Genomic DNA, 72,089 nt, shown 5'->3' on the forward strand with positions numbered 1-72,089 from the left:
GGTGGAACTTGGATACCGAGAAGGAGGCACCTAATCCAAAGGCACTGCCGAAAACCAGCTGACGGTACTGGAACCCGGATGGGTAGCAGAAGGTACCCATGTAAAAAAAAGTTCAAGGCCGCGAGCCGGCCGCAGTTACCAAAACCCACAGTCCTACAGGGGGTGCTTGTCCTATTGGCACTATGGAACCAGCCTTCATTGCCAGATCCCGCAGCCCACATAGGAGTCACCTAAACTACAGGCACCATAGAGTCGGCTAACCCGACCGCAACACGACAGGACAACGCATTGGAGGCAAAGTGAAGTTGACACTACCCGGAAACAGCTGGCGTGCTGGAACCAGGCTGGGCAGGAGGGAGTACCCGTGCCAAAGACACTGCCGAGAACCAGCTGACGGTACTGGAACCCGGATGGGTAGCAGAAGATACAAGAGCAAATGGAACTACCGAGGACCAGCTGACGGTACTGGAACCCGGATGGGTAGCAGAAGGTACAAGAGCCAATGGAACTACCGAGGAGCAGCTGATGTTACTGGAACTCGGTTACTAAGCAGGAGGTACCTGTGCCAGAAAGCACTACCAAGGACCAGCAGACGTTGGTGGAACTTGGATACCGAGAAGGAGGCACCTAATCCAAAGGCACTGCCGAGAACCAGCTGACGGTACTGGAACCCGGATGGGTAGCAGAAGGTACCCATGTAAAAAAAAGTTCAAGGCCGCGAGCCGGCCGCAGTTACCAAAACCCACAGTCCTACAGGGGGTGCTTGTCCTATTGGCACTATGGAACCAGCCTTCATTGCCAGATCCCGCAGCCCACATAGGAGTCACCTAAACTGCAGGCACCATAGAGTCGGCTAACCCGACCGCAACACGACAGGACAACGCATTGGAGGCAAAGTGACGTTGACACTACCCGGAAACAGCTGGCGTGCTGGAACCAGGCTGGGCAGGAGGGAGTACCCGTGCCAAAGACACTGCCGAGAACCAGCTGACGGTACTGGAACCCGGATGGGTAGCAGAAGATACAAGAGCAAATGGAACTACCGAGGACCAGCTGACGGTACTGGAACCCGGATGGGTAGCAGAAGGTACAAGAGCCAATGGAACTACCGAGGAGCAGCTGATGTTACTGGAACTCGGTTACTAAGCAGGAGGTACCTGTGCCAGAAAGCACTACCAAGGACCAGCAGACGTTGGTGGAACTTGGATACCGAGAAGGAGGCACCTAATCCAAAGGCACTGCCGAGAACCAGCTGACGGTACTGGAACCCGGATGGGTAGCAGAAGGTACCCATGTAAAAACAAGTTCAAGGCCTCGAGCCGGCCGCAGTTACCAAAACCCACAATCCTACAGGGGGTGCTTGTCCTATTGGCACTATGGAACCAGCCTTCATTGCCAGATCCCGCAGCCCACATAGGAGTCACCTAAACTGCAGGCACCATAGAGTCGGCTAACCCGACCGCAACACGACAGGACAACGCATTGGAGGCAAAGTGACGTTGACACTACCCGGAAACAGCTGGCGTGCTGGAACCAGGCTGGGCAGGAGGGAGTACCCGTGCCAAAGACACTGCCGAGAACCAGCTGACGGTACTGGAACCCGGATGGGTAGCAGAAGATACAAGAGCAAATGGAACTACCGAGGACCAGCTGATGGTACTGGAACCCGGATGGGTAGCAGAAGGTACAAGAGCCAATGGAACTACCGAGGACCAGCTAATGTTACTGGAACTCGGTTAATAAGCAGGAGGTACCTGTGCCAGAAAGCACTACCAAGGACCAGCAGACGTTGGTGGAACTTGGATACCGAGAAGGAGGCACCTAATCCAAAGGCACTGCCGAAAACCAGCTGACGGTACTGGAACCCGGATGGGTAGCAGAAGGTACCCATGTAAAAAAAAGTTCAAGGCCGCGAGCCGGCCGCAGTTACCAAAACCCACAGTCCTACAGGGGGTGCTTGTCCTATTGGCACTATGGAACCAGCCTTCATTGCCAGATCCCGCAGCCCACATAGGAGTCACCTAAACTACAGGCACCATAGAGTCGGCTAACCCGACCGCAACACGACAGGACAACGCATTGGAGGCAAAGTGAAGTTGACACTACCCGGAAACAGCTGGCGTGCTGGAACCAGGCTGGGCAGGAGGGAGTACCCGTGCCAAAGACACTGCCGAGAACCAGCTGACGGTACTGGAACCCGGATGGGTAGCAGAAGATACAAGAGCAAATGGAACTACCGAGGACCAGCTGACGGTACTGGAACCCGGATGGGTAGCAGAAGGTACAAGAGCCAATGGAACTACCGAGGACCAGCTGATGTTACTGGAACTCGGTTACTAAGCAGGAGGTACCTGTGCCAGAAAGCACTACCAAGGACCAGCAGACGTTGGTGGAACTTGGATACCGAGAAGGAGGCACCTAATCCAAAGGCACTGCCGAGAACCAGCTGACGGTACTGGAACCCGGATGGGTAGCAGAAGGTACCCATGTAAAAAAAAGTTCAAGGCCGCGAGCCGGCCGCAGTTACCAAAACCCACAGTCCTACAGGGGGTGCTTGTCCTATTGGCACTATGGAACCAGCCTTCATTGCCAGATCCCGCAGCCCACATAGGAGTCACCTAAACTGCAGGCACCATAGAGTCGGCTAACCCGACCGCAACACGACAGGACAACGCATTGGAGGCAAAGTGACGTTGACACTACCCGGAAACAGCTGGCGTGCTGGAACCAGGCTGGGCAGGAGGGAGTACCCGTGCCAAAGACACTGCCGAGAACCAGCTGACGGTACTGGAACCCGGATGGGTAGCAGAAGATACAAGAGCAAATGGAACTACCGAGGACCAGCTGACGGTACTGGAACCCGGATGGGTAGCAGAAGGTACAAGAGCCAATGGAACTACCGAGGAGCAGCTGATGTTACTGGAACTCGGTTACTAAGCAGGAGGTACCTGTGCCAGAAAGCACTACCAAGGACCAGCAGACGTTGGTGGAACTTGGATACCGAGAAGGAGGCACCTAATCCAAAGGCACTGCCGAGAACCAGCTGACGGTACTGGAACCCGGATGGGTAGCAGAAGGTACCCATGTAAAAACAAGTTCAAGGCCTCGAGCCGGCCGCAGTTACCAAAACCCACAGTCCTACAGGGGGTGCTTGTCCTATTGGCACTATGGAACCAGCCTTCATTGCCAGATCCCGCAGCCCACATAGGAGTCACCTAAACTGCAGGCACCATAGAGTCGGCTAACCCGACCGCAACACGACAGGACAACGCATTGGAGGCAAAGTGACGTTGACACTACCCGGAAACAGCTGGCGTGCTGGAACCAGGCTGGGCAGGAGGGAGTACCCGTGCCAAAGACACTGCCGAGAACCAGCTGACGGTACTGGAACCCGGATGGGTAGCAGAAGATACAAGAGCAAATGGAACTACCGAGGACCAGCTGACGGTACTGGAACCCGGATGGGTAGCAGAAGGTACAAGAGCCAATGGAACTACCGAGGACCAGCTGATGTTACTGGAACTCGGTTAATAAGCAGGAGGTACCTGTGCCAGAAAGCACTACCAAGGACCAGCAGACGTTGGTGGAACTTGGATACCGAGAAGGAGGCACCTAATCCAAAGGCACTGCCGAAAACCAGCTGACGGTACTGGAACCCGGATGGGTAGCAGAAGGTACCCATGTAAAAAAAAGTTCAAGGCCGCGAGCCGGCCGCAGTTACCAAAACCCACAGTCCTACAGGGGGTGCTTGTCCTATTGGCACTATGGAACCAGCCTTCATTGCCAGATCCCGCAGCCCACATAGGAGTCACCTAAACTACAGGCACCATAGAGTCGGCTAACCCGACCGCAACACGACAGGACAACGCATTGGAGGCAAAGTGAAGTTGACACTACCCGGAAACAGCTGGCGTGCTGGAACCAGGCTGGGCAGGAGGGAGTACCCGTGCCAAAGACACTGCCGAGAACCAGCTGACGGTACTGGAACCCGGATGGGTAGCAGAAGATACAAGAGCAAATGGAACTACCGAGGACCAGCTGACGGTACTGGAACCCGGATGGGTAGCAGAAGGTACAAGAGCCAATGGAACTACCGAGGAGCAGCTGATGTTACTGGAACTCGGTTACTAAGCAGGAGGTACCTGTGCCAGAAAGCACTACCAAGGACCAGCAGACGTTGGTGGAACTTGGATACCGAGAAGGAGGCACTTAATCCAAAGGCACTGCCGAGAACCAGCTGACGGTACTGGAACCCGGATGGGTAGCAGAAGGTACCCATGTAAAAAAAAGTTCAAGGCCGCGAGCCGGCCGCAGTTACCAAAACCCACAGTCCTACAGGGGGTGCTTGTCCTATTGGCACTATGGAACCAGCCTTCATTGCCAGATCCCGCAGCCCACATAGGAGTCACCTAAACTGCAGGCACCATAGAGTCGGCTAACCCGACCGCAACACGACAGGACAACGCATTGGAGGCAAAGTGACGTTGACACTACCCGGAAACAGCTGGCGTGCTGGAACCAGGCTGGGCAGGAGGGAGTACCCGTGCCAAAGACACTGCCGAGAACCAGCTGACGGTACTGGAACCCGGATGGGTAGCAGAAGATACAAGAGCAAATGGAACTACCGAGGACCAGCTGACGGTACTGGAACCCGGATGGGTAGCAGAAGGTACAAGAGCCAATGGAACTACCGAGGAGCAGCTGATGTTACTGGAACTCGGTTACTAAGCAGGAGGTACCTGTGCCAGAAAGCACTACCAAGGACCAGCAGACGTTGGTGGAACTTGGATACCGAGAAGGAGGCACCTAATCCAAAGGCACTGCCGAGAACCAGCTGACGGTACTGGAACCCGGATGGGTAGCAGAAGGTACCCATGTAAAAACAAGTTCAAGGCCTCGAGCCGGCCGCAGTTACCAAAACCCACAGTCCTACAGGGGGTGCTTGTCCTATTGGCACTATGGAACCAGCCTTCATTGCCAGATCCCGCAGCCCACATAGGAGTTACCTAAACTGCAGGCACCATAGAGTCGGCTAACCCGACCGCAACACGACAGGACAACGCATTGGAGGCAAAGTGACGTTGACACTACCCGGAAACAGCTGGCGTGCTGGAACCAGGCTGGGCAGGAGGGAGTACCCGTGCCAAAGACACTGCCGAGAACCAGCTGACGGTACTGGAACCCGGATGGGTAGCAGAAGATACAAGAGCAAATGGAACTACCGAGGACCAGCTGACGGTACTGGAACCCGGATGGGTAGCAGAAGGTACAAGAGCCAATGGAACTACCGAGGACCAGCTGATGTTACTGGAACTCGGTTAATAAGCAGGAGGTACCTGTGCCAGAAAGCACTACCAAGGACCAGCAGACGTTGGTGGAACTTGGATACCGAGAAGGAGGCACCTAATCCAAAGGCACTGCCGAAAACCAGCTGACGGTACTGGAACCCGGATGGGTAGCAGAAGGTACCCATGTAAAAAAAAGTTCAAGGCCGCGAGCCGGCCGCAGTTACCAAAACCCACAGTCCTACAGGGGGTGCTTGTCCTATTGGCACTATGGAACCAGCCTTCATTGCCAGATCCCGCAGCCCACATAGGAGTCACCTAAACTACAGGCACCATAGAGTCGGCTAACCCGACCGCAACACGACAGGACAACGCATTGGAGGCAAAGTGAAGTTGACACTACCCGGAAACAGCTGGCGTGCTGGAACCAGGCTGGGCAGGAGGGAGTACCCGTGCCAAAGACACTGCCGAGAACCAGCTGACGGTACTGGAACCCGGATGGGTAGCAGAAGATACAAGAGCAAATGGAACTACCGAGGACCAGCTGACGGTACTGGAACCCGGATGGGTAGCAGAAGGTACAAGAGCCAATGGAACTACCGAGGAGCAGCTGATGTTACTGGAACTCGGTTACTAAGCAGGAGGTACCTGTGCCAGAAAGCACTACCAAGGACCAGCAGACGTTGGTGGAACTTGGATACCGAGAAGGAGGCACCTAATCCAAAGGCACTGCCGAGAACCAGCTGACGGTACTGGAACCCGGATGGGTAGCAGAAGGTACCCATGTAAAAAAAAGTTCAAGGCCGCGAGCCGGCCGCAGTTACCAAAACCCACAGTCCTACAGGGGGTGCTTGTCCTATTGGCACTATGGAACCAGCCTTCATTGCCAGATCCCGCAGCCCACATAGGAGTCACCTAAACTGCAGGCACCATAGAGTCGGCTAACCCGACCGCAACACGACAGGACAACGCATTGGAGGCAAAGTGACGTTGACACTACCCGGAAACAGCTGGCGTGCTGGAACCAGGCTGGGCAGGAGGGAGTACCCGTGCCAAAGACACTGCCGAGAACCAGCTGACGGTACTGGAACCCGGATGGGTAGCAGAAGATACAAGAGCAAATGGAACTACCGAGGACCAGCTGACGGTACTGGAACCCGGATGGGTAGCAGAAGGTACAAGAGCCAATGGAACTACCGAGGAGCAGCTGATGTTACTGGAACTCGGTTACTAAGCAGGAGGTACCTGTGCCAGAAAGCACTACCAAGGACCAGCAGACGTTGGTGGAACTTGGATACCGAGAAGGAGGCACCTAATCCAAAGGCACTGCCGAGAACCAGCTGACGGTACTGGAACCCGGATGGGTAGCAGAAGGTACCCATGTAAAAACAAGTTCAAGGCCTCGAGCCGGCCGCAGTTACCAAAACCCACAATCCTACAGGGGGTGCTTGTCCTATTGGCACTATGGAACCAGCCTTCATTGCCAGATCCCGCAGCCCACATAGGAGTCACCTAAACTGCAGGCACCATAGAGTCGGCTAACCCGACCGCAACACGACAGGACAACGCATTGGAGGCAAAGTGACGTTGACACTACCCGGAAACAGCTGGCGTGCTGGAACCAGGCTGGGCAGGAGGGAGTACCCGTGCCAAAGACACTGCCGAGAACCAGCTGACGGTACTGGAACCCGGATGGGTAGCAGAAGATACAAGAGCAAATGGAACTACCGAGGACCAGCTGATGGTACTGGAACCCGGATGGGTAGCAGAAGGTACAAGAGCCAATGGAACTACCGAGGACCAGCTAATGTTACTGGAACTCGGTTAATAAGCAGGAGGTACCTGTGCCAGAAAGCACTACCAAGGACCAGCAGACGTTGGTGGAACTTGGATACCGAGAAGGAGGCACCTAATCCAAAGGCACTGCCGAAAACCAGCTGACGGTACTGGAACCCGGATGGGTAGCAGAAGGTACCCATGTAAAAAAAAGTTCAAGGCCGCGAGCCGGCCGCAGTTACCAAAACCCACAGTCCTACAGGGGGTGCTTGTCCTATTGGCACTATGGAACCAGCCTTCATTGCCAGATCCCGCAGCCCACATAGGAGTCACCTAAACTACAGGCACCATAGAGTCGGCTAACCCGACCGCAACACGACAGGACAACGCATTGGAGGCAAAGTGAAGTTGACACTACCCGGAAACAGCTGGCGTGCTGGAACCAGGCTGGGCAGGAGGGAGTACCCGTGCCAAAGACACTGCCGAGAACCAGCTGACGGTACTGGAACCCGGATGGGTAGCAGAAGATACAAGAGCAAATGGAACTACCGAGGACCAGCTGACGGTACTGGAACCCGGATGGGTAGCAGAAGGTACAAGAGCCAATGGAACTACCGAGGACCAGCTGATGTTACTGGAACTCGGTTACTAAGCAGGAGGTACCTGTGCCAGAAAGCACTACCAAGGACCAGCAGACGTTGGTGGAACTTGGATACCGAGAAGGAGGCACCTAATCCAAAGGCACTGCCGAGAACCAGCTGACGGTACTGGAACCCGGATGGGTAGCAGAAGGTACCCATGTAAAAAAAAGTTCAAGGCCGCGAGCCGGCCGCAGTTACCAAAACCCACAGTCCTACAGGGGGTGCTTGTCCTATTGGCACTATGGAACCAGCCTTCATTGCCAGATCCCGCAGCCCACATAGGAGTCACCTAAACTGCAGGCACCATAGAGTCGGCTAACCCGACCGCAACACGACAGGACAACGCATTGGAGGCAAAGTGACGTTGACACTACCCGGAAACAGCTGGCGTGCTGGAACCAGGCTGGGCAGGAGGGAGTACCCGTGCCAAAGACACTGCCGAGAACCAGCTGACGGTACTGGAACCCGGATGGGTAGCAGAAGATACAAGAGCAAATGGAACTACCGAGGACCAGCTGACGGTACTGGAACCCGGATGGGTAGCAGAAGGTACAAGAGCCAATGGAACTACCGAGGAGCAGCTGATGTTACTGGAACTCGGTTACTAAGCAGGAGGTACCTGTGCCAGAAAGCACTACCAAGGACCAGCAGACGTTGGTGGAACTTGGATACCGAGAAGGAGGCACCTAATCCAAAGGCACTGCCGAGAACCAGCTGACGGTACTGGAACCCGGATGGGTAGCAGAAGGTACCCATGTAAAAACAAGTTCAAGGCCTCGAGCCGGCCGCAGTTACCAAAACCCACAGTCCTACAGGGGGTGCTTGTCCTATTGGCACTATGGAACCAGCCTTCATTGCCAGATCCCGCAGCCCACATAGGAGTCACCTAAACTGCAGGCACCATAGAGTCGGCTAACCCGACCGCAACACGACAGGACAACGCATTGGAGGCAAAGTGACGTTGACACTACCCGGAAACAGCTGGCGTGCTGGAACCAGGCTGGGCAGGAGGGAGTACCCGTGCCAAAGACACTGCCGAGAACCAGCTGACGGTACTGGAACCCGGATGGGTAGCAGAAGATACAAGAGCAAATGGAACTACCGAGGACCAGCTGACGGTACTGGAACCCGGATGGGTAGCAGAAGGTACAAGAGCCAATGGAACTACCGAGGACCAGCTGATGTTACTGGAACTCGGTTAATAAGCAGGAGGTACCTGTGCCAGAAAGCACTACCAAGGACCAGCAGACGTTGGTGGAACTTGGATACCGAGAAGGAGGCACCTAATCCAAAGGCACTGCCGAAAACCAGCTGACGGTACTGGAACCCGGATGGGTAGCAGAAGGTACCCATGTAAAAAAAAGTTCAAGGCCGCGAGCCGGCCGCAGTTACCAAAACCCACAGTCCTACAGGGGGTGCTTGTCCTATTGGCACTATGGAACCAGCCTTCATTGCCAGATCCCGCAGCCCACATAGGAGTCACCTAAACTACAGGCACCATAGAGTCGGCTAACCCGACCGCAACACGACAGGACAACGCATTGGAGGCAAAGTGAAGTTGACACTACCCGGAAACAGCTGGCGTGCTGGAACCAGGCTGGGCAGGAGGGAGTACCCGTGCCAAAGACACTGCCGAGAACCAGCTGACGGTACTGGAACCCGGATGGGTAGCAGAAGATACAAGAGCAAATGGAACTACCGAGGACCAGCTGACGGTACTGGAACCCGGATGGGTAGCAGAAGGTACAAGAGCCAATGGAACTACCGAGGAGCAGCTGATGTTACTGGAACTCGGTTACTAAGCAGGAGGTACCTGTGCCAGAAAGCACTACCAAGGACCAGCAGACGTTGGTGGAACTTGGATACCGAGAAGGAGGCACTTAATCCAAAGGCACTGCCGAGAACCAGCTGACGGTACTGGAACCCGGATGGGTAGCAGAAGGTACCCATGTAAAAAAAAGTTCAAGGCCGCGAGCCGGCCGCAGTTACCAAAACCCACAGTCCTACAGGGGGTGCTTGTCCTATTGGCACTATGGAACCAGCCTTCATTGCCAGATCCCGCAGCCCACATAGGAGTCACCTAAACTGCAGGCACCATAGAGTCGGCTAACCCGACCGCAACACGACAGGACAACGCATTGGAGGCAAAGTGACGTTGACACTACCCGGAAACAGCTGGCATGCTGGAACCAGGCAGGGCAGGAGGGAGTACCCATGCCAAAGTCACTGCCAAGAACCAGCTGACGGTACTGGAACCCGGATGGGTAGCAGAAGGTACAAGAGCCAATGGAACTGCCGAGAACCAGCTGGCGGTGCTGGAGCCCAGGGTAAATACTAAAAACAGAGGAGCCAGAGGTGTATTTGGAGGAGGTTTTAAATCCGTAGTACAGTGGATGTGGACAAAGCAGGAGAATTTGCCGGACACACAGCTGGGGATCAGCTGACGTTACTGAACCCCAATAACACTGGAGCAAGCGTTGACTGTGCAGACGGCACTTCTGAGCAGCAACTAGCGGTATTGGAGCCCAGGGTAAATACTAAAAACGGAGGAGCCAGAGGTGTATTTGGAGGAGGTTTTAAATCCGTAGTACAGTGTATGTGGACAAAGCAGGAGAATTTGCCAGACACACAGCTGGGGATCAGCTGACGTTACTGAACCCCAATAACACTGGAGCAAGCGTTTACTGTGCAGACGGCACTTCTGAGCAGCAACTAGCGGTATTGGAGCCCAGGGTAAATACTAAAAACGGAGGAGCCAGAGGTGTAATTGGAGCAAGTTTTAAATAAGTAGCACAGTGAATATGGACAGAGCAGGAGAAATTGCCGTGAACACAGCAGGGGAACAGCTGACGTTACCGAACCCCAATAACACCGCAGCAAGTGTTGACTGTGCAGACGGCACTTCCGAGCGCCAACTGGCGGTGCTGGAGCCCAGGGATAAGAATGAAAACAGAGGAGCCAGAGGTGTAATTGGAGCAACTTTAAAATGTGTAGTACAGTGGATGTGGACAAAGCAGGAGAAATTGCCGTCCGTACAGCAGGGGAACAGCTGACGTTACCGAACCCCAATAACACGGCAGCAAGTGTTGACTGTGCAGACAGCACTTCCGAGCGCCAACTGGCGGTGCTGGAGCCCAGGGATAAGAATAAAAACAGAGAGGAGCCAGAGGTGTAATTGGAGCAAGTTTTAAATAAGTAGCACAGTGAATATGAACAGAGCAGGAGAAATTGCCGTGAACACAGCAGGGGAACAGCTGACGTTACCGAACCCCAATAACACCGCAGCAAGTGTTGACTGTGCAGATGGCACTTCCGAGTGCCAACTGGCGGTGTTGGAGCCCAGGGATAAGAATGAAAACAGAGGAGCCAGAGGTGTAATTGGAGCAACTTTAAAATGTGTAGTAGAGTGGATGTGGACAAAGCAGGAGAAATTGCCGTCCGCACAGCAGGGGAACAGCTGACGTTACTGAACCCCAATAACACCGCAGCAAGTGTTGACTGTGCAGACGGCACTTCCGAGCGCCAACTGGCGGTGTTGGAGCCCAGGGATAAGAATGAAAACAGAGGAGCCAGAGGTGTAATTGGAGCAACTTTAAAATGTGTAGTACAGTGGATGTGGACAAAGCAGGAGAAATTGCCGTCCGCACAGCAGGGGAACAGCTGACGTTACCGAACCCCAATAACACGGCAGCAAGTGTTGACTGTGCAGAAAGCACTTCCGAGCGCCAACTGGCGGTGTTGGAGCCCAGGGATAAGAATAAAAACAGAGAGGAGCCAGAGGTGTAATTGGAGCAAGTTTTAAATAATTAGCACAGTGAATATGGACAGAGCAGAAGAAATTGTCGTGAACACAGCAGGGGAACAGCTGACGTTACCAAACCCCAATAACACCGCAGCAAGTGTTGACTGTGCAGACGGCACTTCCGAGCGCCAACTGGCGGTGTTGGAGCCCAGGGATAAGAATGAAAACAGAGGAGCCAGAGGTGTAATTGGAGCAACTTTAAAATGTGTAGTACAGTGGATGTGGACAAAGCAGGAGAAATTGCCGTCCGCACAGCAGGGGAACAGCTGACGTTACTGAACCCCAATAACACCGCAGCAAGTGTTGACTGTGCAGACGGCACTTCCGAGCGCCAACTGGCGGTGTTGGAGCCCAGGGATAAGAATGAAAACAGAGGAGCCAGAGGTGTAATTGGAGCAACTTTAAAATGTGTAGTACAGTGGATGTGGACAAAGCAGGAGAAATTGCCGTCCGCACAGCAGGGGAACAGCTGACGTTACCGAACCCCAATAACACGGCAGCAAGTTTTGACTGTGCAGACAGCACTTCCGAGCGCCAACTGGCGGTGCTGGAGCCCAGGGATAAGAATAAAAACAGAGAGGAGCCAGAGGTGTAATTGGAGCAAGTTTTAAATAAGTAGCACAGTGAATATGGACAGAGCAGGAGAAATTGCCGTGAACACAGCAGGGGAACAGCTGACGTTACCGAACCCCAATAACACCGCAGCAAGTGTTGACTGTGCAGACGGCACTTCCGAGCGCCAACTGGCGGTGTTGGAGCCCAGGGATAAGAATGAAAACAGAGGAGCCAGAGGTGTAATTGGAGCAAGTTTTAAATAAGTAGCACAGTGAATATGGACAGAGCAGGAGAAATTGCCGTGAACACAGCAGGGGAACAGCTGACGTTACCGAACCCCAATAACACCGCAGCAAGTGTTGACTGTGCAGACGGCACTTCCGAGCGCCAACTGGCGGTGTTGGAGCCCAGGGATAAGAATGAAAACAGAGGAGCCAGAGGTGTAATTGGAGCAACTTTAAAATGTGTAGTACAGTGGATGTGGACAAAGCAGGAGAAATTGCCGTCCGCACAGCAGGGGAACAGCTGACGTTACTGAACCCCAATAACACCGCAGCAAGTGTTGACTGTGCAGACGGCACTTCCGTGCGCCAACTGGCGGTGTTGGAGCTCAGGGATAATACTGAAAACAGAGGAGCCAGAGGTGTAATTGGAGCAACTTTAAAATCTGTAGTAGTGAGAATGTGGACAGAGCAGGAGAAATTGCCGTCCGCACAGCAGGGGAACAGCTGACGTTACTGAACCCCAATAACATGGTAGCAAGTGTTGACTGTGCAGACGGCACTTCCGAGCGCCAACTGGCGGTGTTGGAGCCCAGGGATAAGAATGAAAACAGAGGAGCCAGAGGTGTAATTGGAGCAACTTTAAAATGTGTAGTACAGTGGATGTGGACAAAGCAGGAGAAATTGCCGTCGGCACAGCAGGGGAACAGCTGACGTTACTGAACCCCAATAACACCGCAGCAAGTGTTGACTGTGCAGACGGCTCTTCCGAGCGCCAACTGGTGGTGTTGGAGCCCAGGGATAAGAATGAAAACAGAGGAGCCAGAGGTGTAATTGGAGCAACTTTAAAATGTGTAGTACAGTGGATGTGGACAAAGCAGGAGAAATTGCCGTCGGCACAGCAGGGGAACAGCTGACGTTACTGAACCCCAATAACACCGCAGCAAGTGTTGACTGTGCAGACGGCACTTCCGTGCGCCAACTGGCGGTGTTGGAGCTCAGGGATAATACTGAAAACAGAGGAGCCAGAGGTGTAATTGGAGCAACTTTAAAATCTGTAGTAGTGAGAATGTGGACAGAGCAGGAGAAATTGCCGTCCGCACAGCAGGGGAACAGCTGACGTTACTGAACCCCAATAACATGGTAGCAAGTGTTGACTGTGCAGACGGCACTTCCGAGCGCCAACTGGCGGTGTTGGAGCTCAGGGATAATACTGAAAACAGAGGAGCCAGAGGTGTATTTGGAGGAGGTTTTAAATCAGTAGTACAGTGGATGTGGACAGAGCAGGAGAAATTGCAGTCCGCACAGCAGGGGAACAGCTGACGTTACTGAACCCCAATAACACGGCAGCAAGTGTTGACTGTGCAGACGGCACTTCCGAGCGCCAACTGGCGGTGTTGGAGCTCAGGGATTACAGTTCAGGTGGTAGAAACATGAACAGAACAGGAGACCTGGATACTGTTGCCAACCAATTATTTATTCTGGAAGAGGACTGGCAAATTCATGAGAGATCCAGGCCTTGTTCATTTTGAGAAAAGTAAGCCGGTCAACGTTATCGGAGGATAGTCGCATGCGACGGTCTGTTAGTACACCACCTGCGGCACTAAAGACGCGTTCCGATAATACACTAGCAGCAGGGCAAGCTAGCACCTCCAGTGCATACTGACTAAGCTCTGGCCATGTATCCAGCTTACAGACCCAAAACTTGAAGGGAGAAGAGCCGTCTGGGAGTACACTAAGAGGGCAAGACATGTAGTCTGTCACCATCTGACGGAAACGTTGCCTCCTGCTGACTGGAGCCGTCTGTGATGGTGTAGACATTTGTGGCGGCGGGGACACAAAACTTTGCCACATTTCGGCCATACTGGTCTTGCCTTGTGCTGAGGCGCTGCTTCTGCTCCCTCTTTGTGCAGAGCTTCCTCCACTGCCTCGACGCACTGAGCTGCTTTGTAAAGCACTAGCAGCACTGCTCTCGGTTGGAATGGAGAACATGATGGAATGCACCAGTGCGTCTTGGTACTCCCGCATTTTACGCTCCCGGTTCAACGGTGTTATGAGGCTTTGTAAGTTGTCCCGGTAGCGAGGATCTAGGAGGGTGGACACCCAATAATCAGCCGTGTTGAGAATGTGGGCGATGCGGCGGTCGTTTCTCAGGCACTGCAGCATGAAATCAACCATGTGCTGCAGACTGCCAACTGGCCAAGAAACGCTGTCCCCTGCTTGAGGCGTGATCTCTGCCTGCTCTGCATCACCCCACCCTCGCTCTAGATACTGACTACTAGAGCATTGTGTACCTCCCTCCTCTGGACAGATGTCTTCCTCATCCATTGACTCCTCCTCATCCTCCTCACAAAGTGTCCCCTGCCTAGGCCTTTGTGAGGAACCACGTTGCGCAGACTGTAGAGAAGCAGATGGCATTTGTGACTCCTCATCCTCCACCTCTTCCAAAACCTCGTCCCTTAGTGCTTGCAGTGTTTTTTCAAGCAGGCAGATAAGCGGGATAGTCATGCTGACTAGTGCATCATCTGCACTCGCCATCCGCGTGGAATAATCGAAGGCACGCAAAACGTGGCAAATGTCCTTCATAGAGGCCCACTCAGTGGTGGTGAAGTGTGAACGGCGCGCACTGCGACTTGTTTGCGCCTGCTGCAGCTGGTACTCCATTACTGCTGCCTGCTGCTCACACAACCTCTCCAACATATGTAACGTTGAATTCCACCTGGTGGGTAGGTCACATATGATGCGATGTTCCGGAAGACATAATCGGCGCTGCAGAGCTGCAATGCGTGATCTTGCATTGCTGGAACGCCGCAAGTGAGCGCACTCTATGCGGACCTTGTGAAGCAGTGCATCAAGATCCGGATAGTCCCTCAAAAAACTCTGCACGACCAAGTTGAGCACATGTGCCAGACATGGGATGTGAGTGAGGTTGCCTAGGCCCAGAGCTGCCACCAGATTTCGGCCATTGTCACACACTACCATGCCTGGCTGGAGATTCGCTGGCACAAACCACACGTCACTCTGCTGCTTGATGGCATTCCAGAGCTCCTGCGCTGTGTGGCTTCGATTCCCCAAAGAAATTAATTTTAATACGGCCTGTTGACGTTTGGCCACGGCTGTGCTCATATCGGTCATCATAACAGGTAACCGTTCACGGGTCGATGTGGAGGTAGACCGTGACGGCTCCTGCAGCGCTGATTCAGAGGAACTGGAGTATGAGGAGGAGTCAATGTGTACAGACTGGATTCCTGCAATCCTTGGAGTTGGCAGAACACGTACAGCGCCACTCTCAAGATCTGTACCCGGCTCCACAACATTTACCCAATGGGCAGTGAGGGAAAGGTATCGTCCCTGTCCATGCTTACTGGTCCACGCATCAGTGGTCAGGTGGACCTTGCTACTGACGGCGTTTTGTAGCGCATGTTTAATTTTTCCCTCCACATGATGTTGCAGGGCAGGGACGGCTTGCCTGCTGAAATAAAAGCGGCTGGGCACGTTGTATTGTGGGACTGCCAATGCCATAAAGTTACGGAATGTGTCAGTCTCCACCAGCCTGAATGATAGCATTTCAAGGGCCAGTAGTTTAGCAATGCCAGCATTCAGAGCCTGTGCTTGGGGGTGGTTTGCCGAGTATGGGCGCCTTTTCTCCCATGCCTGTGCTAACGATGGCTGTAGACTGGCCTGGGAGTGTGAGGATGACTGGGAAAGTGGTGCTGTGGGTGGAATTACACTGTGTCTCTGTACAACAGTGCCAGAGATTCTTCCATGGCGATCCTGTGAGGAAGCCGAACCAGCTGTGTGTGAGCTGGAGGAAGAGGCTACAACACGAGCTGAAGAGGTGGTAGGTGGCGCTGTAGGTTGGCCTAGGTCTTCAGTGTGTTTTTGTAACTCCACCACGTGCTTGGTCCGCACATGTTTCCACATATTTGTGGTATTGAGGTTGCTGACACTTTTCCCTCTTTTCACCTTCTGATTACACAGCTTGCATTTGACAAAGCAAATGTCATCTGCAACTGTGTCAAAAAAGGACCAGGCACTGCAAGTCTTGGGAGCGCCCGCTTTGGATTTTGGAAGAGCCATGCTCCTAATGGGTGCCGAAGTGGAGGCTACAGGCAACCAAGTCTGCCCCCTCCCTCTCCCTCCTTTTTGGGCCGTTCGGGGAATCTCTTCCTCAGAGCTGCTCCCACCACCTTCCTGTCCCTCACGCCATGATTGGTCAAGGACCTCATCATCTACACCACCCTCTTCAAACAACTGCTTCTCCTGGGTAGTCTCGACAGCACAGTACGCACCAGAAAGTGGCACCTGAGTCTCATCATCAGATGCGTACTGAGGTGTGCTGCTGACCATAGGCACTGGCCCACCCGCCTCTTCAGATTCAGAGAGACAAAACGGTTGCGCATCACTGCATACTACCTCTTCTTCAAATTCTCGAATTCTGCTTGGCTAGCCCCCTCTTTCCAAGCCAAGAGATTCAGAGAACAGAAGTAGAGATGGCTCCTGTCCAGGGCTCTCTGACTGCCTGGGCAATTTGGCAGGTGGTGAAGAGACAGATGGGTGCTCTTCAGTGCTCAGGACCTGAGAGGATCTGGAACTAATTGAAGTCGATGCGTTAGCTGCCATCCATCCGACAACGGCTTCAATTTGGTCCTCGCGCAGCAGTGGGGTACGGCTAGCTCCTACAAAGCTGCGCATAAAGGACTGTTCCCTGGTAAAACTGGGGGATGCTGAGTCACTGGTGCCCGCAGCAGACACTGAGAAGCGCAGGCTTGCTTGCGCTCCACAGTGTCTCTCTGTGAGGGCATCCAGATGAGCCGAGTTAATGTCCAATGAACTCGGCTCACCTCATGCACGTCACTGACAGCGTGGGAAAATTCTCCTGCACTCAGCGCTTCAGCGTGGGAGAATTCTCACACTGAAGCGCTGAGTGCAGGAGAATTCTCCCACGCTGTCAGTGACGTGCAGGAGGTGAGCTGAGTTCATTGGACATGAGCTCACCTTATGCACGTCACTGACAGCGTGGGAAAATTCTCCTGCACTCAGCGCTTCAGCGTGGGAGAATTCTCACGCTGAAGCGCTGAGTGCAGGAGAATTCTCCCACGCTGTCAGTGACGTGCAGGAGGTGAGCTGAGTTCATTGGACATGAGCTCACCTTATGCACGTCACTGACAGCGTGGGAGAATTCTCCTGCACTCACCGCTTCAGCGTGAGAATTTTCCCACGCTGTCAGTGACGTGCATGAGGTGAGCCGAGTTCATTGGACATGAACTCGGCTCATCTGGATGTCGTCACAGAGAGACGCTGAGCAGCGCAAGCAAGCCTGCGCTTCTCAGTGTCTGCGGGATGAGAGGCTGGATGGCAGCGTTCTGCTGCGGTCCTGCCTGTCATCTCGATGTAGCAGAGCTGAAGCTGTCGTGGGAACCATGGAAAGGTAAGGATGAGGTTGCTTTATTATTTTTCTTTTATTGCAGGAGATCGTTGGCTTCAGCTGGAATGGGCGTGACGGTAAGTATGGTTTAATTTAGAACAATAAAGGATTGTGTCTTTATTTCAATTAAAGGACTTTATTCTGGGTGTTTGTGTTTTCTTTTAACTTTGACTATGGGGTTAGTAATGGGGGTGTCTTATAGACGCCTCTCCATTACTAACCTGGGCTTGATGTCAGCTGGAATTATAAGCTGACATCAACCCCAACCCTATTACCCCCTGCCACCGCACCAGGGCAGCGTGGAAGAGCGAGGCTAAGTGCCAGAGTTGGCGCATCCTATGGATGCGCCATTTCTGGGGCGGCTGACGGCTGGTGTTTCTAGCCTGGGAGGGGGCCAATATTCATGGCTCCCTTCCTGGGCTATTAATATCAGCCCCCAGCTGTCTGCCTAGCCTTTGCTAGCTATTAAATTAGGGGGGACCCCACGTCATTTTTTTTGGGGGGTCCCCCATTTTAATAGCTAGTAAAGGCTATGTATTCAGCTGGGGGCTGATATTAGTAGCCTGGGAAGCTCCGTGGGTATTACCCCCTTCCCAGGCTTCAAACATCTGCCCCAGCCGTCTGCTTAACCTCCGCTAGAGCCTAAAATTAAGGGGAACCCCACGCCAATTTTTTTAATAATAAATCCTTTATTTTAATACTAAATGACAAGTACAGTAACCAACACTATCACTGTACTTCATATATATGTGACTGACATGTTTCTATCTATCTAATCTATGTGTGAAGCTCTATTCTGTCTGTTATAAATTGTCTGGTACCGCTGCTGAATTGCCGGCCGGCTTTTTTAAAGAGACGGTGCATGAAAACACTATTATTTTTTTTGATAAATCCTTTACGCTAAATGACAAGTACAGTAAGCAGCACTGTCACTGTACTTCATATATATGTGACTGACATGTTTATATCTATCTAATCTATGTGTGATTCTCTATTCTTTCGGTTCTAAATTGTCGGGTACAGGTGTATGCCGCTGCTGAATTGCCGGCTTTTCATGTTTCACTGTTGGCACTGTTCCCATCGATTTGGGCAATCACTGTAATGCCACAACCACCATGGCTGTGGCATTACAGTGAGTGGCAGACAATCCCTGCATGATTGGTGCTCTAAATAGCGCCAGACATGCAGGACACGCTTTTGGTGCACGAACAGTTATCGAACATAACCTCGAACAGCCGAATTTTTTGCAAATCGTTCGGGTTCGTCGAACAACTCGAACACCGCCCAAAACAGCTCGAATTTGAGATTGGCGAACAGTTCTAGTCGAACACCGCTCATCTCTAGTGAACAGTACAGATGCAGAGCACTGTGCACTAGCGCTGCAAGACCAAAAAAATTTCTCTATCTACTCCTATATAGTGTGTTTGGAACCAATTTAGCTGAATACGGATGGAACCACCACACTAATAGGAGATATCAGGAAAAATTATGAATTGGCAAGAAAGGACAATGTATGAGGCAGTGACACACACTGAGTGCACTACAACCAGACGGGGTTGAAGCACACACTACAGGGTGAGCTGCACTCACACACCAGACCTTGCAGACAGCGGTGAACAGTACAGATGCAGAGCACTGTGCACTAGTGCTGCAAGACGGAAAAAAATTTCTCTATCTACTCCTATATAGTGTGTTTGGAACCAATTTAGCTGAATACAGATGGAACCACCACACTAATAGGAGATATCAGGAAAAATTATGAATTGGCAAAAAAGGACAATGTATGAGGCAGTGACACATACTGAGTGCACTACAACCAGACTTGGCTGAAGCACACACTACAGGGTGAGCTGCACTCACACACACAGACCTTGCAGACAGCGGTGAACAGCACAGGGAACTGTGCACTAGCGCTGCAAGGCACAGTGATTTAGAAAGTAGCTTGGGTAAAGCAGTATAGAGCAAATAGGTAGCTAAAACTGTCCCTCAGAACAACAGCGTCCTATCCCTAACTGAATTCACAGCAGAGTGAGCTCAAAATGGCGGCGGCGGCTTTTATAGTGCATCATGACATCATTTCAGCAGCCAATCACAGCCATGCCATTAGTTAAGATGCCTACATGCCTAACAGGATGTGCCCACACTTCTTAGGATCCTCATTGGCTGAATAAAATGAAAATGGCTCATTGCATTATGGGAACTTCCGATTTCGGTATATGATATTGCAAAAGTATCGGAATTAAGTATCGGAATTCCAATACCGCGAATATCGGCCGATACCCGATATTTCAGTATCGGAATGCTCAACACTAGTCCCAACAGTCAGGAGACACTACTGTTTTTCTTTACGGAAAACATACCAAAACCTGAATAATAGAGATTTTTTACCATGCGATGGCAAAACCACAGTTATTGTTTACTGGGGTATACCACACTTTTTTAAATAGAGATATTTGCGGCTGAACAGTGAGTGACACACTCAAACTGCTTTTTTTTTAGATAACAAAGGCCCAAAACTGGATAGTACAGCGATTTGACCTTTGGAACTGCGAAACCACACTGGGATGTCGGGCCTACACAAGACTATTTTCAACAGATATATTTTTGTGTCACAACAGTCAGGAGACACTACTGTTTTTTTTTAAGGAAAAAACTACCAAAAGCTGAATAATAGAGATTTTTTACCGTGGGATGGCAAAACCACAGTTATTGTTTACTGGGGTATACCACACTTTTTTAAATAGAGATATTTGTGGCTGAACAGTGAGCGACACACTCAAACTGATTTTTTTTTAGATACCAAAGGCCCAAAACTGGATAGTACAGCGATTTGACCCGTGGAACTGCGAAACCACACAGGGATGTCGGGCCTACACAAGACTATTTTCAACAGATATATATTTGTGTCACAACAGTCAGGAGACACTACTGTTTTTCTTTACGTAAAATATACCCAAACCTGAATAATAGAGATTTTTTACCGTGGGATGTCAAAACCACAGTTATTGTTTACTGGGGTATACCACACTTTTTTAAATACAGATATTTGCGGCTGAACAGTGAGCGACACACTCAAACTGCTTTTTTTTAGATAGCAAAGGCCCAAACCTGGATAGTACAGCGATTTGACCTGTGGAACTGCAAAACCACACTGGGATGTCTTGCCTACACAAGACTATTTTCAACAGATATATTTTTGTGTCACAACAGTCAGGAGACACTACTGTTTTTCTTTACGGAAAAAACTACCAAAAACTGAATAATAGAGATTTTTACGGTGGGATGGCAAAACCACAGTTATTGTTTACTGGGTATACCACACTTTTTTAAATAGAGATATTTGCGGCTGAACAGTGAACGACACACTCAAACTGCTTTTTTTTTAGATACCAAAGGCCCAAAACTGGATAGTACAGCGATTTGACCCGTGGAACTGCGAAACCACACAGGGATGTCGGGCCTACACAAGACTATTTTCAACAGATACATTTTTGTGTCACAACAGTCAGGAGACACTACTGTTTTTCTTTACGGAAAATAGACCAAAACCTGAATAATAGAGATTTTTTACCATGCGATGGCAAAACCACAGTTATTGTTTACTGGGGTATACCACACTTTTTTAAATAGAGATATTTGCGGCTGAACAGTGAGCGACACACTCAAACTGCTTTTTTTTTTAGATAACAAAGGCCCAAAACTGGATAGTACAGCGATTTGACCTTTGGAACTGCGAAACCACACTGGGATGTCGGGCCTACACAAGACTATTTTCAACAGATATATTTTTGTGTCACAACAGTCAGGAGACACTACTGTTTTTTATTAAGGAAAAAACTACCAAAAGCTGAATAATAGAGATTTTTTACCGTGGGATGGCAAAACCACAGTTATTGTTTACTGGGGTATACCACACTTTTTTAAATAGAGATATTTGCGGCTGAACAGTGAGCGACACACTCAAACTGATTTTTTTTTAGATACCAAAGGCCCAAAACTGGATAGTACAGCGATTTGACCCGTGGAACTGCGAAAACACACTGGGATGTCGGGCCTAGACAAGACTATTTTCAACAGATATATTTTTGTGTCACAACAGTCAGGAGACACTACTGTTTTTCTTTACGGAAAAAAATACCAAAAGCTGAATAATAGAGATTTTTTACCGTGGGATGGCAAACCCACAATTATTGTTTACTGGAGTATACCACACTTTTTTAAATAGAGATATTTGCGGCTGAACAGTGAGCGACACATTCAAACTGATTTTTTTTTAGATACCAAAGGCCCAAAACTGGATAGTACAGCGATTTGACCCGTGGAACTGCGAAAACACACTGGGATGTCGGGCCTACACAAGACTATTTTCAACAGATATATTTTTGTGTCACAACAGTCAGGAGACACTACTGTTTTTCTTTACGGATAAAACTACCAAAAGCTGAATAATAGAGATTTTTTACCGTGGGATGGCAAAACCGCAGTTATTGTTTACTGGGGTATACCACACTTTTTTAAATAGAGATATTTGCGGCTGAACAGTGAGCGACACACTCAAACTGCTTTTTTTTTAGATACCAAAGGCCCAATACTGGATAGTACAGCGATTTGACCCGTGGAACTGCGAAACCACACTGGGATGTCGGGCCTACACAAGACTATTTTCAACAGATATATTTTTGTGTCACAACAGTCAGGAGACACTACTGTTTTTCTTTACGTAAAATATACCCAAACCTGAATAATAGAGATTTTTTACCGTGGGATGTCAAAACCACAGTTATTGTTTACTGGGGTATACCACACTTTTTTAAATACAGATATTTGCGGCTGAACAGTGAGCGACACACTCAAACTGCTTTTTTTTAGATAGCAAAGGCCCAAACCTGGATAGTACAGCGATTTGACCTGTGGAACTGCAAAACCACACTGGGATGTCTTGCCTACACAAGACTATTTTCAACAGATATATTTTTGTGTCACAACAGTCAGGAGACACTACTGTTTTTCTTTACGGAAAAAACTACCAAAAACTGAATAATAGAGATTTTTACGGTGGGATGGCAAAACCACAGTTATTGTTTACTGGGTATACCACACTTTTTTAAATAGAGATATTTGCGGCTGAACAGTGAACGACACACTCAAACTGCTTTTTTTTTAGATACCAAAGGCCCAAAACTGGATAGTACAGCGATTTGACCCGTGGAACTGCGAAACCACACAGGGATGTCGGGCCTACACAAGACTATTTTCAACAGATACATTTTTGTGTCACAACAGTCAGGAGACACTACTGTTTTTCTTTACGGAAAATAGACCAAAACCTGAATAATAGAGATTTTTTACCATGCGATGGCAAAACCACAGTTATTGTTTACTGGGGTATACCACACTTTTTTAAATAGAGATATTTGCGGCTGAACAGTGAGCGACACACTCAAACTGCTTTTTTTTTTAGATAACAAAGGCCCAAAACTGGATAGTACAGCGATTTGACCTTTGGAACTGCGAAACCACACTGGGATGTCGGGCCTACACAAGACTATTTTCAACAGATATATTTTTGTGTCACAACAGTCAGGAGACACTACTGTTTTTTATTAAGGAAAAAACTACCAAAAGCTGAATAATAGAGATTTTTTACCGTGGGATGGCAAAACCACAGTTATTGTTTACTGGGGTATACCACACTTTTTTAAATAGAGATATTTGCGGCTGAACAGTGAGCGACACACTCAAACTGATTTTTTTTTAGATACCAAAGGCCCAAAACTGGAAAGTACAGCGATTTGACCCGTGGAACTGCGAAAACACACTGGGATGTCGGGCCTAGACAAGACTATTTTCAACAGATATATTTTTGTGTCACAACAGTCAGGAGACACTACTGTTTTTCTTTACGGAAAAAAATACCAAAAGCTGAATAATAGAGATTTTTTACCGTGGGATGGCAAACCCACAATTATTGTTTACTGGAGTATACCACACTTTTTTAAATAGAGATATTTGCGGCTGAACAGTGAGCGACACATTCAAACTGATTTTTTTTTAGATACCAAAGGCCCAAAACTGGATAGTACAGCGATTTGACCCGTGGAACTGCGAAAACACACTGGGATGTCGGGCCTACACAAGACTATTTTCAACAGATATATTTTTGTGTCACAACAGTCAGGAGACACTACTGTTTTTCTTTACGGATAAAACTACCAAAAGCTGAATAATAGAGATTTTTTACCGTGGGATGGCAAAACCGCAGTTATTGTTTACTGGGGTATACCACACTTTTTTAAATAGAGATATTTGCGGCTGAACAGTGAGCGACACACTCAAACTGCTTTTTTTTTAGATACCAAAGGCCCAATACTGGATAGTACAGCGATTTGACCCGTGGAACTGCGAAACCACACTGGGATGTCGGGCCTACACAAGACTATTTTCAACAGATATATTTTTGTGTCACAACAGTCAGGAGACACTACTGTTTTTCTTTACGTAAAATATACCCAAACCTGAATAATAGAGATTTTTTACCGTGGGATGTCAAAACCACAGTTATTGTTTACTGGGGCATACCACACTTTTTTAAATAGAGATATTTGCAGCTGAACAGTGAGCGACACACTCAAACTGCTTTTTTTTAGATAGCAAAGGCCCAAACCTGGATAGTACAGCGATTTGACCTGTGGAACTGCGAAACCACACTGGGATGTCTTGCCTACATAAGACTATTTTCAACAGATATATTTTTGTGTCACAACAGTCAGGAGACACTACTGTTTTTCTTTACGGAAAAAACTACCAAAAACTGAATAATAGAGATTTTTACCGTGGGATGGCAAAACCACAGTTATTGTTTACTGGGGTATACCACACTTTTTTAAATAGAGATATTTGCGGCTGAACAGTGAGCGACACACTCAAACTGCTTTTTTTTGGATACCAAAGGCCCAAAACTGAATAGTACAGCGATTTGACCCATGGTACTGCGAAACCACACTGGGATGTCGGGCCTACACAAGACAATTTTCAACACATATATTTTTGTGTCACAACAGTCAGGAGACACTACTGTTTTTCTTTACGAAAAAAGCAACCAAAAGCTGAATAATAGAGATTTTTTACCATGGGATGGCAAAACCACAGTTATTGTTTACTGGGGTATAACACACTTTTTTAAATAGAGATATTTGCGGCTGAACAGTGAGCGACACACTCAAACTGCTTTTTTTTTAGATAACAAAGGCCCAAAACTGGATAGTATAGCGATTTGACCCATGGAACTGCGAAACCACACTGGGATGTCGGGCCTACACAAGACTATTTTCAACAGATATATTTTTGTGTCACAAGAGTCAGGAGACACTTATGTTAATCTTTACGGAAAAAACTACCAAAAGCTGAATAATAGAGATTTTTTACCGTGGGATGGCAAAACCACAGTTATTGTTTACTGGGTATACCACACTTTTTTAAATAGAGATATTTGCGGCTGAACAGTGAGCGACACACTCAAACTGCTTTGTTTTCAGATTCCAAAGGCCCAAAACCGGATAATACAGCGATTTGACCCATGGAACTGCGAAACCACACTGGGATGTCGGGCCTACACAAGACTATTTTCAACAGATATATTTTTGTGTCACAACAGTCAGGAGACACTCCTGTTTTTCTTTACGTAAAATATACCTAAACCTGAATAATAGAGATTTTTTACCATGCGATGGCAAAACCACAGTTATTGTTTACTGGGGTATACCACACTTTTTTAAATAGAGATATTTGCGGCTGAACAGTGAGCGACACACTCAAACTGATTTTTTTTTAGATACCAAAGGCCCAAAACTGGATAGTACAGCGATTAGACCTGTGGAACTGCGAAAACACACTGGGATGTCGGGCCTACACAAGACTATTTTCAACAGATATATTTTTGTGTCACAACAGTCAGGAGACACTACTGTTTTTCATTACGGAAAAAAATACCAAAAGCTGAATAATAGAGATTTTTTACCGTGGGATTGCAAACCCACAATTATTGTTTACTGGAGTATACCACACTTTTTTAAATAGAGATATTTGCAGCTGAACAGTGAGCAACATACTCAAACTGCTTTTTTTTTAGATACCAAAGGCCCGAAACTGGATAGTACAGCGATTTGACCCATGGAACTGCGAAGCCACACTGGGATGTCGGGCCTACACAAGACTATTATCAACAGATATATTTTTGTGTCACAACAGTCAGGAGACACTACTGTTTTTCTTTACGGATAAAACTACCAAAAGCTGAATAATAGAAATTTTTTACCGTGGGATGGCAAAACCACAGTTATTGTTTACTGGGGTATACCATACTTTTTTAAATAGAGATATTTGCGGCTGAACAGTGAACGACACACTCAAACTGCTTTTTTTTTAGATACCAAAGGCCCAAAACTGGATAGTATAGTGATTTGACCCGTGGAACTGCGAAACCACACAGGGACGTCGGGCCTACACAAGACTATTTTCAACAGATATATTTTTGTGTCACAACAGTCAGGAGACACTACTGTTTTTCTTTACGGAAAATATACCAAAACCTGAATAATAGAGATTTTTTACCATGCGATGGCAAAACCACAGTTATTGTTTACTGGGGTATACCACACTTTTTTAAATAGAGATATTTGCGGCTGAACAGTGAGCGACACACTCAAACTGCTTTTTTTTTTAGATAACAAAGGCCCAAAACTGGATAGTACAGCGATTTGACCTTTGGAACTGCGAAACCACACTGGGATGTCGGGCCTACACAAGACTATTTTCAACAGATATATTTTTGTGTCACAACAGTCAGGAGACACTACTGTTTTTTTTTAAGGAAAAAACTACCAAAAGCTGAATAATAGAGATTTTTTACCGTGGGATGGCAAAACCACAGTTATTGTTTACTGGGGTATACCACACTTTTTTAAATAGAGATATTTGCGGCTGAACAGTGAGCGACATACTCAAACTGCTTTTTTTTGGATACCAAAGGCCCAAAACTGAATAGTACAGCGATTTGACCCATGGTACTGCGAAACCAAACTGGGATGTCGGGCCTACACAAGACTATTTTCAACACATATATTTTTGTGTCACAACAGTTAGGAGACACTACTGTTTTTCTTTACGAAAAAAGCAACCAAAACCTGAATAATAGAGATTTTTTACCATGATATGGCAAAACCACAGTTATTGTTTACTGGGGTATAACACATTTTTAAAATAGAGATATTTGCGGCTGAACAGTGAGCGACACACTCAAACTGCTTTTTTTTTAGATATCAAAGCACAAAACTGGATAGTATAGCGATTTGACCCATGGAACTGCGAAACCACACTGGGATGTCGGGCCTACACAAGACTATTTTCAACAGATATATTTTTGTGTCACAACAGTCAGGAGACACTAATGTTAATCTTTACGGAAAAAACTACCAAAAGCTGAATAATTGAGATTTTTTACCGTGAGATGGCAAAACCACCGTTATTGTTTACTGGGTATACCACACTTTTTTAAATAGAGATATTTGCGGCTGAACAGTGAGCGACACACTCAAACTGCTTTGTTTTCAGATACCAAAGGCCCAAAACCGGATAGTACAGCGATTTGACCCATGGAACTGCGAAACCACACTGGGATGTCGGGCCTACACAAGACTATTTTCAACAGATATATTTTTGTGTCACAACAGTCAGGAGACACTCCTGTTTTTCTTTACGTAAAATAAACCTAAACCTGAATAATAGAGATTTTTTTACCGTGGGATGGCAAAACCACAATTATTGTTTACTGGGGTATACCACACTTTTTTAAATAGGGATATTTGCAGCTGAACAGTGAGCGACACACTCAAACTGATTTTTTTTTAGATACCAAAGGCCCAAAACTGGATAGTACAGCGATTTGACCCGTGGAACTGCGAAAACACACTGGGATGTCGGGCCTACACAAGACTATTTTCAACAGATATATTTTTGTGTCACAACAGTCAGGAGACACTACTGTTTTTCATTACGGAAAAAAATACCAAAAGCTGAATAATAGAGATTTTTTACCGTGGGATTGCAAACCCACAATTATTGTTTACTGGAGTATACCACACTTTTTTAAACAGAGATATTTGTGGCTGAACAGTGAGCGACACACTCAAACTGATTTTTTTTTAGATATCAAAGGCCCAAAACTGGATAGTACAGCGATTTGACCCGTGGAACTGCGAAAACACACTGGGATGTCGGGCCTACACAAGAGTATTTTCAACAGATATATTTTTGTGTCACAACAGTCAGGAGACACTACTGTTTTTCTTTACGGATAAAACTACCAAAAGCTGAATAATAGAGATTTTTTACCGTGGGATGGCAAAACCACAGTTATTGTTTACTGGGGTATACCACACTTTTTTAAATAGAGATATTTGCGGCTGAACAGTGAGCGACACACTCAAACTGCTTTTTTTTTAGATACCAAAGGCCCAATACTGGATAGTACAGCGATTTGACCCGTGGAACTGCGAAACCACACTGGGATGTCGGGCCTACACAAGACTATTTTCAACAGATATATTTTTGTGTCACAACAGTCAGGAGACACTACTGTTTTTCTTTACAGAAAAAACTACCAAAAGCTGAATAATAGAGTTTTTTTACCGTGGGATGGCAAAACCACAGTTATTGTTTACTGGGGTATACCACACTTTTTTAAATAGAGATATTTGCGGCTGAACAGTGAGTGACACACTCAAACTGCTTTTTTTTAGATAGCAAAGGCCCAAACCTGGATAGTACAGCGATTTGACCTGTGGAACTGCAAAACCACACTGGGATGTCGGGCCTACACAAGACTATTTTCAACAGATATATTTTTGTGTCACAACAGTCAGGAGACACTACTGTTTTTCTTTATGGAAAAAACTACCAAAAACTGAATAATAGAGATTTTTACCGCGGGATGGCAAAACCACATTTATTGTTTACTGGGGTATACCACACTTTTTTAAATAGAGATATTTGCGGTTGAACAGTGAGCCACACACTCAAACTGCTTTTTTTTAGATACCAAAGGCCCGAAACTGGATAGTACAGCGATTTGACCCATGGTACTGCGAAACCACACTGGGATGTCGGGCCTACACAAGACTATTTTCAACACATATATTTTTGTGTCACAACAGTCAGGAGACACTACTGTTTTTCTTTACGAAAAAAACTACCAAATGCTGAATAATAGAGATTTTTACCATGGGATGGCAAAACCACAGTCATTGTTTACTGGGGTATAACACACTTTTTTAAATAGAGATATTTGCAGCTGAACAGTGAGCGACACACTCAAACTGCTTTTTTTTTAGATACCAAAGGCCCGAAACTGGATAGTACAGCGATTTGACCCATGGAACTGCGAAACCACACTGGGATGTCGGGCCTACACAAGACTATTTTCAACAGATATATTTTTGTGTCACAACAGTCAGGAGACACTAATGTTAATCTTTACGGAAAAAACTACCAAAAGCTGAATAATAGAGATTTTTTACCGTGAGATGGCAAAACCACCGTTATTGTTTACTGGGTATACCACACTTTTTTAAATAGAGATATTTGCGGCTGAACAGTGATCGACACACTCAAACTGCTTTGTTTTCAGATACCAAAGGCCCAAAACCGGATAGTACAGCGATTTGACCCATGGAACTGCGAAACCACACTGGGATGTCGGGCCTACACAAGACTATTTTCAACAGATATATTTTTGTGTCACAACAGTCAGGAGACACTCCTGTTTTTCTTTACGTAAAATAAACCTAAACCTGAATAATAGAGATTTTTTTACCGTGGGATGGCAAAACCACAATTATTGTTTACTGGGGTATACCACACTTTTTTAAATAGGGATATTTGCAGCTGAACAGTGAGCGACACACTCAAACTGATTTTTTTTTAGATACCAAAGGCCCAAAACTGGATAGTACAGCGATTTGACCCGTGGAACTGCGAAAACACACTGGGATGTCGGGCCTACACAAGACTATTTTCAACAGATATATTTTTGTGTCACAACAGTCAGGAGACACTACTGTTTTTCATTACGGAAAAAAATACCAAAAGCTGAATAATAGAGATTTTTTACCGTGGGATTGCAAACCCACAATTATTGTTTACTGGAGTATACCACACTTTTTTAAATAGAGATATTTGTGGCTGAACAGTGAGCGACACACTCAAACTGATTTTTTTTTAGATATCAAAGGCCCAAAACTGGATAGTACAGCGATTTGACCCGTGGAACTGCGAAAACACACTGGGATGTCGGGCCTACACAAGAGTATTTTCAACAGATATATTTTTGTGTCACAACAGTCAGGAGACACTACTGTTTTTCTTTACGGATAAAACTACCAAAAGCTGAATAATAGAGATTTTTTACCGTGGGATGGCAAAACCACAGTTATTGTTTACTGGGGTATACCACACTTTTTTAAATAGAGATATTTGCGGCTGAACAGTGAGCGACACACTCAAACTGCTTTTTTTTTAGATACCAAAGGCCCAATGCTGGATAGTACAGCGATTTGACCCGTGGAACTGCGAAACCACACTGGGATGTCGGGCCTACACAAGACTATTTTCAACAGATATATTTTTGTGTCACAACAGTCAGGAGACACTACTGTTTTTCTTTACAGAAAAAACTACCAAAAGCTGAATAATAGAGTTTTTTTACCGTGGGAAGGCAAAACCACAGTTATTGTTTACTGGGGTATACCACACTTTTTTAAATAGAGATATTTGCGGTTGAACAGTGAGCCACACACTCAAACTGCTTTTTTTTAGATACCAAAGGCCCAAAACTGAATAGTACAGCGATTTGACCCATGGTACTGCGAAACCACACTGGGATGTCGGGCCTACAAAAGACTATTTTCAACACATATATTTTTGTGTCACAACAGTCAGGAGACACTACTGTTTTTCTTTACGAAAAAAACTACCAAATGCTGAATAATAGAGATTTTTACCATGGGATGGCAAAACCACAGTTATTGTTTACTGGGGTATAACACACTTTTTTAAATAGAGATATTTGCAGCTGAACAGTGAGCGACACACTCAAACTGCTTTTTTTTAGATATAAAGGCCCGAAACTGGATAGTACAGCGATTTGACCCATGGAACTGCGAAGCCACACTGGGATGTCGGGCCTACACTAGACTATTTTCAACAGATATATTTTTGTGTCACAACAGTCAGGAGACACTACTGTTTTTCTTTACGGAAAAAACTACCAAAAGCTGAATAATAGAGATTTTTTACCGTGGGATGGCAAAACCACAGTTATTGTTTACTGGGTATACCACACTTTTTTAAATAGAGATATTTGCGGCTGAACAGTGAGCGACACACTCAAACTGCTTTTTTTTTAGATACCAAGTCCCAAAACTGGATAGTACAGCGATTTGACCCGTGGAACTGTGAAACCACACTGAGATGTCGGGCCTACACAAGACTATTTTCAACAGATATATTTTTGTGTCACAACAGTCAGGAGACACTACTGTTTTTCTTTACGGAAAATATACCAAAACCTGAATAATAGAGATTTTTTACCTTGGGATGGCAAAACCACAGTTATTGTTTACTGGGGTATACCACACTTTTTTAAATAGAGATATTTGCAGCTGAACAGTGAGCGACACACTCAAACTGCTTTTTTTTTAAGATACCAAAGGCCCGAAACTGGATAGTACAGCGATTTGACCCATGGAACTGCGAAGCCACACTGGGATGTCGGGCCTACACAAGACTATTTTCAACAGATATATTTTTGTGTCACAACAGTCAGGAGACACTACTGTTTTTCTTTACGGAAAAAACTACCTTAAGCTGAATAATAGAGATTTTTACCGTGGGATGGCAAAACCACAGTTATTGTTTACTGGGGTATAACACATTTTTAAAATAGAGATATTTGCGGCTGAACAGTGAGCGACACACTCAAACTGCTTTTTTTTTAGATATCAAAGCACAAAACTGGATAGTATAGCGATTTGACCCATGGAACTGCGAAACCACACTGGGATGTCGGGCCTACACAAGACTATTTTCAACAGATATATTTTTGTGTCACAACAGTCAGGAGACACTAATGTTAATCTTTACGGAAAAAACTACCAAAAGCTGAATAATTGAGATTTTTTACCGTGAGATGGCAAAACCACCGTTATTGTTTACTGGGTATACCACACTTTTTTAAATAGAGATATTTGCGGCTGAACAGTGAGCGACACACTCAAACTGCTTTGTTTTCAGATACCAAAGGCCCAAAACCGGATAGTACAGCGATTTGACCCATGGAACTGCGAAACCACACTGGGATGTCGGGCCTACACAAGACTATTTTCAACAGATATATTTTTGTGTCACAACAGTCAGGAGACACTCCTGTTTTTCTTTACGTAAAATAAACCTAAACCTGAATAATAGAGATTTTTTTACCGTGGGATGGCAAAACCACAATTATTGTTTACTGGGGTATACCACACTTTTTTAAATAGGGATATTTGCAGCTGAACAGTGAGCGACACACTCAAACTGATTTTTTTTTAGATACCAAAGGCCCAAAACTGGATAGTACAGCGATTTGACCCGTGGAACTGCGAAAACACACTGGGATGTCGGGCCTACACAAGACTATTTTCAACAGATATATTTTTGTGTCACAACAGTCAGGAGACACTACTGTTTTTCATTACGGAAAAAAATACCAAAAGCTGAATAATAGAGATTTTTTACCGTGGGATTGCAAACCCACAATTATTGTTTACTGGAGTATACCACACTTTTTTAAACAGAGATATTTGTGGCTGAACAGTGAGCGACACACTCAAACTGATTTTTTTTTAGATATCAAAGGCCCAAAACTGGATAGTACAGCGATTTGACCCGTGGAACTGCGAAAACACACTGGGATGTCGGGCCTACACAAGAGTATTTTCAACAGATATATTTTTGTGTCACAACAGTCAGGAGACACTACTGTTTTTCTTTACGGATAAAACTACCAAAAGCTGAATAATAGAGATTTTTTACCGTGGGATGGCAAAACCACAGTTATTGTTTACTGGGGTATACCACACTTTTTTAAATAGAGATATTTGCGGCTGAACAGTGAGCGACACACTCAAACTGCTTTTTTTTTAGATACCAAAGGCCCAATACTGGATAGTACAGCGATTTGACCCGTGGAACTGCGAAACCACACTGGGATGTCGGGCCTACACAAGACTATTTTCAACAGATATATTTTTGTGTCACAACAGTCAGGAGACACTACTGTTTTTCTTTACAGAAAAAACTACCAAAAGCTGAATAATAGAGTTTTTTTACCGTGGGATGGCAAAACCACAGTTATTGTTTACTGGGGTATACCACACTTTTTTAAATAGAGATATTTGCGGCTGAACAGTGAGTGACACACTCAAACTGCTTTTTTTTAGATAGCAAAGGCCCAAACCTGGATAGTACAGCGATTTGACCTGTGGAACTGCAAAACCACACTGGGATGTCGGGCCTACACAAGACTATTTTCAACAGATATATTTTTGTGTCACAACAGTCAGGAGACACTACTGTTTTTCTTTATGGAAAAAACTACCAAAAACTGAATAATAGAGATTTTTACCGCGGGATGGCAAAACCACATTTATTGTTTACTGGGGTATACCACACTTTTTTAAATAGAGATATTTGCGGTTGAACAGTGAGCCACACACTCAAACTGCTTTTTTTTAGATACCAAAGGCCCGAAACTGGATAGTACAGCGATTTGACCCATGGTACTGCGAAACCACACTGGGATGTCGGGCCTACACAAGGCTATTTTCAACACATATATTTTTGTGTCACAACAGTCAGGAGACACTACTGTTTTTCTTTACGAAAAAAACTACCAAATGCTGAATAATAGAGATTTTTACCATGGGATGGCAAAACCACAGTCATTGTTTACTGGGGTATAACACACTTTTTTAAATAGAGATATTTGCAGCTGAACAGTGAGCGACACACTCAAACTGCTTTTTTTTTAGATACCAAAGGCCCGAAACTGGATAGTACAGCGATTTGACCCATGGAACTGCGAAACCACACTGGGATGTCGGGCCTACACAAGACTATTTTCAACAGATATATTTTTGTGTCACAACAGTCAGGAGACACTAATGTTAATCTTTACGGAAAAAACTACCAAAAGCTGAATAATAGAGATTTTTTACCGTGAGATGGCAAAACCACCGTTATTGTTTACTGGGTATACCACACTTTTTTAAATAGAGATATTTGCGGCTGAACAGTGATCGACACACTCAAACTGCTTTGTTTTCAGATACCAAAGGCCCAAAACCGGATAGTACAGCGATTTGACCCATGGAACTGCGAAACCACACTGGGATGTCGGGCCTACACAAGACTATTTTCAACAGATATATTTTTGTGTCACAACAGTCAGGAGACACTCCTGTTTTTCTTTACGTAAAATAAACCTAAACCTGAATAATAGAGATTTTTTTACCGTGGGATGGCAAAACCACAATTATTGTTTACTGGGGTATACCACACTTTTTTAAATAGGGATATTTGCAGCTGAACAGTGAGCGACACACTCAAACTGATTTTTTTTTAGATACCAAAGGCCCAAAACTGGATAGTACAGCGATTTGACCCGTGGAACTGCGAAAACACACTGGGATGTCGGGCCTACACAAGACTATTTTCAACAGATATATTTTTGTGTCACAACAGTCAGGAGACACTACTGTTTTTCATTACGGAAAAAAATACCAAAAGCTGAATAATAGAGATTTTTTACCGTGGGATTGCAAACCCACAATTATTGTTTACTGGAGTATACCACACTTTTTTAAATAGAGATATTTGTGGCTGAACAGTGAGCGACACACTCAAACTGATTTTTTTTTAGATATCAAAGGCCCAAAACTGGATAGTACAGCGATTTGACCCGTGGAACTGCGAAAACACACTGGGATGTCGGGCCTACACAAGAGTATTTTCAACAGATATATTTTTGTGTCACAACAGTCAGGAGACACTACTGTTTTTCTTTACGGATAAAACTACCAAAAGCTGAATAATAGAGATTTTTTACCGTGGGATGGCAAAACCACAGTTATTGTTTACTGGGGTATACCACACTTTTTTAAATAGAGATATTTGCGGCTGAACAGTGAGCGACACACTCAAACTGCTTTTTTTTTAGATACCAAAGGCCCAATGCTGGATAGTACAGCGATTTGACCCGTGGAACTGCGAAACCACACTGGGATGTCGGGCCTACACAAGACTATTTTCAACAGATATATTTTTGTGTCACAACAGTCAGGAGACACTACTGTTTTTCTTTACAGAAAAAACTACCAAAAGCTGAATAATAGAGTTTTTTTACCGTGGGAAGGCAAAACCACAGTTATTGTTTACTGGGGTATACCACACTTTTTTAAATAGAGATATTTGCGGTTGAACAGTGAGCCACACACTCAAACTGCTTTTTTTTAGATACCAAAGGCCCAAAACTGAATAGTACAGCGATTTGACCCATGGTACTGCGAAACCACACTGGGATGTCGGGCCTACACAAGACTATTTTCAACAGATATATTTTTGTGTCACAACAGTCAGGAGACACTACTGTTTTTCATTACGGAAAAAAATACCAAAAGCTGAATAATAGAGATTTTTTACCGTGGGATTGCAAACCCACAATTATTGTTTACTGGAGTATACCACACTTTTTTAAACAGAGATATTTGTGGCTGAACAGTGAGCGACACACTCAAACTGATTTTTTTTTAGATATCAAAGGCCCAAAACTGGATAGTACAGCGATTTGACCCGTGGAACTGCGAAAACACACTGGGATGTCGGGCCTACACAAGAGTATTTTCAACAGATATATTTTTGTGTCACAACAGTCAGGAGACACTACTGTTTTTCTTTACGGATAAAACTACCAAAAGCTGAATAATAGAGATTTTTTACCGTGGGATGGCAAAACCACAGTTATTGTTTACTGGGGTATACCACACTTTTTTAAATAGAGATATTTGCGGCTGAACAGTGAGCGACACACTCAAACTGCTTTTTTTTTAGATACCAAAGGCCCAATACTGGATAGTACAGCGATTTGACCCGTGGAACTGCGAAACCACACTGGGATGTCGGGCCTACACAAGACTATTTTCAACAGATATATTTTTGTGTCACAACAGTCAGGAGACACTACTGTTTTTCTTTACAGAAAAAACTACCAAAAGCTGAATAATAGAGTTTTTTTACCGTGGGATGGCAAAACCACAGTTATTGTTTACTGGGGTATACCACACTTTTTTAAATAGAGATATTTGCGGCTGAACAGTGAGTGACACACTCAAACTGCTTTTTTTTAGATAGCAAAGGCCCAAACCTGGATAGTACAGCGATTTGACCTGTGGAACTGCAAAACCACACTGGGATGTCGGGCCTACACAAGACTATTTTCAACAGATATATTTTTGTGTCACAACAGTCAGGAGACACTACTGTTTTTCTTTATGGAAAAAACTACCAAAAACTGAATAATAGAGATTTTTACCGCGGGATGGCAAAACCACATTTATTGTTTACTGGGGTATACCACACTTTTTTAAATAGAGATATTTGCGGTTGAACAGTGAGCCACACACTCAAACTGCTTTTTTTTAGATACCAAAGGCCCGAAACTGGATAGTACAGCGATTTGACCCATGGTACTGCGAAACCACACTGGGATGTCGGGCCTACACAAGGCTATTTTCAACACATATATTTTTGTGTCACAACAGTCAGGAGACACTACTGTTTTTCTTTACGAAAAAAACTACCAAATGCTGAATAATAGAGATTTTTACCATGGGATGGCAAAACCACAGTCATTGTTTACTGGGGTATAACACACTTTTTTAAATAGAGATATTTGCAGCTGAACAGTGAGCGACACACTCAAACTGCTTTTTTTTTAGATACCAAAGGCCCGAAACTGGATAGTACAGCGATTTGACCCATGGAACTGCGAAACCACACTGGGATGTCGGGCCTACACAAGACTATTTTCAACAGATATATTTTTGTGTCACAACAGTCAGGAGACACTAATGTTAATCTTTACGGAAAAAACTACCAAAAGCTGAATAATAGAGATTTTTTACCGTGAGATGGCAAAACCACCGTTATTGTTTACTGGGTATACCACACTTTTTTAAATAGAGATATTTGCGGCTGAACAGTGATCGACACACTCAAACTGCTTTGTTTTCAGATACCAAAGGCCCAAAACCGGATAGTACAGCGATTTGACCCATGGAACTGCGAAACCACACTGGGATGTCGGGCCTACACAAGACTATTTTCAACAGATATATTTTTGTGTCACAACAGTCAGGAGACACTCCTGTTTTTCTTTACGTAAAATAAACCTAAACCTGAATAATAGAGATTTTTTTACCGTGGGATGGCAAAACCACAATTATTGTTTACTGGGGTATACCACACTTTTTTAAATAGGGATATTTGCAGCTGAACAGTGAGCGACACACTCAAACTGATTTTTTTTTAGATACCAAAGGCCCAAAACTGGATAGTACAGCGATTTGACCCGTGGAACTGCGAAAACACACTGGGATGTCGGGCCTACACAAGACTATTTTCAACAGATATATTTTTGTGTCACAACAGTCAGGAGACACTACTGTTTTTCATTACGGAAAAAAATACCAAAAGCTGAATAATAGAGATTTTTTACCGTGGGATTGCAAACCCACAATTATTGTTTACTGGAGTATACCACACTTTTTTAAATAGAGATATTTGTGGCTGAACAGTGAGCGACACACTCAAACTGATTTTTTTTTAGATATCAAAGGCCCAAAACTGGATAGTACAGCGATTTGACCCGTGGAACTGCGAAAACACACTGGGATGTCGGGCCTACACAAGAGTATTTTCAACAGATATATTTTTGTGTCACAACAGTCAGGAGACACTACTGTTTTTCTTTACGGATAAAACTACCAAAAGCTGAATAATAGAGATTTTTTACCGTGGGATGGCAAAACCACAGTTATTGTTTACTGGGGTATACCACACTTTTTTAAATAGAGATATTTGCGGCTGAACAGTGAGCGACACACTCAAACTGCTTTTTTTTTAGATACCAAAGGCCCAATGCTGGATAGTACAGCGATTTGACCCGTGGAACTGCGAAACCACACTGGGATGTCGGGCCTACACAAGACTATTTTCAACAGATATATTTTTGTGTCACAACAGTCAGGAGACACTACTGTTTTTCTTTACAGAAAAAACTACCAAAAGCTGAATAATAGAGTTTTTTTACCGTGGGAAGGCAAAACCACAGTTATTGTTTACTGGGGTATACCACACTTTTTTAAATAGAGATATTTGCGGTTGAACAGTGAGCCACACACTCAAACTGCTTTTTTTTAGATACCAAAGGCCCAAAACTGAATAGTACAGCGATTTGACCCATGGTACTGCGAAACCACACTGGGATGTCGGGCCTACAAAAGACTATTTTCAACACATATATTTTTGTGTCACAACAGTCAGGAGACACTACTGTTTTTCTTTACGAAAAAAACTACCAAATGCTGAATAATAGAGATTTTTACCATGGGATGGCAAAACCACAGTTATTGTTTACTGGGGTATAACACACTTTTTTAAATAGAGATATTTGCAGCTGAACAGTGAGCGACACACTCAAACTGCTTTTTTTTAGATACCAAAGGCCCGAAACTGGATAGTACAGCGATTTGACCCATGGAACTGCGAAGCCACACTGGGATGTCGGGCCTACACTAGACTATTTTCAACAGATATATTTTTGTGTCACAACAGTCAGGAGACACTACTGTTTTTCTTTACGGAAAAAACTACCAAAAGCTGAATAATAGAGATTTTTTACCGTGGGATGGCAAAACCACAGTTATTGTTTACTGGGTATACCACACTTTTTTAAATAGAGATATTTGCGGCTGAACAGTGAGCGACACACTCAAACTGCTTTTTTTTTAGATACCAAGTCCCAAAACTGGATAGTACAGCGATTTGACCCGTGGAACTGTGAAACCACACTGAGATGTCGGGCCTACACAAGACTATTTTCAACAGATATATTTTTGTGTCACAACAGTCAGGAGACACTACTGTTTTTCTTTACGGAAAATATACCAAAACCTGAATAATAGAGATTTTTTACCTTGGGATGGCAAAACCACAGTTATTGTTTACTGGGGTATACCACACTTTTTTAAATAGAGATATTTGCAGCTGAACAGTGAGCGACACACTCAAACTGCTTTTTTTTTAAGATACCAAAGGCCCGAAACTGGATAGTACAGCGATTTGACCCATGGAACTGCGAAGCCACACTGGGATGTCGGGCCTACACAAGACTATTTTCAACAGATATATTTTTGTGTCACAACAGTCAGGAGACACTACTGTTTTTCTTTACGGAAAAAACTACCTTAAGCTGAATAATAGAGATTTTTACCGTGGGATGGCAAAACCACAGTTATTGTTTACTGGGTATACCACACTTTTTTAAATAGAGATATTTGCAGCTGAACAGTGAGCGACACTCTCAAACTGCTTTTTTTTTAGATAGCAAAGGCCCAAAACTGGATAGTACAGCGAGTTGACCCATGGAACTGCGAAACCACACTGGGATGTCGGGCGTACACAAGACTATTTTCAACAGATATATTTTTGTGTCACAACAGTCAGGAGACACTACTGTTTTTCTTAACGGAAAATATACCAAAACCTGAATAATAGAGATTTTTTACCGTGGGATTGCAAAACCACAGTTATTGTTTACTGGGGTATAACACACTTTTTTAAATAGAGATATTTGCAGCTGAAAAGTGAGGGACACACTCAAACTGCTTTTTTTTAGATACCAAAGGCCCAAAACTGGATAGTACAGCGATTTGACCCATGGAACTGCGAAACCACACAGGGATGTCGGACCTACACAAGACTATTTTCAACAGATATATTTTTGTGTCACAACATTCAGGAGACACTACTGTTTTTCTTTACATAAAATATACCTAAACCTGAATAATAGAGATTTTTTTACCGTGGGATGGCAAAACCACAGTTATTGTTTACTGGGGTATACCACACTTTTTTAAATAGAGATATTTGCGGCTGAACAGTGAGCGACACACTCAAACTGCTTTTTTTTTAGATACCAAATGCCCAAAACTCGATAGTACAGCGATTTGACCCATGCAACTGCGAAACCACACTGGGATGTCGGGCCTACACAAGACTATTTTCAACAGATATATTTTTGTGTCACAACAGTCAGGAGACACTACTGTTTTCTTTACGGAAAAAACTACCAAAAGCTGAATAATAGAGATTTTTTACCGTGGGATGGCAAAACCACAGTTATTGTTTACTGGGGTATACCCCACTTTTTTAAATAGAGATATTTGCAGCTTAACAGTGAGCGACACACTCAAACTGCTTTTTTTTTAGATACCAAGTCCCAAAACTCGATAGTACAGCGATTTGACCCATGGAACTGCGAAACCACACTGGGATGTCGGGCCTACACAAGACTATTTTCAACAGATATATTTTTGTGTCACAACAGTCAGGAGACACTACTGTTTTTCTTAACGGAAAATATACCAAAACCTGAATAATAGAGATTTTTTACCGAGAGATGGCAAAACCACAGTTATTGTTTACTGGGGTATAACACACTTTTTTAAATAGAGATATTTGCAGCTGAACAGTGAGCGACACACTCAAAATGCTTTTTTTTTAGATACCAAAGGCCCAAAACTGGATAGTACAGCGATTTGACCCATGGAACTGCAAAACCACACTGGGATGTCGGGCCTACACAAGACTATTTTCAACAGATATATTTTTGTGTCACAACAGTCAGGAGACACTACTGTTTTCTTTACGGAAAAAACTACCAAAAGCTGAATAATAGAGATTTTTTACCGTGGGATGGCAAAACCACAGTTATTGTTTACTGGAGTATACCCCAATTTTTTAAATAGAGATATTTGCGGCTGAACAGTGAGCGACACACTCAAACTGCTTTTTTTTTAGATACCAAGTCCCAAAACTGGATAGTACAGCGATTTGACCCGTGGAACTGTGAAACCACACTGGAATGTCGGGCCTACACAAGACTATTTTCAACAGATATATTTTTGTGTCACAACAGTCAGGAGACACTACTGTTTTTCTTTACGGAAAATATACCAAAACCTGAATAATAGAGATTTTTTACCGTGGGATGGCAAAACCACAGTTATTGTTTACTGGGGTAAACCACACTTTTTTAAATAGAGATATTTGCAGTTGAACAGTGAGCGACATACTCAAACTGCTTTTTTTTTAGATACCAAAGGCCCGAAACTGGACAGTACAGCGATTTGACCCATGGAACTGCGAAGCCACACTGGGATGTCGGGCCTACACAAGACTATTTTCAACAGATATATTTTTGTGTCACAACAGTCAGGAGACACTACTGTTTTTCTTAACAGAAAATATACCAAAACCTGAATAATAGAGATTTTTTACCGAGGGAAGGCAAAACCACAGTTATTGTTTACTGGGGTATAACACACTTTTTTAAATAGAGATATTTGCAGCTGAACAGTGAGCGACACACTCAAACTGCTTTTTTTTTAGATACCAAAGGCCCAAAACTGGATAGTACAGCGATTTGACCCATGGAACTGCAAAACCACACTGGGATGTCGGGCCTACACAAGACTATTTTCAACAGATATATTTTTGTGTCACAACAGTCAGGAGACACTACTGTTTTTCTTTACGTAAAATATACCTAAGCCTGAATAATAGAGATTTTTTTACCGTGGGATGGCAAAACCACAGTTATTGTTTACTGGGGTATACCACACTTTTTAAATAGAGATATTTGCAGCTGAACAGTGAGCGACACACTCAAACTGCTTTTTTTTAGATGCCAAAGGCCCAAAACTGGATAGTACAGCGATTTGACCCATGGAACTGCGAAACCACACTGGGATGTCGGGCCTACACAAGACTATTTTCAACAGATATATTTTTCTGTCACAACAGTCAGGAGACACTACTGTTTTCTTTACGGAAAAAACTACCAAAAGCTGAATAATAGAGATTTTTTACCGTGGGATGGCAAAACCACAGTTATTGTTTACTGGGGTATACCACACTTTTTTAAATAGAGATATTTCTGGCTGAACAGTGAGCGACACACTCAAACTACTTTTTTTTTAGATACCAAAGGCCCAAAACTCGATAGTACAGCGATTTGACCCATGGAACTGCGAAGCCACACTGGGATGTCGGGCCTACACAAGACTATTTTCAACAGATATATTTTTGTGTCACAACAGTCAGGAGACACTACTGTTTTCTTTACGGAAAAAACTACCAAAAGCTGAATAATAGAGATTTTTTACCGTGGGATGGCAAAACCACAGTTATTGTTTACTGGGGTATACCCCACTTTTTTAAATAGAGATATTTGCGGCTGAACAGTGAGCGACACACTCAAACTGCTTTTTTTTTATATACCAAGTCCCAAAACTGGATAGTACAGCGATTTGACCCATGGAACTGCGAAACCACACTGGGATGTTGGGCCTACACAAGACTATTTTCAACAGATATATTTTTGTGTCACAACAGTCAGGAGACACTACTGTTTTTCTTTACGGAAAATATACCAAAACCTGAATAATAGAGATTTTTTACCGCGGGATGGCAAAACCACAGTTATTGTTTACTGGGGTATACCACACTTTTTTAAATAGAGATATTTGCAGCTGAACAGTGAGCGACACACTCAAACTGCTTTTTTTTTAGATACCAAGTCCCAAAACTGGATAGTACAGCGATTTGACCCGTGGAAATGTGAAACCACACTGGGATGTCGGGCCTACACAAGACTATTTTCAACAGATATATTTTTGTGTCACAACAGTCAGGAGACACTACTGTTTTTCTTTACGGAAAATATACCAAAACCTGAATAATAGAGATTTTTTACCGTGGGATGGCAAAACCACAGTTATTGTTTACTGGGGTATACCACACTTTTTTAAATAGAGATATTTGCAGCTGAACAGTGAGCGACATACTCAAACTGCTTTTTTTTTAGATACCAAAGGCCCAAAACTGGATAGTACAGCGATTTGACCCATGGAACTGCGAAGCCACACTGGGATGTCGGGCCTACACAAGACTATTTTCAACAGATATATTTTTGTGTCACAACAGTCAGGAGACACTACTGTTTTTCTTTACGGAAAATATACCAAAACCTGAATAATAGAGATTTTTTACCGAGGGATGGCAAAACCACAGTTATTGTTTACTGGAGTATAACACACTTTTTTAAATAGAGATATTTGCAGCTGAACAGTGAGCGACACACTCAAACTGCTTTTTTTTTAGATATCAAAGGCCCAAAACTGAATAGTACAGTGATTTGACCCATGGAACTGCGAAGCCACACTGGGATGTCGGGCCTACACAAGACTATTTTCAACAGATATATTTTTGTGTCACAACAGTCAGGAGACACTACTGTTTTTCTTTACGGAAAAAACTACCAAAAGCTGAATAATAGAGATTTTTTACCTTGGGATGGCAAAACTACAGTTATTGTTTACTGGGTATACCACACTTTTTTAAATAGAGATATTTGCAGCTGAACAGTGAGCGACACACTCAAACTGCATTTTTTTTAGATAGCAAAGGCCCAAAACTGGATAGTACAGCGATTTGACCCATGGAACTGTGAAATCACACTGGGATGTCGGGCCTACACAAGACTGTTTTCAACAGATATATTTTTGTGTCACAACAGTCAGGAGACACTACTGTTTTTCTTTACGGAAAATATACCAAAACCTGAATAATAGAGATTTTTTTACCATGGGATGGCAAAACCACAGTTATTGTTTACTGGGGTATACCACACTTTTTTAAATTGAGATATTTGCGGCTGAACAGTGAGCGACACACTCAAACTGCTTTTTTTTTAGATAGCGAAGGCCCAAAACTGGATAGTACAGCGATTTGACCCATGGAACTGCGAAACCACAATGGGATGTCGGGCCTACACAAGACTATTTTCAACAGATATATTTTTGTGTCACAACAGTCAGGAGACACTACTGTTTTTCTTTACGGAAAATATACCATAACCTGAATAATAGAGATTTTTTACCGTGGGATGGCAAAACCACAGTTTGCTGCTGAACAGTGAGCGATACACTCAAACTGTTTTTTTTTTTAGATACAAATGGCCCAAAGTGGATAATAATACAGAGGTTTGAACCGTGGAAGTGCAAAACAACACTTCTGCTTCTCTAGCCTGCACCAGACTATTTTCAACAGTTATATTTGTGTCTGAAAAATAGGAGACACGCTTTTTTTTGGGGTAGGGGGGCACACCAAAAGTTTAATAAGACGGGTATTTGTACAGTGTGAAGGAGGGAAAAAAAAGGAGGATTTAGATGAAAAAAAAAGGATTTTTCCTGGCCCCCGACACTTGGTGCTAAGTCCAGAAATTTCAGCAACAGGAGCACACAGGACTGTAATGCAGCGTTTGCTGGTATAACCACTGTCTCCTATACAGCCTGCCTGCCTGGTATCTGGGATGGATATTAGTCCTGAAAAGGACTGTTTGTTTGTTCTGGCAGCCTTTACAGACCCTACACTAATTATTTCGCAGTTTATATCTCTCCCTAAATCAGCAGCGCTGTCCCTACACTGTCTAATCCGGAGCGACTGTGTCCAAGATGGCGGCACCCGGTTTTAAATACTCGAGGTAACGCTGTGCAGCCAGCCAATTACTGTAATGCCCACAATCAACATGGCTGCAGCATTACAGTAACTGGCTGGCAATCCCTGCATGTTTATTGGCTCTGTAGAAAGCGCCAAACATGCCGGGCGGAGACCCAAGCTCGCACCCGAGTAACCCGGAAATGCTCGGTGATTGCCGAACATCCTGATTAGCGTAATGCTCGGGCGAGTACCGAGCAGTGTCGAGCATGTTCGCTCAACACTAATAATACACCTGTTCAGAAGACAGGCGCATTAACCCAGTAAGCCACTGTATCATTACAGGTGCAATAAGATGTCAAGAAGGGCAGTTAACATTGAATCGCTAATAGGTAAGTTAAAAAAAGAATCCATTGTTTTCACTATGTTATTCTTAGTGCCAATCAGTACAGCGTATGATGACATCTTGTTCTTTATGAACACTTAATACAGATTCTATATCTCACAATTGCAATAAATCTCAAGCCCAAAATCAATTCAAATTTTAATTGGCTCGATAGGAAGCTAAATAGTAAAAACTCTCCCTAGAGTCGAACTAAGAAACACCTTTTCACAAGACAGGCACATTAACCCAGTAAGCCACTGGACCATCACAGATATTATGAGATGTCAAGAAGGGCAGTTAATATTGAATCGCTAATAGGAAAGTTAAAAAAAGTAAATCATTGGTTTCACTATGTTAATCTTAATGCCAATCTATACAGCGTATGATGACGTCTTGTTCTTTTTGAACACTTAATACAGATTCTATATCTCACAATTGCAATAAATCTCAAGCCCAAAATCAATACAAATTTCCATTAGCTCTACAGGAAGCTTATTAGTAAGTAAATGGTAAAATTTCTCCGCGGAGTCTAACTGATAAACACTTGTTCACAAATAAGGTGTATTAACCCAGTAAGCCACTGTACCATCACAGGTGCAAAATGATGTCAAGAAGGGCAGTTAACATTGAATCGCTAATAGGTAAGTTAAAATAGTAATCCATTAATTTCACTATGTTATTCTTAATGCCAATCTATACAGCGTATGATGACATCTTGTTCTTTATGAACACTTAATACAGATTCTATATCTCACAAATGCACTATCTCAAGCCCAAAATCAATGCAAATTTCCATTGGCTCTACAGGAAGCTTATTAGTAAGTAAATGGTAAAATCTCTCCATGGAGTCAAACTTATAAACACCTGTTCAGAAGACAGGCACATTAACCCTGTAAGCCACTAGACCATCACAGGTGCCATGTGATGTCAAGAACGACAGTGAACATTGAATCGTTAAAAGGTAAGTTCAATAAGAAATCCATATGTTTCACTATGTTATTATTAGTGCCAATCAGTACAGCGTATAAAGACATCTTGTTCTTTATGTACACTTAATACAGATTCTATATCTCACAATTGCACTATCTCAAGCCCAAAATCAATGCAAATTTGCACCGGCTCTATAGGAAACTTATTAGCAAGTAAAAGGTAAAAACTGTCTGTGGGGTCTAACTGACAAACACCTGTTCACAAATCAGCCACATTAACCCAGTAAGCCACTGGACCATCACTGGTATAATGTGATGTCAAGATGGGCAGTGAACATTGAATCGTTAAAAGGTAAGTTCAATAAGAAATCCATAGGTTTCACTATGTTATTCTTAGTGCCAATCAGTACAGCGTATGATGACATCTTGTTCTTTATGAACACTTAATACAGATTCTATATCTCACAAATGCTCTATCTCAAGCCCAAAATCAATTCAAATTTGAATTGGCAGGATAGGAAGCTAAATAGTAAAAACTCTCCAGAGAATCAAACTCAGAAACACCTTTTCAGAAGTCAGGAACATTAACCCAGTAAGCCACAGGACCATCATAGCTGCAATGTGTTGTCAAGAAGGTCAGTGAACATTGAGTCGTTAAAAGGTAAGTTCAAAAGGAAATCCATTGGTTTCACTATGTTATTCTTAATGCCACTCTATAACGTGTATGCTGACATCTTGTTCTTTATGAACACTTAATACAGATTCTATATCTCACAAGTGCACTATCTCAAGCCCAAAATCAATGCAAATTTGCATTGGCTCTACAGTAAGCTAATTAGTAAGTAACTGGTAAAATCTCTCCGCGGAGTCAAACTCATAAACACCTGTTCAGAAGACAGGTGCATTAACCCAGTAAGCCACTGTATCATTACAGGTGCAATAAGATGTCAAGAAGGGCAGTTAACATTGAATCGCTAATAGGTAAGTTAAAAAAATAATCCTTTGGTTTCACTATGTTATTCTTAATGTCAATCTATACAGCGTATGATGACATCTTGCTCTTTATGAACACTTAATACAGATTCTATATCTCACAATTGCAATAAATCTCAAGCTCAAAATCAATGCAAATTTCCATTGGCTAAACAGGAAGCTTATAAATAAGTAAATGGTAAAATCTCTCCACGGAGTCAAACTCATAAAAACCAGTTCAGAAGACAGGTGTATTAACCCAGTAATCCACTGTATCATTACAGGTGCAATAAGATGTCAAGAAGGGCAGTTAACATTGAATCGCTAATAGGTAAGTTAAAAAAAGTAAAACATTGGTTTCACTATGTTATTCTTAATGCCAATCTATACAGCGTATGATGACATCTTGTTCTTTATGAACACTTAATACAGATTCTATATCTCACAATTGCACTATCTCAAGCCCAAAATCATTGCAAATTTCCATTGGCTCTACAGGAAGCTAATTAGTAAGTAAATTGTAAAATCTCTCTGTGGAGTCGAACTCATAAACACTTGTTCATAAGACAAGCGCATTAACCCAGTAAACCACTATAGCACCACGGGTGCAAAATGATGTCAAGAAGGGCAGTTAACATTGAATCGCTAACAGGTAAGTTAAAAAAGTAATCCATTGGTTTCACTATGTTATTCTTAATGCCATTCTATATAGCGTATTATGACATCTTGTTTTTTATGAACACTTAATACAGATTCTATATCTCACAATTGCACTATCTCAAGCCCAAAATCAATGCAAATTTTAATTGTCTCGATAAGAAGCTAATTTGTAAGTAAAAGGAAAAAAACTCTTCGTAGAGACGAACTAAATGACACCTGTTCACAAGACAGGCACTTTAACCCTGTAAGCCACTGGACCATCACAGCTGTCATGTGATGTCATGAAGGGCAGTGAACATTGAATCGTTAAAAGGTAAGTTCAAAGAGAAATCCATAGGTTTCACTATGTTATTCTTAATGCCAATCAGTACAGCGTATGATGACATCTTGCTCTTTATGAACACTTAATACAGATTCTATATCTCACAATTGCAATAAATCTCAAGCCCAAACTCAATGCAAATTTCCATTGGCTCTACAGGAAGCTTATTAGTAAGTAAATGGTAAAATCTCTCCATGGAGTCAAACTCATAAACACCTGTTCACAAAATAGGCGCATTAACCCCGTAAGCCACTGTATCATCACAGATGAAACATGATTTCAAGAAGGGCAGTTAACATTGAATCGCTAATCGGTAAGTTAAAAAAGTAATCCATTGGTTTCACTATGTTATTCTTAATGCCAATCTATACAGCATATGATGACATCTTGCTCTTTATGAACACTTAATACAGATTCTATATCTCACAATTGCACTATCTCAAGCCCAATATCAATTCAAATTTTAATTGGCAGGATAGGAAGCTAAATAGTAAAAACTCTCCAAAGAGTCAAACTGAGAAACACCTTGTCAGAAGTCAGGAACATTAACCCAATAAGCCACAGGAACATCATAGCTACAATATGATGTCAAGAAGGTCAGTGAACATTGAATCGTTTAAAGGTAAGTTCAAAAAGAAATCCATTGGTTTCACTATGTTATTCTTAATGCCAACCTATACAGCATATGATGACATCTTGTTCTTTATGAACACTTAATACAGATTCTATATCTCACAATTGCAATATCTCAAGCCCAAAATCAATTCACATTTTAATTGGCTCAATAGGAAGCTAAATAGTAAGTAAATGGTAAAAACTTTCCGTAGTGTCGAACTCATAAACACCTATTCACAAGACAGGCGCATTCTCCCAGTAATCCACTGTACCATCACAAGTACAAAATGATGTCAAGAAGGGCAGTTAACATTGAATCGCTAATAGGTAAGTTATTAGTAAGTAAATTGTAAAATCTCTCCTTGGAATCAAACTCATAAATATTTGTATTCAAGACAAGCGCATTAACCCGGTAAACCACTGTACCACTACATGTGCAATAAGATGTCAAGAAGGGCAGTTAACATTGAATCGCTAATAGGTAAGTTAAAAAAGTAAAACATTTGTTTCACTTTGTTATTCTTAGTGCCAATCAGTACAGCGTATGATGACATCTTGTTCTTTATGAACACTTAATACAGAATCTATATCTCACAATTGCACTATCTCAAGCCCAAAATCAATTCAAATTGTAATTTGCTCGATAGGAAGCTAAATAGTAAGTAAATGGTAAAAACTCTCCGTAGAGTCTAACTAAGTAACACCTGTTCACAAGACAGGCACGTTAACCCTGTAAGTCACTGGACTATCACAGGTGCAAAGTGATGTCACTGGACTATCACAGGTGCAAAGTGATGTCAAGAAGGGCAGTTAACATTGAATCGCTAATAGGTAAGTTAAAAAAGTAATCCATTGGTTTCACTATGTTATTCTTAATGCCAATCTATACAGTGTATGATGACATCTTGTTTTTTATGAACACTTAATAAAGATTCTATATCTCACAAGTGCATTATCTCAAGCCCAAAATCAATGCAAATTTCCATTTGCTCTACAGGAAGCTGATTAGTAAGTAAATGGTAAAATCTCTCTGTGGAATCAAACTCATAAACATTTGTTCTCAAGACAAGCGCATTAACCCGGTAAGCCACTGTACCATTACAGGTGCAATAAGATGTCAAGAAGGGCAGTTAACATTGAATCGCTAATAGGTAAGTTAAAAAAGTAAAACATTTGTTTCAATATGTTATTCTTAATGCCAATCTATACAGTGTATGCTTACATCTTGTTCTTTATGAACACTTAATACAGATTCTATATCTCACAAGTGCATTATCTCAATACCAAAATCAATACAAATTTCCAATGGCTCTACAGGAAGCTTATTAGTAAGTAAATGGTAAAATTTCTCCATATAGTCAAACTCATAAACACCTGTTTAAAAGACAGGCATATTAACCCAGTTAGCCACTGTACCATCACAGGAGCAAAGTGAACTCAAGAAGGGCAGTTAACATTGAATCACTAATAGGTACGTTAAAAAAGTAATCCATGGGTTTCACTATGTTATTCTTAATGCCAATCTATACAGCGTATGATGACAACTTGCTTTTTATGAACACTTAATACAGATTCTATATCTCACAATTGCACTATCTCAAGCCCAAAATCAATGCAAATTTTAATTGGCTCGATAGGAAGCTAAATAGTAACTAAATGGTAAACACTCTCCGTAGAGTTGAACTAAGAAACACCTTTTCACAAGACAGGCAAATTAACCCAGTAAGCCAGTGGACCATCAGAGGTATAATGTGATGTCAAGAAGGGCAGTGAACATTGAATCGTTAAAAGGTAAGTTCAATAAGAAATCCATAGGTTTCACTATGTTATTCTTAGTGCCAATCAGTACAGCGTATGATGACATCTTGTTCTTTATGAACACTTAATACAGAATCTATATCTCACAATTGCACTATCTCAAGCCCAAAATCAATTCAAATTTTAACTGGCTCGATAGGAAGCTAAATAGTAAGTAAATGGTAAAAACACTCCGTAGAGTCGAACTAAGTAACACCTGTTCACAAGACAGGCATGTTAACCCTATAAGCCATGGACTATCACAGGTGCAAAGTGATGTCAAGAAGGGCAGTTAACATTGAATCGCTAATAGGAAAGTTAAAATAGTAATCCATTGGTTTCACTATGTTATTCTTAATGCCAATCTATACAGCATATGATGACATATTGTTTTTTATGAACACTTAATACAGATTCTATATCTCACAATTGCACTATCTCAAGCCCAAAATCAATGCAAATTTCAATTGGCTATACAGGAAGCTTATTAATAAGTAATTGGTAAAATCACTCCATGGGATCAAACTCATAAACATTTGTTCACAAGACAAGCGCATTAACCCGTTAAGCCACTGTACCATTACGGGTGGAGTAAGATGTCAAGAAGGGCAGTTAACATTGAATCGCTAATAGGTAAGTTAAAAAAGTTAAACATTGGTTTCACTATGTTATTCTTAATGCCAATCTATACAGTGTATACAGACATCTTGTTCTTTATGAACACTTAATACAGATTCTATATCTCACAAGTGCATTAACTCAAGCCCAAAATCAATGCAAATTTGAATTGGCTCTACACGAAGCTGATTAGTAAGTAAATTGTAAAATCTCTCCACGAAGTCAAACTCATAAACACCTGTTCAGAAGACAGGCACAATAACCCAGTAAGCCACTGGACCATCACATCTGCACTGTGATGTCAAGAAGGGCATGGAACATTGAATCGTTAAAAGGTAAGTTCAATAAGAAATCCATAGGTTTCACTATATTTTTCTTAGTGCCAATCAGTACAGCGTATGATGACATCTTGTTCTTTGTGAACACTTAATACAGATTCTATATCTCACAATTGCAATAAATCTCAAGCCCTAAATCAATACAAATTTCCATTGGCTCTACAGGAAGCTTATTAGTAAGTAAATTGTAAAATCTCTCCTTGGAATCAAACTCATAAATATTTGTATTCAAGACAAGCGCATTAACCCGGTTAGTTACTGTACCATTACAGGTGCAATAAGATGTCAAGAAGGGCAGTTAACATTGAATCGCTAATAGGTAAGTTAAAAAAAGAATCCATTGTTTTCACTATGTTATTCTTAGTGCCAATCAGTACAGCGTATGATGACATCTTGTTCTTTATGAACACTTAATACAGAATCTATATCTCACAATTGCACTATCTCAAGCCCAAAATCAATTCAAATTGTAATTTGCTCGATAGGAAGCTAAATAGTAAGTAAATGGTAAAAACTCTCCGTAGAGTCTAACTAAGTAACACCTGTTCACAAGACAGGCACGTTAACCCTGTAAGTCACTGGACTATCACAGGTGCAAAGTGATGTCACTGGACTATCACAGATGCAAAGAGATGTCAAGAAGGGCAGTTAACATTGAATCGCTAATAGGTAAGTTAAAAAAGTAATCCATTGGTTTCACTTTGTTATTCTTAATGCCAATCTATACAGTGTATGATGACATCTTGTTTTTTACGAACACTTAATACAGATTCTATATCTCACAAGTGCATTATCTCAAGCCCAAAATCAATGCAAATTTCCATTTGCTCTACAGGAAGCTGATTAGTAAGTAAATGGTAAAATCTCCCTGTGGAATCAAACTCATAAACATTTGTTCTCAAGACAAGCGCATTAACCCCGTAAGCCACCGTACCATTACAGGTGCAATAAGATGTCAAGAAGGGCAGTTAACATTGAATCGCTAATAGGTAAGTTAAAAAAGTAAAACATTTGTTTCACTATGTTATTCTTAGTGCCAATCAGTACAGCGTATGATGACATCTTGTTCTTTATGAACACTTAATACAGGTTCTTTATCTCACAATTGCACTATCTCAAGTCCAAAATCAATGCAAATTTGCACTGGCTCTATAGGAAACATATTAGCAAGTAAATGGTAAGAAACTGTCTGTGGGGTCTAACTGATAAACACCTGTTCACAAATCAGCCGCATTAACCCAGTAAGCCACTGGACCATCACAGGTATAATGTGATGTCAAGAAGGGCAGTTAACATTGAATCGCTAATAGGAAAGTTAAAAAAGTAATTCATTGGTTTCACTTTGTTATTCTTAATGCCAATCTATACAGCATATAATGACATCTTGTTCTTTATGAACACTTAATACAGATTCTATATCTCACAATTGCAATAAATCTCAAGCCCAAAATCAATACAAATTTCCATTGGCTCTACAGGAAGCTTATTAGTAAGCAAATGGTAAAATTTCTCCATGGAGTCGAACTCATAAACACCTATTTACAAGACAGGCACATTCTCCCAGTAATCCACTGTACCATCACAAGTGCAAAATGATGTCAAGAAGGGCAGTTAACATTGAATCGCTAATAGGTAAGTTAAAAAAGTAATCCATTGGTTTCACTATGTTATTCTTAATGCCAATCTATACAGTGTATGATGACATCTTGCTTTTTATGAACACTTAATACAGATTCTATATCTCACAATTGCACTATCTCAATCCCAAAATCAATGCAAATTTTAATTGGCTCGATAGGAAGCTAAATAGTAAAAACACTCTGTAGAGTTGAACTAAGAAACACCTTTTCACAAGAGAGGCAAATTAACCCAGTAAGCCACTGGACCATCAGAGGTATAATGTGATGTCAAGAAGGGCAGTGAACATTGAATCGTTAAAAGGTAAGTTCAATAAGAAATCCATAGGTTTCACTATGTTATTCTTAGTGCCAATCAGTACAGCGTATGATGATATCTTGTTCTTTATGAACACTTAATACGGAATCTATATCTCACAATTGCACTATCTCAAGCCCAAAATCAATTCAAATTTTAATTGGCTCGATAGGAAGCTAAATAGTAAGTAAATGGTAAAAACACTCCGTAGAGTCGAACTAAGTAACACCTGCTCACAAGGCAGGCATGTTAACCCTATAAGCCATGGACTATCACAGGTGGAAAGTGATGTCAAGAAGGGCAGTTAACATTGACTCGCTAATAGGAAAGTTAAAATAATAATCCATTGGTTTCACTATGTTATTCTTAATGCCAATCTATACAGCGTATGATGACATTGTTTTTTATGAACAGTTAATACAGATTCTATATCTCACAATTGCACTATCTCAAGCCCAAAATCAATGCAAATTTCCATTGGCTCTACAGGAAGCTTATTAATAAGTAAATCGTAAAATCACTCCATGGAATCAAACTCATAAACATTTGTTCACAAGACAAGCGCATTAACCCGTTAAGCCACTGTACCATTACAGGTGGAGTAAGATGTCAAGAAGGGCAGTTAACATTGAATTGCTAATAGGTAAGTTAAAAAAGTAAAACATTTGTTTCACTTTGTTATTCTTAGTGCCAATCAGTACAGCGTATGATGACATCTTGTTCTTTATGAACACTTAATACAGAATCTATATCTCACAATTGCACTATCTCAAGCCCAAAATCAATTCAAATTGTAATTTGCTCGATAGGAGGCTAAATAGTAAGTAAATGGTAAAAACTCTCCGTAGAGTCTAACTAAGTAACACCTGTTCACAAGACAGGCACGTTAACCCTGTAAGTCACTGGACTATCACAGGTGCAAAGTGATGTCACTGGACTATCACAGGTGCAAAGTGATGTCAAGAACGGCAGTTAACATTGAATCGCTAATAGGTCAGTTAAAAAAGTAATCCTTTGGTTTCACTATGTTATTCTTAATGCCAATCTATACAGTGTATGATGACATCTTGTTTTTTATGAACACTTAATAAAGATTCTATATCTCACAAGTGCATTATCTCAAGCCCAAAATCAATGCAAATTTCCATTTGCTCTACAGGAAGCTGATTAGGAAGTAAATGGTAAAATCTCTCTGTGGAATCAATTTCATAAACATTTGTTCTCAAGACAAGCGCATTAACCCGGTAAGCCACTGTACCATTACAGGTGCAATAAGAAGTCAAGAAGGGCAGTTAACATTGAATCGCTAATAGGTAAGTTAAAAAAGTAAAACATTTGTTTCACTATGTTATTCTTAATGCCAATCTATACAGTGTATGCTGACATCTTGTTCTTTATGAACACTTAATACAGATTCTATATCTCACAAGTGCATTATCTCAATACCAAAATCAATACAAATTTCCAATGGCTCTACAGGAAGCTTATTAGTAAGTAAATGGTAAAATTTCTCCATATAGTCAAACTCATAAACACCTGTTTAAAAGACAGGCACATTAACCCAGTTAGCCACTGTACCATCACAGGTGCAAAGTGAACTCAAGACGGGCAGTTAACATTGAATCACTAATAGTTAAGTTAAAAAAGTAATCCATGGGTTTCACTATGTTATTCTTAATGCCAATCTATACAGCGTATGATGACAACTTGCTTTTTATGAACACTTAATACAGATTCTATATCTCACAATTGCACTATCTCAAGCCCAAAATCAATGCAAATTTTAATTGGCTCGATAGGAAGCTAAATAGTAACTAAATGGTAAACACTCTCCGTAGAGTTGAACTAAGAAACACCTTTTCACAAAACAGACAAATTAACCCAGTGAGCCACTGGACCATCAGAGGTATAATGTGATGTCAAGAAGGGCAGTGAACATTGAATCGTTAAAAGGTAAGTTCAATAAGAAATCCATAGGTTTCACTATGTTATTCTTAGTGCCAATCAGTACAGCGTATGATGACATCTTGTTCTTTATGAACACTTAATACAGAATCTATATCTCACAATTGCACTATCTCAAGCCCAAAATCAATCCAAATTTTAATTGGCTCGATAGGAAGCTAAATAGTAAGTAAATGGTAAAAACACTCCGTAGAGTCGAACTAAGTAACACCTGTTCACAAGACAGGCATGTTAACCCTATAAGCCATGGACTATCACAGGTGCAAAGTGATGTCAAGAAGGGCAGTTAACATTGAATCGCTAATAGGAAAGTTAAAATAGTAATCCATTGGTTTCACTATGTTATTCTTAATGCCAATCTATACAGCGTATGATGACATATTGTTTTTTATGAACACTTAATACAGATTCTATATCTCACAATTGCACTATCTCAAGCCCAAAATCAATGCAAATTTCCATTTGCTCTACAGGAAGCTTATTAATAAGTAAATGGTAAAATCACTCCATGGAATCAAACTCATAAACATTTGTTCACAAGACAAGCGCATTAACCCGTTAAGCCACTGTACAATTACAGGTGGAGTAAGATGTCAAGAAGGGCAGTTAACATTGAATCGCTAATAGGTAAGCTAAAAAAGTAAAACATTGGTTTCACTATGTTATTCTTAATGCCAGTCTATACAGTGTATGCAGACATCTTGTTCTTTATGAACACTTAATACAGGTTCTTTATCTCACAATTGCACTATCTCAAGTCCAAAATCAATGCAAATTTGCACTGGCTCTATAGGAAGCTGATTAGTAAGTAAATTGTAAAATGTCTCCACGAAGTCAAACTCATAAACACCTGTTCAGAAGACAGGCACAATAACCCAGTAAGCCACTGGACCATCACATCTGCACTGTGATGTCAAGAAGGGCAGGGAATATTGAATCGTTAAAAGGTAAGTTCAATAAGAAATCCATAGGTTTCACTATATTATTCTTAGTGCCAATCAGTACAGCGTATGATGACATCTTGTTCTTTGTGAACACTTAATACAGATTCTATATCTCACAATTGCACTATCTCAAGCCCAAAATCAATGCAAATTTTAATTGGCTCGATAGGAAGCTAAATAGTAAGTAAATGGTAAAAACTCTCCGTAAAGTTGAACTAAGAAACATCTTTTCACAAGACAGGCAAATTAACCCAGTAAGCCACTGGACCATCAGAGGTATAATGTGATGTCAAGAAGGGCAGTGAACATTGAATCGTTAAAAGGTAAGTTAAAAAAGTAATCCATTGGTTTCACTATGTTATTCTTAATGCCAATCTATACAGTGTATGATGACATCTTGCTTTTTATGAACACTTAATACAGATTCTATATCTCACAAGTGCATTATCTCAAGCCCAAAATCAATGCAAATTTCCATTGGCTCTACCGGAAACTGAATAGTAAGTAAATTGTAAAATCCCTCCACGGAGTCAAACTCATAAACACCTGTTCAGAAGACAAGCACAATAACCCAGACAGCCACTGGACCATCACATCTGCACTGTGATGTCAAGAAGGGCAGGGAACATTGAATAGTTAAAAGGTAAGTTCAATAAGAAATCCATAGGTTTCACTCTATTATTCTTAGTGCCAATCAGTACAGTGTATGATGACATCTTGTTCTTTGTGAACACTTTATACAGATTCTATATCTCACAATTGCAATAAATCTCAAGCCCAAAATCAATACAAATTTCAATTGGCTCGATATGAAACTAAATAGTAAGTAAATGGTAAAAACTCTCTGGAGAGTCGAACTCAGAAATACCTTTTCACAAGACAGGCAAATTAACCCAGTAAGCCACTGGACCATCACAGGTATAATGTGATGTCAAGAAGGGCAGTGAACATTGAATCGCTAATCGGTAGGTTAAAAAAGTAATCCATTGGTTTCACTATGTTATTCTTAGTGCCACTCAGTACAGTGTATGATGACATCTCGTTCTTTACGAACACTTATTACAGATTCTATATCTCACAATTACACTATCTCAAGCCCAAAATCAATGCAAATTTGCACTGGCTCTATACAAAGCTTATTAGTAAGTAAATGTTAAAAACTGTACATGGAGTCGAACTCATAAACACCTGTTCACAAGACAAGCGCATTAACATAGTAAGCCACTGTACCATCACACGTGCAAAGTAATGTCAAGAAGGGCAGTTAACATTGAATCGCTAATCGGTAAGTTAAAAAGTCAATCCATTGGTTTCACTTTGTTATTCTTGATGCCAATCTATACAGCGTATGATGACATGTTGTTCTTTATGAACACTTAATAAAGATTCTATATCTCACAATTGCACTATCTCAAGCCCAAAATCTTTGCAAATTTTAATTGTCTCGATAGGAAGCTAGTTAATAAGTAAATGGTAAAAACTCTTCACAAAGTCGTACTCAGGAACACCTTTTCTCAAGACAGGTACGTTAAACCAGTAAGCCACTGGACCATCACAGCTGCCATGTGATGTCAAGAAGGGCAGTGAACATTGAATCTTTAAAAGGTAAGTTCAAAAAGAAATCCATAAGTTTCACTATGTTATTCTTAATGCCAATCAGTACTGCACATTATGACATCTTGTTCTTTACGACCACTTATTAAAGATTCTATATCTCACAATTGCACTTTCTCAAGCCCAAAATCAATGCAAATTTTAATTGTCTCGATAACAAGCTAGTTAGTAAGTAAATGGTAAAAACTCTTCGTAAAGTTCAACTCAGAAACACCTGTTCACAAAACAACCATATTAACCAAGTATGCCACTGGACCATCACAGCTGCCATGTGATGTCAAGAAGGGCAGTGAACATTAAATCGTTAAAAGGTAAGTTCAAAAAGAAATCCATAGGTTTCACTATGTTATTCTTAGTGCCAATCAGTACAGCGTATGATGATATCTTGTTCTTTATGAACACTTTATACAGATTCTATATCTCACAATTGCACTTTCTCAAGCCCAAAATCAATGCAAATTTGAACTGGCTCTATAAGAAGCTTATTAGTAAGTAAATGTTAAAAACTGTACATGGAGTCGAACTCATAAATACCTGTTCACAAAACAAGGCGCATTAACATAGTAAGCCACTGTACCATCACAGGTGCAAAATGATGTCAAGAAGGGCAGTTAACATTGAATCGCTAATCGGTAAGTTAAAAAAGCAATCCATTGGTTTCACTATGTTATTCTTAATGCCAATCTATACAGCGTATGATGACATGTTGTTCTTTATGAAGTCTTAATACAGATTCTATATCTCACAATTGCACTATCTCAAGACCAAAATCAATGCAAATTTCCATTGGCTCTACAGGAAGCTTATTAGTAAGTAAATGGTAAAATCTCTCCGTGGAATCAAACTCGTAAACACTTGTTCACAAGACAAGCGCATTAACCCGGTAAGCCACTGTACCATTACAGGTGAAAAGTGATGTCAAGAATGGCAGTTGACATTGAATCGCTTATAGGTAAGTTTAAAAAGTAATCCATTGGTTTCACTATGTTATTCTTAATGCCAATCTATACAGCATATGATGACATGTTGTTCTTTATGAGCACTTAATACAGATTCTATATCTCACAATTGCACTTTCTCAAGCCCAAAATCAATGCAAATTTTAATTTTCTCGATAGCAAGCTAGTTAGTAAGTAAATGGTAAAAACTCTTTGTAAAGTTGAACTCAGAAACACCTGTTCACAAGACAGGCACATTAACCAGTAAGCCACTGGACCATCACAACTACTATGTGATGTCAAGAAGGGCAGTGAATATTGAATCGTTAAAAAGTAAGTTCAAAAAGAAATCCATAAGTTTCACTATGTTATTCTTAGTGCCAATCAGTACTGCACATGATGACATCTTCTTCTTTACGACCACTTATTAAAGATTCTATATCTCACAATTGCACTTTCTCAAGCCCAAAATCAATGCAAATTTTAATTGTCTCGATAGCAAGCTAGTTAGTAATTAAATGGTAAAAACTCTTTGTAAAGTTGAACTCAGAAACACCTGTTCACAAGACAGGCATATTAACCCAGTATGCCACTGGACCATCACAGCTGCCACGAGATGTCAAGAAGGGCAGTGAACATTAAATCGTTAAAAGGTAAGTTCAAAAAGAAATCCATAGGTTTCACTATGTTATTCTTAGTGCCAATCAGTACAGCGTATGATGACATCTTATTCTTTATGAACACTTAATACAGATTCTATATCTCACAATTGCACTTTCTCAAGCCCAAAGTCAATGCAAATTTGCACTGGCTCTATAAGAATCTTATTAGTAAGTAAATGTTAAAAACTGTACATGGAGTAGAACTCATAAATAGCTGTTCACAAGACAGGCGCATTAACATAGTAAGCCACTGTACCATCACAGATGCAAAATGATGTCAAGAAGGGCAGTTAACATTGAATCGCTAATCGGTAAGTTAAAAAAGCAATCCATTGGTTTCACTATGTTATTCTTAATGCCAATCTATACAGCGTATGATGACATGTTGTTCTTTATGAAGTCTTAATACAGATTCTATATCTCACAATTGCAATAAATCTCAAGCCCAAAATCAATATAAATTTCCATTGGCTCTATAGGAAGCTTATTAGTAAGTAAATGGTAAAATCTCTCTGTGGAGTCAAACTCATAAACACCTTTTCACAAGACAGGCGCATTAACCCAGTAAGCCACTGTACCATCACAGGTACAAAGTATTGTCAAGAAGGGCAGTTAACATTGAATCGCTAATAGGTAAGTTAAAAAAGTAATCCATTGGTTTCACTATGTTATTCTTAATGCCAATCTATACAGCGTATAATGACATCTTGTTTTTTATGAACACTTAATACAGATTCTATATCTCACAATTGCACTATCTCAAGCCCAAAATCGATGCAAATTTCCATTGGCTCTACAGGAAGCTTATTAGTAAGTAAATGGTAAAATCTCTCCGTGGAATCAAACTCATAAACACTTGCTCACAAGACAAACGCATCAATCCGGTAAGCCACTGTACCATTATGGGTGCAATAATATGTCAAGAATGGCAGTTAACATTGAATCGCTTATAAGTAAGTTATAAGTAAGTTAAAAAAGTAATCCATTGGTTTCATTATGTTATTCTTAGTGCCAATCAGTACAGTGTATGATGACATCTTGTTCTTTATGAACACTTAATACAGATTCTATATCTCACAACTGCACTATCTCAAGCCCAAAATCAATGCAAATTTTAATTGTCTCCATAGGAAGCTAGTTAGTAAGTAAATGGTAAAAACTCTTCATAAAGTCATACTCAGAAACACCTGTTCACAAGACAGGCACATTAACCCAGTAAGCCACTGGACAATCACCGCTGCCATGTAATGTCAAGAAGGGCAGTGAACATTGAATCGTTAAAAGCTAAGTTCAAAAAGAAATCCATAGGTTTCACTATGTTATTCTTAGTGCCAATCAGTACTGCACATGATGACATCTTGTTCTTTGCGACCACTTATTACAGATTCTATATCTCACAATTGCACTATCTCAAGCCCAAAATCAATGCAAATTTACACTGGCTCTGTACGAAGCTTATTACTAAGTACGGTTGGCAAGTTGGAACTGTGAGATTCACTACGTGCACCACTGGTGTTTTGTGGAAAAGCACATGTAAGATTCTGCAACAGTCTCTGCTGATACTCCTGCATGCGTGCATCCCTTTCTATGGCAGGAATAATTTCTGCAAATGTACTTTTGTACCGGGGATCTAACAGTGTGGCAAACCAGTAGTCAGGATTATTTCTAATTCTCACAATTCGAGGGTCATCTTCGTCGCCATTTCAAAACTGTGCAGAAGGGTGCATAGGTCCCTGATCTGAGACCACTCCTCCAGCGTGATTTGCCCCACCTCTGGATCTCTTTGGCCCAGGCTATATGTCAGAACGTATTGCACCAGGGCTTGTCGGTGCTGCCACAGTCGTTGCAACATGTGCAGTGTTGAATTCCACCGGGTAGGCACATCGCATTTTAGCCGGTGAAGTGGCAGGTCCAACGACTTCTGCAGAGATGTAAGTCGCTGAGCTGCGGGATGCGAATGGCGGAAGCGAGCACACAGCGACTGTGCCCTCTGCAGAAGGCCATCTAATCCGGGATAGTGGGCTAAAAATTGCTGGACAACCAGTTTCAACACGTGAGCCTTATAAGGCATGTGTGTGACATTGCCCCGGCGAAGGGCCGCACCCAGGTTTGCAGCATTGTCGCACACGGCCTTCCCTGCTTTCAGGTCCAGTGGAGACAACCATTCATGAAATTGGTTCTCCTGAGCTGACCACAACTCCTCAGTTGTGTGACTCACATTTCCCAGACATTTCAAATTAAAAACCACCTGATGATGTTGAGCCCTACTGCCAGCATAGTAAGGAGGTGTGCAGGATCCCTTCTGCGCAGTTAGAAAACTTGTGGCATGACCAGACAGGCTTTGGGTGCAGGTGGATGACCGAGAGGAGGTTGAGGAGGCAGAAGCAGTGGAGGAACTTTGAGATAAAGAGGATTGACGCACAACTCGTGGGGACGGCAAGACTTGGACAGCAGCCCCTTGTCCTGCTGTCACCATAGTTACCCAGTGCCCAGTCAGCGACATGTAACGCCCCTGTCCATGCCTACTCGTCCAAGTGTCTGTGGTGAAATGCACCCTGTCACACACAGAGTTTCTCAATGAAGCGGTGATGTTGTGTGCGACATGCTTGTGGAGCGCAGGCACACCTTTCTTCGAGAAGTAGTGCCGACTGGGCATCTGGTACTGGGGCACTGCGACGGACATAAGGTCTCGAAAATCCTCTGTGTCCACCAGGCGGAAAGGCAGCATTACTGTAGCCAAGAGCTTGCAGATGGTGAAATTCAACCTCTTAGCTTTCTCATGGCTAGGAGGAAATGGTCTTTTACTTGTCCACATCTGAGGGACCGAGGGCTGGCTATTGTGCTTAGACGGGGTTGATAAGGGTGTCCCCGGCAAACTGCCGGTCTGTGAGGAAGATGCAGGCGGACATGTTAGGTTGCCTTGATCCAAAGGTGGTGCTATCGATGTCGGACAGCGCTCAACACCATCTGGTGTTACCACCTCCAAAGAAAATGATGACCTGCCAATCACGCTGGCTGTTGCGGGTAAAGAGGTGGCAGGTCTACGTCCCAAAACAGGTGTGACTGCTGTCCCCCCAGTCACAGAGGATGAAGAGGCCGTGGATGCACAAGATATGGCAGACAGTGGTTAGCCCGGCCGGCTTGGCCGCATTGTAGCACAGTGAGCTTCCCACTGCACCTTATGCTTCATGTCCGTGTGCCGGTTCATGCATGAAGAACTCAAACTATGTATTTTTTGGCCTCTACTTAGCTTTTCCTGACAAATGTTACAGATAACACGAGTTGAGTCATCTTTATCGATCTGAAAAAATGCCCAGGCTATGCAAGGCTTAGCACTAGTGTTGAGCCACCCCCGTAGTGTTCGAGTTCGGTTCGGTTCGTCGAACACCCGTGTGTTCGCCGAACTGTTCGACGAACTGTTCGTCGAACACCTTCGAACACCGTTAAAACCAATGGCAGGCAAGCAAAAACACATAGAAACACATAGAAAACACCTTCAAAGGTGTCCAAAAGCTGACAAACTGCTCAGAAGACACAACTAACACATGGAAAAGTGACAAGTACATATAGTCATGCGAAAAGAAAAGAGGTGGAGGAGTAAAAGGAGGGGGAGACACAGATATAGGCATGTCATGCCCTTCTAAAATCCAAAAAGTGAGAAGCCGACACGGCCAGTCCGCTCCTGCCCGTGCCACCTCCGTGTCGCCGGGTTTGTGCCAGAGCCGCGGTGAACCCTGACGGCCAGCCCCCCTCTCCCCATACTGGTGCCTGTCCGCTGGTGGGTCGAGCGAGCCCCCCTGTGGTGGAGGCAGCTCTAAGCTTTTTAATTTAAATTGTCTCTCTAATTTGAATGAATACACTTTAAATCCATTTACAAGGATCTATTGGAGGGCAAGTCTCATGCCAGCAGCCGCGTAATTCCAGCTCCAGTAGCGTCCACTAAAGCTGCTGCAGTTAAAAAGCTTTTATAAGGATCGAGCTCGGCTGTCCACCGCAAGGCATCCTACTGCCAGTCCCAGCCCCTATGCCTTGGGGTGCCTCCTGATGCTCTTCACCTAGTATCCCGTGGTCCCGAAGCATTTCCTTTGAAAAAATTAAGTGTCCAAACTACAGATGGTGTAGCTTGCTTAACAGCCGGGATAATCCGCTGACTAGCAGACACTGCTACTAGGCACAAAGTATTTCCTGGGCTAGATGCAGTTAAAAATTTGTAAGTAGATACTCTCGTTGGATGCTGAGAAAGCATTCCATAGAGTCTCCTGGCACGCCATATATGATTCTCTTAAAAAGCTTGGGGTAGGGGTCTAGGGGACCCTTTTATAGCCAAAATCACGGCCCTGTATCACAATACGTCACCTAGGCTGAAGATAAATGGAACTGAAGCACCCTGAGGGCTCGGTTGCTACAGACGTATTGCACCTCACCCAGAGGTGTGATATCTCACTCTCAGATAAGGATGGAGTGTGGATCAGGACCCGACACCTGCATGCATTACACCACATTGCCGTGGGGCAGGGCGACCAATATGCCCCTGAGATGGGCACGACAGTCCCTGTCCCTGGCTGGAGTGGGGGGAGGGAACACTGAGGAAGGGGAACCCTGCAGTGCAGGAGCAGGGAGGAAGCAGTTCCTGGGTGCATTGAGAAGGGAGTATAAAAGGTGGGCACCATCTTAGTTCAGTGCAGAGAAGTCTGAGTAGAAGTGGCAGGGAGCAGTGGCTCTGCATGAGCTCTGCTCCGGAGGCGGGCCTAGTAACAGAGGCCCAGGCCTGCAAGAGGGAGAAGGAAGGAAGAGGAGCGGAGAAGGCTCCAGGAACGAGGAATGAAGGGATCCCAGGGGTGCGGACGGGCGAGTCGCCACCGCACGCCCGAATCCACCTGCGTGGAGGGGTCAGGCCAAAGGGGGAGACCGGTCCCCGAACTAGTGGAGGCAGGAAACGACCCTCAGCTAGAAACCGGAGGCTCTGACATTTTATGTGGCGCAGCCCCTTGCTACACCCGCTAGGAAGGCACCACATAGGGTCAGGGAAACTGGCGCCAAGTTTACCAAGAGGAGGCCCGAGGCAGCCGGACAGAAGTGTTGGTAAGAAAGGTCAGACAAAGGACACACAAAGGGGGTCCTGTGAAGCGCTCCAAAGTTATCTGGGAGTTGTCTGAGCCCCTCACCTGGTGAGCACAGTACGACGTGGGCAGCCGTTACCTGCAGACGTGGTCTGGATAATAAGAACTGTGAGTAATGGCCCTGAACTGCATCACTGACTCCGTGTCGTTACTGCTGCTGCCCTGCACCATCACCCCCATCCTCCGCATACACTGCCCTGAGGCTATACTCCTCCCGTGGGGAGTTATGCTACGCTCTGCTGCACCCACAACACCAGCCTTAGCGGTCTGCCCTGTAGCGGCGGTTCACTCTGACCGCAATCCACGGGTGGCGTAGTCGGACATTTAAACATCAAAACCACATAAATAGTTCCGCCACTGGTTTGACCGCCCTGAGCCACGGAACCGGATCGCCGCCACGAAGACTACAACCACCAGCATCCACCAAAAAGGGTCCGGCTCCGGGTGTCCCAAGGCCCAGGGGGTGCGTCAGAACATTTTCATCACCTTTCACAACCACCAATGGGACAAGGCAGGGATGTCCTCTGTCCCCTCTCTTATACATCCTAGTGACGGAGCACCTGCTCTCATCAATTCGCCATAACCCCAATATTAGGTGGATTGAGGTGGGAGGCACCGAGTACAAGTGCTCTCTATTTGCTGATGATGTCCTAGTATATATCACTCAATCACATATATCCATCCATGCTGTTATGGCTGAAATAGATCACTTTGTTACATGGTCAAATTTTAAAATCAATGCAGCGAAGTCTGAGGCCCTCGATGTCTCCCTCCCCAAATCCATATAGGATTCCATCCAGTCCAACTTTCCCTTTGCCTGGCCCTCACAGGGTATCAAATACTTAGGAATTCCTATTCATAGAGACCTCTCCCATCTATGTTATCTTAATTTTGGGCCCTTTATTGAACAACTCCATACAGACCACGGTTGGCAAGTTAGAACTGTAAGATTCACTACGTGAACCACTGGTGTTTTGTGGAAAAGCACATGTACACTGCGTTCCAAATTATTATGCAAAAAGTGTTTAGGAGTGATAAGGGAAGAATTTGTTTGTTTGTCAGTTAAACTCATTGATGGTGATGTGTGTCAGGGCTCTTTATATCACTGTAAGCAATTGCAGACACCTGTGCTAATTAGTTTGGCAGGTGTGTCCAATGAAAGGCAAGACTACTTAAGAAGGCTGTCTCACATTATTAAGCAGCCTACATTTTCTGCCAAAATGGGAAAGAAAAAGGATGTGTCGGCTGCTGAGAAGCAACAAATTGTGGAGTGTTTAGGTCAAGGCATGACTACAATCAACATTGTGCGATGATCAGGATGAAGTGTCTTGGCAATCAAGAAGTATGTAGCTGATTCACAGTACACACGTGTGCGTGCTGATAAGGGCAAATTGAGGACTCTTTCCTACAGGCAATTACGTCAGGTTGAAAGAGCAGCGGCAAAAAAGCCTTGTCATAGCAGCAGACAAGTTTTTGAAGCTGCTTGTGCCTCCAACGTCCCCCGAACAACAAGATGCAGGGTCCTTCAGAGGTTTGCAGCTGTGCATACGCCATCCTGTCGAGCTCCTCTATCCACTTCACACAAGCAGAAACGGCTCCAGTGGGCCAAACGTTACATGAAGACTGATTTCAAAACTGTTTTGTTCACGGATGAGTGCCGTGCAGCGCTCGCTGGTCCAGATGGATGGAGTGGAGGATGGCTGGTTGATGGACACCCCACGCAAACACGACTACAGCGCCAACAAGGAGGAGGTGGAGTAATGTTTTGGCCTGGAATCATGGGGAGAGAGATTGTCGGCCCCTTTAGGATCCCTGAAGGCGCTAAAGATGAACTCCATAATGTATGTGGATTTTCTCAAACAGCACTTCCTGCCATGGTTTAAGAAGAAGAACCGTGTATTTCACAGCAAGATCATTTTTCTGCATGATAATGCACCATCTCATGCTGCACATAAAACATCTGCATCTCTGGCTGATATGGGCATAAAAGGGGACAAACTTATGGTGTGACCCCCATGCTCCCCTGACCTCTACCCCATTCAGAACCTTTGGAGCATCATTAAAAGGAGTGTCTATGATGGCGGGAGGCAGTTCACATCTAAGCAACAGCTCTGGGAGGGTATTCTGTCCTCATGCAAAACAATTGAAGCAGAAACCATCCAAAACCTGACAAATTCAATGGACGAGAGAGTTCAGAAGCTCCTTTCGAACAAGGGGTCCTATGTGAAAATGTAACATCACCTAGAATAAAGTTTTGAGTTGAAAACTGTTTGATTTCAGTTTCTAACAACCTGCTAATGCTTATAATTTCAAAAATGACCATTTTTTTGGTCTTTATTAAAATGAAAAGGTTGATCGAAAAGTTTGGGGGATCTAAGAGTGTGGCAACCCAGTAGTCATGATTACTTCGAATTCTGACAATATGAGGGTCATGCTGCAGGTAGTGCAGCAAGAAGGCACTTATGTGTCTTGCGCATCTCGGAGCCCCAAAATTATTTTCCGGGCTAGATGCAGCTGAAAATTATTATTAATTTTAAATCTGGTGAAGCTTTAGTATAGATGGCCTAATAGGATCAGTGCTGCACACTGCTACAAAGCCCAAATTATTTTCCAGTCAAGATACAGATAAACATGATTAGTAATTTGAAAGCTTAAAACGGTTGGTAGGGTGATTTTAACCAATCATCAAGCTTTTACTCTCCCCAGGATGACACAGGGGTAGAAAAGTCGTTTCGGATCCATGATTTGTTCATCTTTATGAACGTGAGTCTGTCTACATTATCAGTGGAGAGCCGCGTGCGCTTATCTGTCAGCACACCACCAGCAGCGCTGAACACACGTTCAGACAGAACGCTGGCTGCGGGGCATGACAACATCTCCAAGGCGTAAGTGGCTATCTCCGGCCATTTATCCAGATTGGAAGCCCAAAAAGAGCAAGGGTCCAGTGACACAGTCGTGGCTTCAATGTTTACTTGGAGATACTCCTGTACCATCGTCTCTAGGCGTTGACTATGTGTCAGACTTCTTGTCTCCTGTGGCCTTGCAAAGGATGGGCTAAAAAAGTGGTGAAATGATTCCGCAAAATTGATGTTACCAGCAGATACTGTGGTTCTGTTACGGTTTGAGTGCTGAACACTTGACGGTCCCACGGTTGGCAAGTTGGAACTGTAAGATTCACTACGTGCACCACTGGTATTTTGTGGAAAAGCACATGTAAGATTCTGCAACAGTCTCTGCTGATACTCCTGCATGCGTGCATCCCTTTCTATGGCAGGAATAATTTCTGCAAATTTACTTTTGTACCGGGGATCTAACAGTGTGGCAACCCAGTAGTCAGGATTATTTCTAATTCTCACAATTCGAGGGTCATGTTGCAGGTAGTGCAGCAAGAAGGCACTCATGTGTGTTGCGCATCCAGGAGCACCAAGTCCCTGTTGTGTTGGTGGCGAGGTAACAATCATGCTTCCTTCCTCTGTCCTCTCCCCCCAACCTCGCACAACAGAAATGTGATCAAGGTCTCCCTCATCTGATGAGTCTTCCATCAGTTCGTCCTCCACTTCTTCCTGGGCTCCTGCACCTTCCTCACTAGTTTGGCTGCTACCATGCGCCCTGGTAAAATCATCTCCCCCACCCTCACATGCCTGCCGCCTTGGTGCTGCCGACCGTCTGGACCTTGCAGATGTTAGCCCTTCCGCATACAACTCCTCCTCCTCTACTTCCTCCACCTCCTCTTGTGCCACCACCTGACTCCGAATTCTGTTTAACATGTGCTCCAGCATGTAAATCACCGGAATAGTCATGCTGATAATGGCATCGTCAGCACTAAACATCTTCGTCGCCATTTCAAAACTGTGCAGAAGGGTGCATAGGTCCCTGATCTGAGACCACTCCTCCAGCGTGATTTGCCCCACCTCTGAATCTCGTTGGCCCAGGCTATACGTCAGAACGTATTGCACCAGGGCTTGTCGGTGCTGCCACAGTCGCTGCAACATGTGCACAGTTGAATTCCACCGGGTAGGCACATCGCATTTTAGCCGGTGAAGTGGCAGGCCCAACGACTTCTGTAGAGATGTAAGTCGCTGAGCTGCGGGATGCGAACGGCGGAAGTGAGCACACAGCGACCGTGCCCTCTGCAGAAGGCCATCTAGTCTGGGATAGTGGGCTAAAAATTGCTGGACAACCAGGTTCAACACGTGAGCCATACAAGGCACGTGTGTGACATTGCCCCGGCGAAGGGCCGCACCCAGGTTTGCAGCATTGTCGCACACGGCCTTCCCTGGTTTCAGGTCCAGTGGAGACAACCATTCATGAAATTGGTTCTCCAGAGCTGACCACAACTCCTCAGCTGTGTGACTCACATTTCCCAGACATTTCAATGTAAAAACCGCCTGATGACGTTGAGCCCTACTGCCAGCATAGTAAGGAGGTGTGCAGGATCCCTTCTGCGCAGTTAGAAAACTTGTGGCATGACCAGACAGGCTTTGGGTGCAGGTGGAAGACCGAGAGGAGGTTGAGGAGGCAGAAGCAGTGGAGGAACTTTGAGATAAAGAGGATTGACGCACAACTCGTGGGGACGGCAAGACTTGGACAGCAGCCCCTTGTCCTGCTGTCACCATAGTTACCCAGTGCCCAGTCAGCGACATGTAACGCCCCTGTCCATGCCTACTCGTCCAAGTGTCTGTGGTGAAATGCACCCTGTCACACACAGAGTTTCTCAAAGAAGCGGTGATGTTGTGTGCGACATGCTTGTGGAGCGCAGGCACACCTTTCTTTGAGAAGTAGTGCCGACTGGGCATCTGGTACTGGGGCACTGCGACGGACATAAGGTCTCGAAAATCCTCTGTGTCCACCAGGCGGAAAGGCAGCATTTCTGTAGCCAAGAGCTTGCAGATGGTGAAATTCAACCTCTTAGCTTTCTCATGGCTAGGAGGAAATGGTCTTTTACTTGTCCACATCTGAGGGACCGAGGGCTGGCTATTGTGCTTAGACGGGGTTGATAAGGGTGTCCCCGGCAAACTGCCGGTCTGTGAGGAAGATGCAGGCGGACATGTTAGGTTGCCTTGATCCAAAGGTGGTGCTATCGATGTCGGACAGCGCTCAACACCAGCTGGTGTTACCACCTCCAAAGAAAATGATGACCTGCCAATCACGCTGGCTGTTGCAGGTAAAGAGGTGGCAGGTCTGCGCCCCAAAACAGGTGTGACTGCTGTCCCCCCAGTCACAGAGGATGAAGAGGCCGCGGATGCACAAGATATGGCAGACGGTGGTTGGCCCGGCCGGCTAGGCCGCATTGTAGCACACTGAGCTTCCCACTGCAACTTATGCTTCATGTCCATGTGCCGGTTCATGCATGAAGTACTCAAACTATGTATTTTTTGGCCTCTACTTAGCTTTTGCTGACTAATGTTACAGATAACACGAGTTGGGTCATTTTTATCGATCTGAAAAAATGCCCAGGCTATGCAAGGCTTAGCACCCATGCGACCTGAAGAGCCACCACGACTTGTGGTGAGAGGCAGAGTTGTGTTTGAGGATGCAGTTGTTGACGTGCTTCCAGTACTACGTCTCTGTCCAGGAAGGCGCAACCTGACCTCGTCGTCACTAGCATCTTCCTCCACCTCCTCTGCTGACCTCATCTCTTGGCTGACTGTGGGTTGACAGTAAGTGGGATCTCCGACCTCATCATCATCACCCTGTGCGTTATCACACCCGTCGTCCTCAGAGCCAACCTGTTCCTGCCCTGACAAAAAACTAAAGTTGTCGCTCCAATCAGGTATTTGAGTCTTATCATCGTCTTCCTCATTGTCTCCACCAACAGGAGTTACAGTTTTGGAATGAGGGTCTACATTATGGTCAGAACCTTCTGCGTCTGGTCCTGGATCCGACTCATAAAGATTCTGGGCATCAGTGCAGATCATTTCCTCGTCTGGATTCACAGAAGCGCTGGAGTCGACCTCTGATTCCCAGGCTATAGTATGAGTAAACAGCTCTGCAGACTCAACCATCTGTTCTACCTCATACTCAGACGGGCAGCTGGAGATTTGGGAGCTGTGAGGAAGCAAGTGCGATTTGGGTGACACCTTTGAGGACTGGAGTATTTGTGATGTTGAAGTTGATGTGGAGGAGAGCCAATTAAAGGAGCACTTGATATCCGTTGAAGCACCTGCTGTTTTTGTGCCTCATCTGGAATTTGTAGCGATTGGCATGGCCGTAAGAAAGGGATCTTATCACATTGTCCGCTAAAAGAAGTAGACATTTTAGTTTGGCTGGAAGATGGTCTTTCTTCTGCACCTACCCCACGGACAACCTTTTTTCCCCTTCCCAACACGCCTATTCTCCTTTCCACCAGCAGTAGGCCTTTTTCCACTCATTTTGGTGGTTAACAAATTCACAACTCTGCAGTTGTTTGCACAAAAAAACAATGGATGGTAACCGAGCAGAGCTGAGTGGCCAAACTGTGGTATTAGGCCAAAACTATTGGCTGGGTTAGATGCAGAAAAAAATTATTTTGAATTTGCAACCTGATGGAGGTCAGTATAGATGGACTAATACAACAAGTCCCACACACAGCTAGAAGCCGAATATTTTTTCAGAGGTAGATGCAGAAAAAAATATATTCAGTTTGCAACCTGATGGAGGTCAGTATAGATGGACTAATACAACAAGTCCCACACACAGCTAGAAGCCCAAATATTTTTTCAGAGGTACTGTAGATGCAGATAAAAATTAGTTTTAATTTGCAACCTGATGGAGGTCAGTATACTTGGACTAATAGACTAAGTCCCACACACTGCTAGAAGCCCAAATATTTTTTCAGAGCTAGATGCAGAAAATTTTTTTATTCAATTTGTAACCTGATGGAGGTCACTATAGATGGACTAATAGACCAAGTCCCACACACCGCTAGAAGCCCAAATATTTTTTCAGAGCTAGATGCAGAAAAAAATTATATTCAGTGTGCAACCTGATGGAGGTCTGTATAGATGGATTAATAGAACAAGACCCACACACAGCTAGAAGCCCAATATTTTTTCAGAGGTAGATGCAGAAAAAAATATATTCAGTTTGCAACCTGATGGAGGTCAGTATAGATGGACTAATACAACAAGTCCCACACACTGCTAGAAGCCCAAATATTTTTTCAGAGCTAGATGCAGAAAAAAATTATATTCAATTTGCAACCTGCTGGAGGTCAGTATAGAAGGACTAATAGAACAAGTCCCACACACTGCTAAAAGCCCAAATATTTTTTCAGAGCTAAATGAAGAAAAAAATTATTTTTAATTTGCAACCTGATGGAGGTCAGTATAGATGGACTAATAGACCAAGTCCCACACACTGCTAGAAGCCCAAATATTTTTTCAGAGCTAAATGAAGAAAAAAATTATTTTTAATTTGCAACCTGATGGAGGTCAGTATAGATGGACTAATAGACCAAGTCCCACACACTGCTAGAAGCCCAAATATTTTTTCAGAGCTAGATGCAGAAAAATTTTTTATTCAATTTGCAATCTGATGGAGGTCACTATAGATGGACTAATAGAACAAGTCCCACACACTGCTAGAAGCCCAAATATTTTTTCAGAGCTAGATGCAGAAAAAAATTATTTTTAATTTGCAACCTGATGGAGGTCAG

This window comes from Phyllobates terribilis, unplaced genomic scaffold (assembly GCF_046119375.1).
Source record: "Phyllobates terribilis strain yellow unplaced genomic scaffold, ASM4611937v1 Scaffold_10__3_contigs__length_209671492, whole genome shotgun sequence".
In the NCBI taxonomy this organism is placed as follows: Eukaryota; Metazoa; Chordata; class Amphibia; order Anura; family Dendrobatidae; genus Phyllobates; species Phyllobates terribilis.